Raw genomic sequence first — 71,917 nt, 5'->3', positions numbered from 1 at the left:
CCAAATCAGGTGAATGCCAGGGAACACGCTAATCTGCAGGGAAGTCCCTGCCTGCAGTGAGATTAAATGGCACTCACCTCCACAAGAAGCAGAGCAACAAATGAGGCTTCAAGAAGGAAAAACAAACTTTCCAAGTTCACTTGTCTGCAGAGCCTTTAGGAGACCGAATTATAGTGAAACTAAAAATAAGACTTGGGAGGACCAGTATGCTTTTTTCCCTTAAATGCACAAAAGGCTTCTCTTTTCTACCTGAGAACAATATAATTCAACAGGCACATTTTGCCTTATTTTGTTGCATGGGACTCAGAAAAGCTCAAGGGAGAAAGAGTTCCTGAGATTGTAGCTTGCTGCTGGAAGATCAAACCCAGGGAAAGTTATTTTTATACCTAGTGGGTTTTGTTTTGTTTTTTCTTTCTCCTTTCAGCTGCCTGGTATTTATCCTCACAATTAGGGGGTCTGTCTTGTTAAATAAAGTATTTATTCTTTCTTTCCTTGATTATAAAAGACATACATGTTCATTGTAGAAAATTAGAAACTACCAAAAACAAAAAGAGGGAAAGAGACATCTGCCATTTAAAGATAAGCATGGTTGTATAACTTCGATACAAAAAGTACCATATAATGGTACTGTATATGCTCTAACTACCATTGCTTGGTCAGCGTTGTAAATATTTCCTCCCAGTTTTCACTTTTCTGTATTGTATTTTGAGGGACAGAAGTTGTTGAACGTATCTGTTTGATAAAGGTTAATGCTTTTTTAGAGTCTCTGATTTAAGAATTCCCTTTCTACCCGGAAACCATCAATAATACATTCTATATTCTTTTGGTAAAACATTTTAAAGTTTTGCTTCTCATTTTAGTCACTAAAATACCCGAAACTGATTTTTTGGTAAGGGTGACTTAGAGATAAAAAATTTTGTTATACCTTCTGTATGCGTAACTGATCATTCCATAACCATTTATTGAATAGTCCATGTCTATCTGCTGACCTGCCATGAAATTCTTTCCTATTTTAGGTATCTATAAATGCATAGATCTGTTTCTAGGCTCTGTTATCTCCCAGTTGGCATATATGTCTCTCCCACATATGGATAGTGTCCTATCTTAACTTTCTAATTTTATTTATTTAAATTTATTTATTTTAATTGGAGGATAATTACTTTACAATATTGTGATGGTTTTTTGCCATACTTCCATATGAATTGGCCATAGGTACAGATGTGTCCCTTCCATATGTTCATAATTTTATAATAAGCTCTGATATTTGGAAAGGCAAGTTTCGATATTCGCTATTCTTCAGAAGTGTCTGAATTACTATTGGCCTTTTGTTTGTGGTCCTACATTTCGAATGAGATGTTCAAATTCCCTTGAGAACTCTGCTGGTATTTTGATTTCAATTGTATTGAATCTGTAGATAAGTTTGGGGGTGTTTGACATCAATCTATGGAAACTTTCTATCTGTGAACATAAAGTCTCTTATCTATGCACTCTCTCTTTCCATTTAAATATTTTAAAATGTCATCTAATAAGTTTTATAGTTTTATTCATAAAGATTTGCACTTTTTTGTTAAAATCATTTTTGCTATCATGATAAATTGTATTTTTTAAACTGTATTTTCAACTGAAGAGTGTTGGGTTATAAAAGTATAATTATTTTAAATGAAATTTTTTGAGTTTTGTTTGTCTGATAACAATTTTTCTGAGTTTCTTATTATTTCTAATAATTCATAGTTTCCATTGACTTTTTTGGTAGATAATCATATAATTTGGGAATAAAGATACTTTTTATACTTAAATAAAAATTGTATTGTCTAATCGCATGAAGTGCGACCTCTAAAAGAAATCAAATTTAAACCAAAATAGCTCCTTCTTTGCTGACTGTAAAGGAAATTCTTCTAATAACTCACCATCAAGTATGATATTTACTTTGGATTTTTGTAAATATCCTTTTTTCAAGTTAAGGAATTTCTTTCTATTTCTAATTTGCTAATTTTTTTCCCCCAAAGATTTAGTAGTGTTGAATTTTTAGAGCTTTCTATGTCTCCTCATATGATATTGTGATTTCTCTCACTTAATGCATTATGATGATGAGTAACATAATAAATATCTACTTTAAGCCAACATAACATTTCTTAGATAAACCACATTTAGTCATGTGTATGATCTTTCTTTATAATTTCTGTAGTTTATTTGCTAATATATTGTTCAGGGATCTTAGTTCCCTGACGAGGGATGGAATTCTTGCCCCCTGCAGTGGAAGCACAGAGTCCTAACCACTGGACCACCAGGGAATTTCCTGTAATTACCTGTCCTTGATATTAAGTTAGAGCTTGCTTTTGCAACTAGTGGGCCCGTCAGTTCTTTATGGGGGTAGTTTTAAATTATAGATTTGATATCTTCGATAGTTAAAGGAAAAGCCAGGTTTTCTAATTTTTCAGACAATTTTAGTTGATGACACTTTTTTTGGCTACACCGTGTAGCATGAGGGATCTTAGGTCTTTAACCAGGATGGAGCCCATGCTGAGACCTAACCACTGGACTGCTTTGGAATTCCTTGATTATGCTTTTCTAGCTTGTCTAAAATTTACATTTACTGGCAGAAAGTTGTTAGAGTATTTCTCATCTTTTTCAGTTCAGTTCAGTCGCTCAGTCGTGTCTGACTCTTTGCAACCCCATGGACTGCAGCACGCTGAGATTCCCTGTCCATTACCAACTCCCGGAGCTTGCTCAAACTCATGTTCATCGAGTTGGTAACGACATCCAACCATCTCATCCTCTGTCATCTCTCTGCCTTCAATCTTTCCAAGCATCAGGGTCTTTTCCAATGAGTTAGTTCTTCACACCAAGTGGCCAAAGTATTGGAGTTTCAGCTTCAGCATCAGTCCTTCCAATGAGTATTCAGGACTGATTTCCCTTAGGATGGACTGGTTGGATCTCCTTGCAGTCCAAGGGACTCTCAAGAGTCTTCTCCAACACCACAGTTCAAAAGCATCAATTCTTTGGCACTCAGCTTTCTTTATAGTCCAACTCTCACATCCATACGTAACTACTTGAAAAAACCATAGCTTTGACTCGTCTTTTTAATTTCTACCCATTCACTATTTTCCCCTTTTATTATTCTTAAGCTTATTTATTTAAGCCTTGTCATTTTTTTCTTGACCATTCTCACCAAAAATTTATCAATTTTATTAGACTTCATAAAGAACCAACTTCTGACTTTGTTAGGGCTATTTTATTTTTATCTTTTAGTTCATTAATTTCTGCTCTTATTTTTATTTCTTTCTTAGGTCTACTCTCCTGGGGTTTATCCCGTGGTTGTTTTTTTAATCCTTAAATTAAGTATTTAGCTCATGGCATTTCAACCTTTCTTCTTTGCTCAACTAATCATTTAAGGCTACATATCCTCACTGAGTGTTGATTTAGCTGTGTTCAATCCATTTTGATATGTAACATTTTCATTGACAACCAGTTCTATCTATGTTCTAATTTCTACATTAATTCTTTCTTTGATCTTTGACTTCTGTAGAAGTATGCTCATAAATTTCCAAAACCATAAGATTCTCTGTTATCTTTTCATTATTTATTTTCAACTGAATTGCTCTGTGGTCAGAGAATGCAGCATATACGCTGTGCTTGTGAATTTTGTTGGACTTGGTTTATGGTTTGGAAGACAAGTTTTCATGTTTTAAATGAAAAACATAGGGCTAGCCCTTTATATACATAATCTTGAATCTTCCCAATGCTAATTCCAAATAAAAAAGAATATTTATTGAACAGACAAGAAAACGGAGGCTCAGGAAAGTAAGCAGAAAAGGCCAGAGTTAATTCAGGTTAGTTTAACTCAAAACTGTTTTTCTATTTGTGTAATAGCTTACTCTGTCATTTGGAAAATAAGGTAAAATAAAAATAATCATCAAATTATTGTTGTTATTATATAACTTTAATAATATTCATATGAAGAAAATATGAACTTAAGGGCTCTCTAGGTATTTCCCCTTTTATCCTAGTGTTCACTCTTCTTTAATTTCTTCATTCATTCACTATTTTGAGGCTGGGGCCAGGCTCTGGATCTAAACCTTGTTCCTGAGAGATCCATGTTCTAGTTGGACAGTGAAGTGAACTTGTCTTACTTTCCCCTAAGATGAATCAGCATTGGCGGGATCATTTGTTCTTTTAGTGAAATAAATAAAACTCTCTTAGAAAACACTTGGGAGAAAGAAAATGTTGATTAAATAGAGCTGCTACTTCTGGGCTGGTGGTTGTGGGAACAATTCCAAAATCATTGTCGTGTCTCAGGTCCCTGCCCTTTCCAAGTCTCTTCTGCCTCCTGGTCCCAGGTGTACCTGCGGCATCCATCTTCAGCTTTCTCCTAGGAAGTTGCACCCAATCCCATCACTGGGGCTTTCTCGTGGATGCTGGCTCCCCCAGACCAGTGTCCCCATCCCCAATCTTGCCTCCACTTCTGGTCTTAACTGCCCCATGCCTCTCTGCTGAGGATGCCATTTGCCTTGACCTTTGAGAGTGAATTGAAGGCTGTGAATGTCCTTGAGCCCAGCGATGGAGGCAGAGGCTGTTTCTCCTGTTTTCCTCTGGCCACTTCCACATCCCTCTGTGCAGCCCCCCTCCCCTCCCATCCCGTCTGCTCTTGTTTCCAAAGCCAGGCAGGCGCTGAGCCCTTCCTCCTACAGCAGGTATCTCAAATCATCTTTCCAAAGCATCTTGCAAAAGAGTCATTCTTATCTCTGCTTTGTAGATGAAGAAACTCGAAGCTGAAAATTTGTCCACTGTCTTCCTGGGGATGCAAACTCAGGTCTACCTTCAGGTGGGTGTTCTTCCCATTCGGCTGTTTGGAATGACTGAAGTTTTTATTCCTGCAGCTGCTAAGCTGTGACTGTGGGCAAGGCACTGGCTTTCTGTGGACCATAGTTCCTTCATTTTCAGGAGCAGGTGGTCATGTCTACCTTCTCTTTTCATAGAATTGTTGGATATTTCAAAGCAACTGGAAAGCTCTTTTTAGAAGACAACAAACTTAGAAAGGCTGGTTTCAAGGTCCAACTCAGCTTCACACATACTCTCTGCCCAAATCTGGGTAAGTCTCTGATGATGGAGCCTCTTTGTGGGACAGAGCCTTTTTTTTTTTTTTTTTTTCCTCTGGGTTTGTTCTCTGTGCGTGTCTGGGTCCTGGGAGGCAGAGAAAGCAGGCGAGGCAGATCTGAGGTGGAGAGAGAAAGGAGCATTTGGGAAATTGCAAAGACTTCTTGAGGGACAAGGAGGCCTGGCATGCTGCAGTCCAAGGGGTCGCAAAAAGTCAGACATGACTTAGCGACTGAATAATAACAACAAAGATTTCTGTGGCTGGACTAGAAAGAGTGGGGAAGGAGTGAGAATTGAGGCTGGGAGGCCAGCAGGTCCAGGTGCTGAGCTAAAGAGCTTGACTTTTAATCCAAAGACAGTGGGAAAACAGTGAAGGCATTTTAAGCAGTGATGATGATGGTGATGATGATGACAATAATAATTGTGCTGCTGCTGATAGCTAGTATTTATTATGTGCTCAGCATCCCTTCACTTACTTATGACACAAACAACAACTGCAAAGAAATAGATACTATTGTTATTTTCTTCTTAGATGTGGAAGCTAAGGTTCAGAGATGTCAAGTAACTTACCCAAGACCTCACAGGTGGTCTGTTCAGGCCCAGACTTCTAGCCCAGGGATCTTTGTCTTTTTTGGGGCAGTACAGCTTGCGGGATCTTACTTCCTTGACTAGGGATTGAACCTGGGCCCCAGCAGTGAAAGCTCTGAGTCCTAACCACTGACTATGGTTCATTCTCCAGAGAATCTTCCCTACCCAGAGATCAAACCCATGTCTCTTGTGTCTCCTGCATTGGTAGGCGGGTTCTTTACCACTGGACCTCCTGCAAGACCCTAACCACCTAGGCACTGAGAATCACCCAGGGATCCCTGCCTTAACCATGACTTTCTCCTTGGTGGTCAGAACCGAAGTGTGTTACCTTGCTTGATTTTTTTTTGGTTTGCTTTTTAAGGAGATAATTCTGTGTGGAGGCTGAGAGCACTGGTCCAGGGAAGGGAGGATGGTGGCCTTCATCAGAGGGACAGCTGTGGAACAGGACACATCTGACATGCCCTAAGACACCAGAATGAACAGTGCATTGACCCATTCATTCAGCAGCTGAAATGTGCCAGGGCCAGAAGTGACCAGGCCTCGGTGGGGGGTGGTCTGGCAGGGCTGGGGGTCGGTGACTGAGAGGGAAGTGACTTTACCAGATAAGGAGTGTTCTTCCTGAAAATGAAAGTGTAGCCCACACCAGTGCCTGGAACCCTCCAGTCATCTCCCCTCCAGCCCTACTGCTGGTGGGAGGTGTGAGCCAAGTGGAGCAGGGGCCTCCGGCAGCTCCCACCCCGCTGTGACGGGCTCCCTTTTGGCAGGGGATGAGGTTCGCCTTGGCTTGGAGTTCTCATTAATTACCCTCCAAGGTTAATTCTGTAAGTGCCAGTAATGACCACGAGTTAATTTCTCTCTCTCTCTCTCTCCTTACTTCTTCCAACTTTTTGTTTCTTTAATGGGCCATCCAAGCTTGTTGGAATGTTTACCAAAGCAGGATAGTTAGAGATGTAAATAAATGAATTTACCTTGTCAAAAGGATCTGGAGATAGAATTAAGGCGAGAGGGGGGTAATTTACAGATGAATAATTACTTGGAAACCTCAGCAGGGAGACTGCTGGGGTTCTCTAATTATTTATCTTCTCTCAATTTTCTCTTCTTTGAACTGCTACCACGGGGGTGTATGGGGGTGGCTTGGGGAGCAGGAGATGATATTTGGGATTTCCCCTCTCAATTGTGAAATACCTCTGGGGGCTGGTAGGGTGCAGGGGTGTGTGTGTGTTGGGGGTGGGGGCTCTGTCAGGATGCCAGTCAAGCCCATTGCAATTTGCAAGCACACACTCGTGCCTTCATTCAGATCCTCTTGTTTGCTCTCTGATGGGGATGGCATTACTAACCCAATTTATGGACGGAGAAACTGAGGTTCCTACGGGTGAACTCAAGCCCCACAAGCCCCACGAGGAAGAGGTGGTGTACTGTGGCTCAGATGAGCCTTCTGCTTCTCCCTGGCCCTCCAGCGGCCTCGTACCCCATGAGGAAGGCATTCTGAGGCTGCTCTCACCTGCCCAGTGCCGCTTTCTCTGTCCCCCAGACACCCTTGGCTGGCTGGATCCCTCCCCGTTCAAAGCTCTATTGGGAACAACCTGCTCCGTCTTCCCTGTGAGCTGGTGGCCGCGCCCCTTCCTTACGCAGCTCATTTTCCATTTTAAGATTTCCTGTTTGAACTAAAGGGCAAAGATCTCGGCAGTATCAGCCTGGAGCCTGGCTTCTGTGTGTATAAAGGGGAACCTCAGCCCCAGCCCTCTGTTTGTCCACTGGCCTTATCGACAGAGCCCAAGTCCCAAGTTCAGAGGTTCCAGTTCCTTCCCGATTTGCTGGGTAAAGTCCGGCCCTTCCGTGCGGGCAGCCAGGGCGGGTGGCCAGCCTGGAGCCAGCAGTCATTTACGGCCGGGCAGTGCTTCCGTCCTGCCTGGAGGTTACTGGCTGCAGCAGACAGATGGATGGATGGCCATGGCGACTCGGTGCCTGCTCTCTTTCCCTTCCTCCCCTTTGCCCTCTGCCGTGGGCTGACTCAGCAGGGCCCTGCTGGCCCGGGTGGCCGGTCCTCCTCGCAGCATCCCTGGGCCTTGTGTACACATGTGCCACTCCTGCACCAGCCACACTGCCCCGCCAGTGCCAGGATCACCACCGCTGAGTCCTTTCCCAGAGAGAGGCACTTAACTGGTGCCATTTTTATGGGGGATAATAAGAACTATCGCTGGCAGAACAGCCTGCTGGTTCCAAGGTCCTTTCATCTCCTGTCTCATCTGATCTGTGGGACAGTCAGGAGTCATCCAGATAGTGATTGCCTGTTTTTTTCTAGATGAGCGATCAGAGCTCAGAATCAATGGTTTCATTCAATCAGACTTGTATTCAACAAGAGGTTCCAGGGAACTCCTGTCTCCCAGGCACTGGGGACCAGAGGAGATGGTGATGCAGGCTCTTTTCAGGTTGTTCACACAGTCAGCAAACAGAATCGGTGATTGCAAGGCTTGTCTGGGGTGCTTGACTGGGAAGCAGTCAAGACAGTCTGGGGTGCTGTGGGAGCAGGGGGTCAGGGTGTGGGGTGAGGGCCCAGGAAATGCTTTCACAAGATTTGTCCGAGTCCGCTGCGATGCACAAGGAAGCCCGGAGAAGGGTGTGGCTCTCGATGGTATGGATGGGACGTTCCCGAGCTACCAGCCTCTGGGCACCAGTGATACACGAGGGTCCTTCTACGTAGACCCTCACAGGCTGTAAGTCTCTTCCCTGGAATGTCAGCCCCCCAAGAAGAGAGGCTTCATCTCTTTTCTGGACAGCTTTATCTCCAGGGCCTGAAGTGGAGCCTGGCCCAAGGCCCTCGATAAATATTTACTGTTGAATGAACAGAAACACACGCACACCCGGGTGCATGCTGGTCACCCTCTATCTCAGAACTATAGAATCTACAAGCTGAAGGGTGCTTCCAGAAGATTGCTAGCTGGGAACACAGCCAGAGTCATGGAGAGCTCTGGTTCTCCATGAGACTCAGAGCTGAGTCTCAGCAACTTCCCCCGAAGGCCAGGGGACTAGGCGTTGGTGTTGGAGCACCCAGGTTCTGCTCTCATTTACACCTTCCCGACTTGGGTGACCTTCCTCTCCTCCCCACACATGAGAAGGTCCCGTTGGCTGACCTCAGGAAACCCCTTCCTGCTCCAATGTTTGGCGGGTCTGGGAATAGACCAGTGGCACTAGGCAGGAATTCCTCTGAACTGAAGAGACGCCTTCTCTTTGCAGTCTGAGAAGGCAGTCTGGTTGCCCTTTGCCAAACCTTGTGGCTAGAAAGATGCCTGGCTTGTGGTCACAGCTGCCCGCCCTCTGGACTCCTGCTTGCCTCCCCACAGGCTTGCCTGCTGCTGGCTGGGATGGGAAGGGATGCCGCCTGTCCACCCGCCCATGTGGCCACCCCCACCCCATTCTCCTCTCCAGAATGAAATGGCTGGGACCCGAGGAGCCTGGGGCCAGCCTGGGGCCTCTCCTTTTGTTGTTGGGTGTCCGACTCTTTGCGACCCCATGGACTGCAACACGCCAGGTTTCCCTGTCCTTCACCATCTCCCAGAGTTTGCTCAAATTCATGTCCATTGAATCGGTGATTTCATTTCATCATTTGTCATCCCCTTCTCCTCCTGCCCTCATTCTTTCCCAGCATCAGGGTCTTTCCCAACGAGTCGACTCTTCGCATCAGATGGCCAAAGTATTGGGAGCTTCAGCTTCAGACTCAGTCCTTCTAATGAATATTCAGGATTGATTTCCTTTAGGATGGACTGGCTGGATCTCCTTGCTGTCCAAGGGCCTGAGGACAGGCCCTCATTCCTCCTGTTCTCCTTCCTCCCTTGTGGATGCTGCTCTGTGGTATCATCAGCAGCAGGATTTTTCCTGAGCCTCAGAGACTCCCAGCAGTCTTGCTGGGAAAGACCTGTAGCTCTTGAGAGACCCTCAGCCTGCAGCCAGCATCCTCCCTGGGAGGCAGGGCTCACGGTGGGAAAAGATGCTCCATCTGCCTGCCCACCAGCCAGTTTCTCCCACCTTGAGCCTTTCTCAGTGGCATCAATTTCCCTTCATTATTTTTCTTTTCCTTTTCCCACGACATTGTACTTTACTCTTCCCTCCTCCTGGGAGGGGACCTGGTACCATGGAACTTGAAATGAACAAAAACAGGGAACCTTTCAATCCCAGCCTTGCTGCAAAGCTGCAGTGTGACTTGAGCCTCAGGTTTTTCCTCTAGAAAACAATTATTTCTTCCCAGGCTTGTCCTGAAGATTCTATGAGATAATAGTGGATGTGAGCCGCCGGGCAGGTAATAGCAGCGAACAATACCATAGAATTAGCTCTGTGCTAGCATTGTTTTGATCATTCCTTGGCTCTAGAAGGCAGGTACTACTTACTTCCATTTTACAGGTAGGTGAAGTTGTGGCCCAAGGTCAGACAGGTTGTAGGCGGCAGAGTGAAGCCAGTAGCCTGGCTCTCACCCAGCACCTACTGCCCCGGGGAGCTGTGTGCTTGCTGAGCGCTGGCTGGGTTCAGTGGCTCCCAGCTGATTTGGGTGCCACCAGCCATTTGCCTTGATGAGACTTATCCTTGGGCCCTCTTGGGGACTTCATCCACCCCCTTGCTCTCCCTTTCCTGCCCTCCCCCACACCACCCCCCACAGCTTGGGCTGAGACTTGGCTCTGCACCCAAGGGTGGAGGCAAAGCTCCTTGGGCCAGAGTTTTGTTAAGAGGCCTACACTGAGGTTGTATCTGTCTGTCTTTGGGGTCTGCTATTTAAAAGGAGGCCAGAGTGTGGCTTCTGAGTGATTCAATTCAACACGCATTAACAAGGCAGGCCAGAGGCTGCCCCCACAAAGCTTACAGCCCAGGCGCTTTATCGGAAGTCCCTGCCCAGGCAGAGGCTGCCGGGAGCTCTGGGGTCACAGCCTGTAGGCCTTGGACAAAAGGCTGGAAAGAAAGTAGGAAATCAGGTTCAGAGGTAGGCAAGGGCTGTGCCCATTTCACAGACAAGGAAGGGTGAGGGTCAGGACCGAACCCGGCGCTTCTGATTCATGACTGGGTACTTTCTTTGAGTCTTTTCTTTCTTTTATATTTTAAGAGTTCAGGAGAGAGAAGGAGAACCTTGAGGGCCCATGATCATGGTCAATCCCACATTTAAGACTGAAGGTCCTTGAAGGAGGCCCCTTGTTAATCCAGAGAAAGAGCCTGGGGCAGGGTGAGACTGGGGGCATTTGGGATAAATGACTTGCCCAGGGGCACGCAGCCTGTTCTGCCTCGGGGAGGACAGCATCACCTTTCCTGGGCCAGTGGGAGGGTTCTTCCCCACAGAGATGTTGAGAGAACCAGTCAGAAGTAGTAGAATGAGAAGCATCCACTCTGGGAACCCAGAATCTCAGGTTGATGACCAGGTTCTGCTATAGCATTGCTGAGGGGTCTGGAGCATCTGGATTCACAAAGACCCTCTCTCCACTGACCACACTCTTCCAGCCTAGGATGGGTGGATCCAGGCTCAGTCAACCATTCCCATGTCTTTGCATTATGGAGTATAGGGGGAGTCCTGGGCTGGGGGAGAGAGGACTTCTATTTATGCTATCCCCAACCACTTAATTTTTCCATGAGTCCCCTAGTTACCTCTTATTCCTAACAAGGATGCCCACTTTTCCTTTTTTGACTTGAGAGAAGGAAAGGAAGACAGGAGGAGGGGCAGGGGGAAGGGGGGCCCTCACCTAGGACAGAGGCAAGAAGCAGGAACTTCGATTCTAAGGCAACATCCATTCTCTGACCCAGTCTCCATTCAATACCAGCTTTTATGGGAGGGAAGAAAGACACAAATTCAATGTGCCTATCCCTGGACTTCAGAAATGACCAAATGTAAAAAAAAAAAAAAAAGGTGTGTTTTAGGATCAAGGAAATATGATGTTTACTTAGAAATGAAAATTGATTGCCTTTAACTTATGATAAGATAATTATGCTCCTCTGAGTCATTGTCATGCATTTGTGTTCATAAACCTCCCTCATTAAGTAGTAAGGGTACACGTATTTTATCTTAATTCATTTTTTATAGTGCTGTGAATTCCTGCATTTATCTACTTTTGTTTTCCTGTGTAGACACAAGGCTGCCTGGCCTCCCAGAGGTGAGATAACTTATTATCTAGCAACTATTTCCCTGGAACCCAACCTAAGGCTGAAGTGGGCGCTCATTCTTCTTCTTACTGCCTGACCATAACCTTGAATGATTCACTTCACTGCTCTGCCTCTGCTTCCTCGTCTACACAGTGAAGTCAGTGTATTACATCTCCCACAGAGCTGGTATCACCCACTCAACGGGCATGAGTTTGAACAAACTCTGGAAGATAGTGAAGGACGAGGGAAGCCTAGTGTGCTGCAGCCCATGGCGTCACAGAGTTGGACGTGACTTAGCAACTGAACAGCACCAGCACAGAACTGTTGCAAGGATTTGATGAGATAATACTGCATCACCTCTGTAAAGAAGGAGATGGTCTTGTCTAAAGTCAATAAATGGTCTCGCCTATCCCTCCACACCATCCAAGTTACCGTGAATGACCACATTATTGTGAACTGGCGTTGGGTTGATTGTGTGATCTCTTGAGAAGAGGCAGGGAGAGTGGAACCAATTCAGATGGAGGCTCGGAGATCTCACTGCCCAGTTTCAAATCCCAGCTTGACAGCTCCTTAGCTGTGTGATCTTAAACATGCAATCTTGTAACTCTTTAAACCTCAGTTTCCTCATCTGCAAAATGGGGCTAATAATGAGATCTACTTCATAGAGTGGTTGTGGGGATTCAATGAGAATATCAAATGCACCTGTAAAGTTTAGCACAGTAAATAAATAATCAAATTTTATTATTATTATGTGCCTGCCCTGTGCTGGATACTTGCTGTATGTATCTGGTGCTCTGATCTCTGTAAGGTCAGTGTTATTTGCTTCATGTCACAAATAGAGAAACAGAGTCTGGGAACAGTTAGAAGTTCCTTCCTGGTAAGTGCTAGAAATGATTTTAGGCTCCTTCCATGTCTCTCTGCTGCTTTCCTGACTCCTGCTCCCAAAAGGGGGAAAGGCAGCTCTCCTTTGACTAAGTGCCATACCCTCTCATTCATTTCCAAGCTGGGGTTCTAGGCTCCTTTAAAGTTTCTCATTGAAAGTTCCTTCTGCCTCCAGGTTGACTTTGAGAACCATTGTTGTTGACAGGGCCAAGCAGACTGGACACTCAGCTCACCTCCTGGGAGCCCTCCCCATTCCTCTGCTTAGCCACTGAAGCCCTCATCCAGCTCAGAGCTCTTGTCAGATCAGGGTCCCTTGCAGTTGATGTCAGCAGTTTCCCTTGAAAGCGTGAGTCAACTCTTGGATCTGTTCTGTAGGGGGAGTCCCAGGACCCCATGGGAACTTCAGAGAATACCGGACAGTTAGTGTTGCCCATTTCTCTCCAGACACACCTCACCTGGAAGTAAAAAAAAAAAAACAAACCAAAAAAAAAAAAAAAACCCCTTCCAACAGCAGAACGTGCTTTAAACGCCAGGGGTGTAAGGGTGGCAGGCTTGGTGCCATGTTTCGGACGCTGTATTTCAAGCACCAAGATGCTTTATGTACACTAGCTCTGTCAGTTCTCACAAAACACGCACTACACAGACATTATTGTCCAGTTTCAGACTTGTGAGATGTTGTAGTGTGTGGTGGTAAAGATCAAAAGCTCTGGAAGCCAAATTTATTGGGTTTATTTATTTATATTTTGGGGCTGCGTTCTGTGTCACATGGGATCTTAGTTCCCCAAGCAGGGAATGAACCCATGTCCCCCTCAGTAGAAGCCAAGTCTTAACCACTGGACCACCAGGGAAGTCCCTGGATGTTTTGCATTTAAATCCAGGTTCTTTCATCAACTAGCAGTATGGGCTGTCTGTCTGAGCCTCCGTTTACTCTTCTGAAAAGGGTAACGGTGGAGGTTAGAGGTGAGAAGCCCCATCCCCAGGGCACTTAGCCAGGAAGAAGTAGAAGTAAGTGTGCCTGGAATCCAGATATGCTTCAGTCTAAAGCCTCTGCTGTTACTAACAGCATCATGTTTTCTTCCTTCACCAAGCTTCCGACTCAGATCAGTGCCAAACAGAGCTCGGAGTCAGCCAGAAAGCCCTTAAAGAGAGGAGAAGGCCACAGCAGAGCCTCCAGGGAGTATCAGTCAACAGGACCTGACAAGGGCCCTAAGGTACCCATTAGGGTCTGCCCCCCAGGCCCCTGTCTCCTACCCCTGGCAACTCTAATCTCCATTCTGTCTCCATAGATTCGCTGATTCTGGGCATTTCATATAAATGGAATCATAGCATATGTGGGGTTTTTTTAGGGGAAGGGGACTGACTTCTTGCATTTGGCATTATATTCTCAAACTTCACCCTTGTAGTGTCAGTATTCCATTCTTTCCACTGTTGAATAATACTTCACTGTGTGGATGTGCTATATTTTGATCATCCATGCATCGCTCGATGGGCATTTGGCTTGTTTCCACGTTTTGGCTCTTGTGAATAATGCTACTGTGAAAGTTTGTGTCCAAGTTTCTGTGTGAAGATATGGTTCATGTCTCTTGGGTATAGATCTTCACCTGCTTTCAATTTTTTTAAAACTAAAAATTTATTTTTGTTTTTAAAAATTAAAAATTGTAAAATTTATTTTAATTTTTGACATTATGTAACATTTTCTACTCTTGCTTTTCAACTCTCTTCTGCCAGCAAGGAGGACTCTCATTTGATTGGGTGGAGCCTGGCCTCTTGGGAGGAGGAACTAATCTGCCTTCCCTCCCTTTCCTTCCTACTCAGCTGTCCTTTCCAAGGACCCCAAGAATGCAGGGACTGAGGGAGACAGAGCCTTGCCCTGCAGGTGGCCAGGCAGGCCTGCCATCCTCTTGGCTCAGCTTGGAGTCACCACCTTTGGTAGCACCTCACCTTTCATCTTAATAGAGGGAGAACAAAGATCGACATGCCTCGTCCCCAGACAAAAACAGACAGAGCACTTTAATGATTAACATCGTAACACTGTTATTGGCCTGCTCCAACCTCCTGCTGTCATTGGGCAGCACACCCTGCTGTCCGCTCCCTGGTGCCCTAAGCCCTAAGGTGAAGAACAGTTTCATCAAGATTCAGTGCTTCCCTACGAAAGTCCCGGTACAAGCTAGCTTCTGCCATTGAGAGACTGCCTGGATGCTCCCAGCAGGTCTAAAACCCTTCCCAGAACCCAGGAGCACTTTATACCTGCCCCCAGGTGCTCTGCTGGGCACTTTTCACCTGTTACCTCATTTTTATCCTCTCAGCCACCCATCACAGCAGCTGCTATTAGCTCCATTTTATAGATGGGGATACTGAATCCAAGCCTTAATCCTTTATTCTCAAATGCTATTTCAAGGAATCTAACAACCCTGAAATGAAGCGCCTAGAAATAAAAGATGCTGCAACACAGCCAGCAGTTTACCTACTCCTTAGTCACTCCTTTTGGGGGCTCATTTTGTTTCTTTTTACCTGTCCTGGTAGAATCCTCCGACCTCTTAATTCCTCCTCTTCTCCCTTCACCCCCTTATCTAGAGTGGATGCAGAGGGACTTACATCTGTCAAGTTGAATAGCATGATTTGCTGTCCAGTCTTTCATTCAGGTGCTGACTCAGGTGTTCATTTATTCATTTACTCCTGGCTCATTTATTAAGCTCCTTCTTCACCCAGTACCAGATGCCATGCCACACATTGAGGAAACACAGGTTATGGTCCGAATCTTTAGAGTCCTCATCGTCTGATGGAGAAGGCAGAACCCCAGGGAAGCAGTTTCTAGTTAACAAGGAGAGTGTTCCTATAGAGGGATTCGCACTGAATTGCTAGAACATAAGGAATAAAAGCCAACCTGGAGAAATCATGGGAGACCTCCCAGAGAAGGTGTCACCAGAGTTGGGAACTGAAGGATGAATAGGAGTGCATTTGTTTCTCCTTTATTCCTACATAGACCGTGTTAGCAGTGTTGGCTTGCCTTTTTAAAGCTTCCTTCACAGAAGCAGACATTCTCCATATCACACACCTGACCTTTAATGTCAATGGCTGGTGAGTTCAGAGATTGACCTTGGACCCCAGGACAGCTGATTCTCAGGTAGGCTGGTGACCACTGATTAGCAACCTCGCTTACAAAGATGTGCTCAGCCAACCAGAGTCCTTTTCTAGGAAGTTAGACTTGGGAATAGAGATGAATCTGGTTGGCACTGGTATTGCATTTACAAAGTTACAAGGTAGAGTTGAGGTTGGGAGACGACTCTGATTGGCAGGAAAATAATAGATAAGCAGAGGATCATGGGAGGAAAAGGAGACTGGGGCCGACAGGTGGAGAGAAGCTGAGATAATAAGTGCAAGAGAGTTTCCTGGGACTCTGCCTTCTCTTGGGGGTCTCCACAAGAGAGGGAGCAAGAGGTACCTGGGTGGCAACGGTTTTCCAGTCCCCATGGCATCCTCTACTTTTGCTCCTGTCTTGGGGTATCTTTAGGAGACCTCTGAGCAGCCCCACTATATATCCCTCTTTTAAAATGAACTTGAATAATGAAAAACAACATGATATATATATATATATCAGTTATGAAGTGAAATGCAGTGAAAGTTGCTCAGTCATGTTTGACTCTTTATTACCACATGGGCTATACAGTCCATGGAATTCTCCAGGCCAGATTACTAAAGTGGGTAGCCTTTCCCTTCTCCAGGGGATCTCCCCAACCCAGGGATCGAACCAGGGTCTCCTGCATTATAGGCGGATTCTTTAGTGACTGAGCTATCAGGGAGTATTGAATCACTTTGTTGTATACCTTAAACACTGTACATCAACTATACTTTAATTTAAAAAAACTCCATGAGAAAAAATATTTAAAAATCTAAGAAAATTTGATAGATGCTGAAAAAGCCTTCCATAAGAACGACATCCTTGGAAGATAAAAATGCTCAAGAAAATAGGAATTGAAAGTTTTTAATAAGAGCAAATATATATAAAAATAGATTTTATTTTATTGATCTATAAATAAAAATATTATATATATATAATATATACACACACAAATACATTTGATCCTTGAACAACACAGGTTTGAACTACACAAGTTTACCTGATATGTGAATTTTTTTTCCAATAAATATAGTATCTGTAAAGATTAATAGTTAAAAAGTATGAAAAAGCAAAATGACCCTGAAGGCTTCTTAGTTCTTGAAACCCAGAGTGTTGCTCTAGCAATAATGTATTCTAAAAATGCTTTCAGGCAGAGCCGAGTTTTTCCAATTGGGGACCAAAGAAGAGGTCACGGTAGACCATTCTAGGAAGGGCCAAGTTCTGAGGAGGTGGGTGGGTTGGTCGGGTTGGTTCTAGGGTCAGTGATGGGGCTGGTGAGTTCTAGAGCCAGATTGGGAGGATTTTCAAGAGTCCTTCCTGATTTGTGGAAGTGCAAATGCAGTAACAATTAGTAAGCCCATCTGTACATCAGGATGCAAAAGACTGGTCTTTGTCAGGAATGAAGCCGTCCATTTCCCTTTTGTTCTATAGACAGCTCTTCCCTGAGGCATCTTAGCTGGACTTTTGGCAAAGGAAGAGGTAGAAGAAATTTTTTTTTTTTTTAAATAAGCCTCCACCTTTTTACTTTTTAACAGCTCCTCTTGCCAACACTCTTTCTACTGTCAGGAGCTGAGAGACCTCATGGTTCTCGTTTGTTGGATGAATAAGAGAGTTTGTCTTTCCTGCTCCTTGGTGTTGACCTTGGGCGAGTGACTCAGTCTCTTTGAGTCTCATTATTTTCGCCTGTAAAATGGGAGTAATTATGTCTACCCAGAGAACATTAGGGTGGTGCTTTTCCAGTGCTCTGTGGTAAAGAAGTGGGGTTTAAAATTTTTATTAATTTACTTTCAGTAAACATTTTAAAAATTCATCACAGACCAGTGCTAGAATGCAGCCTGTGGCAGATGCAAGCAGTATTCAATACTCAAACAGACCCCGTTCCATGAGAGTCTGCTAATTATGGGCTTGCGCACCACAGCTGTGTCAAAGCATTATAAAGGTTTCTACTCGCTTTCCTTTCTGTATTTATCTTAAGTTGGAAATAAATAGTTAGTGGCCCATCATGGGTCCATGGACCATTCTGTGAGTGACACTGGTTTAGGGGGATCTTATGAAATCCACTTGTGATGACCCATGGATGCGGCTTTGGGAGTGGAGGGTGCCTTGTTTGGACCTTGTGCGTGTGTGATCTGTTTATGGGTCATAATGTGATGCCAGTCTCTGGGTTCTTTCTTCAGCTTTTCTGGCAATGCTCCTACACTGACTTCACAGTTTCTGTGTGTGTCTCTTTCTCATCACTGGTGGCTTGGTACTCTGTCCCCCACTGGAGGGTAACACGTCTGCGTTCAGAGGCTGCAGGTTTTAGAGTCAGGCTGCTTGAGGCTTGGCTCTGCCACTTTCTAGCTGTGGGATATTGGCAGTTGTTTAATCATGCCTCAGCTTCCTCATTTATGACAGAGTGCTGGTGACAACCTAGCTGGCAGTTACTGTGAGAATTAAATGATCTGGTGTTTAAAAATTGCGTGTGTCCCGGAGGTACCCAATAAAGTGACTGCCTTTGCTATTGTACCCTGACTATATCTTTTCCTATCATATCCTGTGAGATGCGGAAGCCTGGGGAAGTGTTGTAGACAGGTGAACAACTAGCAGTGGCCGCCCTGCCAGAAATCATCACACCAGCGCTCCCCTCCACTCCTCCACCACAGACTTGGCTGAGGCTTCTAGAGGAGCCAGAAGCAGACAACGTGGGTGATCCAAGTACCTAAGCCCTTTAGGGAGCCCATAGCCTCCCTGCCCGAAGAGATGCCTAGAACCCAGACAGCTTCAAATCTGAAAGGTCCCAGTTTATGGGGAACAATCCGTACAGGTCCTATTACTTGCCTGGACTTTGCCTACTCCCCCTTTCTAACAGAATCTCAGTTTGGTAGTGGAAGGTATCTACCTCCAGTGAATTGTCATTCATTTACTTAGTTACCGTAATCACCCTTTGCCTCTTCAGCAATGGATTTTAGGGCAGGTGTATCATCTACTATGGCCTAAGAGATAGAATAAAGGGGGGGCTGCTGGGAGGCTCCCTGGAAAGATTTCTTCAACTCTTCAAAAGAGGGAACTAGAAGATTAAGTCTCTGTTCTGTCTCTGGATTTTTTTCTGTTCCTGTGATGCCTGGAACTGTGGCATTCATTTTGTGACCTTGGAGAGAGTCAGTCTGGGAATAAAGTTGATGTATTCGACATGGAAAAATTCTGGATCCTTGATGAAGTTGTCAGATCAACCTCAAACTCACCCTAACTCTTTCATCTTCATGTTATCTGAACTGGAAAAAAATGGATTTGTCATCAGTGTGCTAGCATTCTGTATCAAAATTCTCAAATAAAATATGAGAAAATGGGTTTTCTGGTGTTCTGTGATACTGAAGGCAGAGTGATGTTTGAGGACTTCTGAGCACAGACTCTGCTTTCTTCTGCAGGTGAGGAAATGGACTCACTTGTGATTGGTTTGAATACTCCCTTGGAACAGAAGCCATAGATGTAAATTCCTCTAGTCTAGTGACACAAGCCACGAATAAGAAAAGTCAGTGACACAGCTGTGTAAGTTTAGGGGAGCCTTACTAAGACACATGCTCTGATCTACACCTGCCTTGTGTGGTTACTCTGAGTTCAATAAGATTCTGTACCTTTGCATAATGCAACTGAAAACTTACTTTAATGGGCACTCATGCTTAATAGTGTGTGGGGGTGGGAAGGACCTCTTCTGTAACAACCTTTGAAGCCCCACTAGTTGGTATATTTGAGATCATTTGTTGTTGTTTAGTCAGTAAGTCTTGTCCAGCTTTTTGCGACCCCATTGACTTTAGCTCACCAGGCTCCTCTATCCATGAGATTTCCCAGGCAAGAATACTGGAGTGGGTTGCCATTTCTTTCTCCAGGGCATCTTCCCAACCCAGGGAATGAACCCATGTGGCCTGCAATGCGGGCAGATTCTTTACCACTGAGCCACCAAGGAAGTCCATACTTGTCCTAATTCTTTAAGCCACTTTAAATTGGGTGACAAAAAATAAATAAATAAACAAATGAATAAATTGGGTGACTTATCCTTTGCTATTGAAAACATCCTAATTAATATATGTTCTTTAAACTGTGAGTGCTTGACCAATGGGTGTAGGGGCAACCCTAGGTTTAGGGACAGGAAAGGATATGTTTTTAAAATTCAACTTTACGTTTTCAAGAGAATCCTAGAGATAAGCAGGCTCGTGTTTGAAACGATCTACTCCACCTACTCATTCACTCATTCATTCATCCAAACCTGTCGCCACCCTCCCATATGCCAGCCCCTCAGAGCACAATGGGTGGTGGGGAGGCTGCCTCTGAGGAGTCATGTTCTAATTGACAAATATTCTGGCTGCTCTACACACACAAACTCCCTTATAGGGCTCTGAATACCTCAGCAGCCACACATGTGTCACGTCAGTATTTTCAAGTCTTCTGAGATGTGTCAGGGAAGGAGAGATTTATTCCAGCTCTTGTTAGAAAATCTAGGTTTATATGGCATTGCTTTCAATAGATATGTCCACTGAATAGGTCACAGTGGGAAATGTAAACGGCCACATCTTGTCCTTTTTACATAGTTAAAAAAACCAAATATTCACATTGAGGTATAAAATAGGCATATATGATCATTTATGCAGAGTGATTATTGGCATTCACTTGGGCATCTGTTCAGCTTTATGACCCAGCCCAGGAACAGTAGTGATAATCTTCAGTTCTCCTGTACATGTTCTAGTGTACTTTAACTGGCTCCTACCTCATTATCTGCAAAGCACTGTATTTATAGAAGATAACAATAAATCTAATCTTCAGGAAAATGTCTTTGCAGGTGGATAGGGATAATCATATCAAGCCCTGAAGGATTTGAGCTTGTGATCAATTTCTGGGCAGAAATGAAGATGTGAATTGGGGGAATAAATTTGTTTTTATGTCACGAGCTAGCAAATAGCAGTCTTGTGATAGTGTAATTCTCAGGACACGGGTCTTCAATTCCAACTCTTTGGAACTTGTGTTTTTGCTTCTCAGAGGAGTGCCCCATTAATATCTGGTCCTTCTTTCTCTGATAGCTCAGTTGGTAAAGAATCCGCCTTCAACGCTGGAGACCTTGGTTCGATTCCTGGGTTGTGAAGATCCACTGGAGAAGGGATAGGCTACCCACTCCAGTATTCTTGGGCTTCCCTGCTGGCTCAGCTGGTAAAGAATCCACCTGCAATGCGGGAGACCTCGGTTTGATACCTGGGTTGGGAAGATCCCCTGGAGAAGGGAAAGTCTACTCACTCCAATATTCTAGCCTAGAAAATTCCAAGGACTGTATAATCCATTGGGTTGCAAAGAGTCGGACACAACTAAGCAAATTTTGCTTTCACTTTCCTTCTTTTTCATCCCCTTCCTCCATTCCTGAGCCTCAGAAAGAGTGGTTGGGAAAAAGAAAAGAGTGGTTGAAGGACCTTTGGAGCATGGGGGATGGTTATTTTGACCTTTAGCATGTGCAGACATGCTGTTCATTCTGCTTTCCTTCAAGCTTGGATGAGGGAAATCAGCAGAGTAGAGTGGTGGCTTGAGGCCTGTGGGTGCTCCTTGTGGGTACCCACAAGGGTGGAAGGCAGATGACCTGATTGACCCTGTTGGGCAGAGCTGCGGCTGGTTGTAAGGAACAAGACTCCTTGGTAAATGCAGAGCCTTTGCTCGAGTGAGTGAGTGAAAGTCGATTGGTCGTGTCCGACTCTTTGCTACCACATGGACTATACAGTCCATGGAATTCTCCAGGCCAGAATACTGGAGTGGCTAGCCTTGCCCTTCTCCAGGGGATCTTCCCAACCCAGGGATTGAACCCAGATTTCTCGCATTGCAGGCGGATTCTTTACCAGCTGAGCCACCAGGGAAGCCAAGAATACTGGAGTGGGTAGCCTATCCCTTCTCCAGGGGATCTTCCCCACTCAGCAGTTGAACCAGGGTCTCCTTGACAATTGTTCACTCTTTCCTCGTGTGTGTCCAGTTGCTCAGTCATGTCCGATTCTTTGCGACTTCATGGACTGTAGTTCACCAGACTCCTCTGTCCATGGGCTTTCCCAGGCAAGAATATTGGAGTGGGTTGCCATTTCCTCCTCTAGGGATCTTCCCAACCCAGAGATTGAACCTGCATCTCTGGCGTCTCCTGCATTGCAGGCGGATTCTTTACCTCTGAGCCACCAGGGAAGCTACCAGAATTGTTTCAGCCTCACAATGCATGGTTAGTCATATATCCATTCAATCCAAGGCAGGTTGAGCTCAGCAAGAGGTACATGGGAGAGGGAAATCAATCAGATGCAAATCTGCAAGAGGGGACTCAAGGAACTAGTGGGGCAGACTGACAGCTAGGTGTCTCCTGAAAGCTCAGTGTCTAAGTGTCTCCTGAGTGCAATACACAGGCTCTGAGGGAGCAAGAGATGAGACTCCCCAGCCCAGCCACGAGAGATCATGATGCCTTGGAAGAGCATCCAGGGGCTCAGTGCGGCTGGAGCAGAGTGTCCAAGTGCTGAGAGTAGCAAGAGGGGAGCCTGGGAGGGAGGCTCAGCTTGGACCCTGGAGCCCCTCACGTGGGGCCTGTCAAGAGGATGGACTTCATCCTGTAAACGAAGGGGGTTGACCAGCCGGGTTTATGCTGGGGAAGCTCGTGGTCACATCCCCCCACCATCCCTCGCCCTTCTCTCCCTTCCTTTCTTTTGTTCTCTCATTTTTTATAACTTCCTAACTGGCTTCTGATATCCTCTCTCGAGTCTTTGTACTACTGCTACTGCTGCTACTAATAACTGTCACTTTTCTTTTCTTTAATTAATAACTGTCACTTTTCAAACACACACTATGTCCAGAACTTGTGCTAGGCATCATCCCCAAATCTTATTTAATCTTTGTAATAGCCTCAGCAGAAAATGGCCTTGGAGAGTTGAAATAACTTGCCCAGAGTCATGGCTAGGAAGAGGTGGAGCTAGAATTGAAATAGAGGTGCAGTTTGACTATAAACCTGTTCCTCCAACGAGGTCATGGAGGTCCAGGGACTGCTCTAAGGTGCTTGGGGTGAGGACAGGGAAAGCCAGAGACAGCTGGGAGCAACGCTAAGAGGACGAATCGTTGGCACACGGGATGGATTAGATCTCTGTCTGCTTCTCAAGACAGTGAGGGACCATGTGCCAAGCGGTCCTGCCCCTTCAGTGGTTCCTGATGCATCTCTGTGCCTGGAGAGACAGCTCCTCTTGGGCATGGGCAGCGTCTGCTTCTTCGCCCGATCTCGGAGCTCAGAGCACAGCAGGCCTGCAGGAGAGAGGGCAGATGACTTAGGCTTCCTCCACTCAACTCCCAGCAAGCAGCGAATAAGTGATTGCAAAGCATTTTACAAGAGTCAAGTGCCCTTTTGATGTGACATAGGAATAATATAAAAAAAAATCCCCTCTCTTGAAGGGTCAGTGATTCATTTCTTCCTACACGTCTGTGTCCATTGAAGCCTTCTTCTCTGCACCCAGTTAATAACAGTAAAGGGATTTCAGGCCTTGACCAGATCAAGGGACGGAATAACATAGGCCTGATTGAAGCTTTGTTCCTCACGACTCTTACTGCTCATGCTGACGGTGATGGCGATGATCTCTTCTGAGTGCTTGCCAGATCCAAGGAAGCTTCAAAAGAACTGGACAAGGTAGATACTGTCATCATCTCCTTTTACACGTGGGGAAACAGAGGCTTCTAGATGTTAAATATTTTCCCCAAGGTCACACAGGTAGGAGTGGAGCCCATCCTCCTACCTTCAGATGATAATGCTTATCAGCATTATGCTTTTATTGTAGTTCTTTTATTACTAAATTTTACGGAAGAAACATTTATACCAGACCTGGACTAGGTGCTTCTAAATCCAGGATCCTGTGTAAATGTCACGAGAGTTCTGTGGTCGACATTATTCCTACAGCCCTACATCTTATAGTATTTTATTCTGAATCTGGTCGTTTTGCACAATTCCATGTTGCCCATTTACTGTTAAATGCACTTGGAAGGAGATAAGAAGTACTGTTAAAAAAAAAAAGACCTGGATCCATACACCTTCCACATCACCTGTTTATTTTTGTACCTCCCCTCCCTTCCTGTACTCTTCCAAGTGTGTTTAGCTTTTGATTACAAGTAGGTGTTTGTCTTTAAATACAAGCACAATCCAGATAATGTGTTAGTCCTTCCTTTATCATTTGATATTATTTGAGGACATTTTCCTAAATCTTTATAATTCTCTCAGACTGCAGTAACCACTTTGTGGCTATGGCATTATTCACCTAAGGACCTTGATTTTGAAATAATTTTGTTTGCAAGGACTATCTGTGTTTCTATTAAATGATTTCTTTTGAGTAGCCTTTTTGGAATAATTGTCAGGAGAGTAGGTCTGGGGTCAAAAGATGGGAAGACTGTATTTATTGAACACTTGCTATATTCCCATTGTGTTTAGGAGCAAGAGATATAATAGCTAGAGGAGCTGAATAGAAGAGACATGTCCCTGTCCTCCTCAAACTTGCCTTGGGAGAGACAGACTAAAGGGACAAGCAAATAAGTAAGCAAGATAATTATGGACCATGGCGATATGCTGTGAAGCCATGAGCCAATTGATGGGATAGAAAAGAACTGGTGAGAGGACTTCCCTGGTGGTCCAGCGGCTAAGACTCTGTACTCCCAATTCAGGGAGCCCAGGTTCGATCCCTGGTCAGGAAACTAGATCCCGCATGCTGAAACTAAGAGTTTCGATGCTGCAGCTAAGACCTGGTACAGCCAAAATAAATAAATATTTATTTTTTTTTAAAAAGTAGTGGTAGAGTCCACTTGGGTAGATTTCCTGGAAGCCAGTCTGAGAAAGGATCATTTGAACTGAGACTGAGAATATGACAGTGATCCTGGCAGATGGAGGGAACACACGCAAAGCATGGGTGCCTCTATCCATCAGGTGAACCTGACCTGTGAGCGAGATGCAGCATACAGATGGCCAAACTTTTCAGTGTAATCAATTGCTCCAAAAATCCAGATGCTGTTGGGTGGAATTTGGCTCCGGCTCTCCTGATGCCTAGATGGCCTCCCGAAGGGTCTACTCTTGTCCCTTCTTGGTCTGTTTGCCACCTGGCAGTCAGTATGGCTGTGTACGGGTGGATCATGCATGAGTTGTAAGTTGGAGAAACTCTGTCTCAAAGTTGGTTTAGAAAAAAAAATGAATCTCATGACTCACAAAGGTGAAAAGTTTAGGTACAGCTGGATCCTGGGGCTCAGACAATAGCTGCAGGACTCGTTCTCAGCTCTGCTCTGCCCTGGGGTGGTTTATTCTAAGCCACGTCCTCCTCTTGCTGTGATGTGATGGTCCCCAGCCACAACCCAAGCTTACATCTTTACCAGAAGTTCTGGTGGAAGTCTTGTTTATTGGCCTAGTTGAGTAACGTGGTGTCCAGACAGGTGGGGTGGGTGGGTGGGTTAGTTGGTGGGATGCTGTGGAATAGAGGGAGGCAGCGAATCATGATCCAAGCATGCTTTTCCTGCTCACTTCTGGTGCTGGGAACAGGGTCAGCCCACTCAACCTCATGGCATGAGAATAGTGGAAGAGTAATTATTCAAAGGAAAATGATATTCTGAACCCAGAAAAAGGGAGTAGGAAGTTGGGCAGGCAAAACCAAATGGTCTCCATCAACATCCAGGTCTATACTGACATTGACATCCATGGAAGACCCTTTTCTCTGAGTCATATTCCTCTCCCACTGGCCTCCTTCCTCATCTAGGACTCTACGGACTCCTTACTGCCTCCAGCCCTTGACACGTGCTCCCTTCCTCTCCTGGAATGCTCTCAGAAAGGCTGGCTCCTTCTTATCCTTTAGCTATTGGTTCATATGAACATTTCTCAGAAGCTTCTAGAATACCCATCCAAATGGACTCCCACAATTACTTCTTTTCTTTAAAAAAAATAGAATATAACTCCTTTAGCTTTAAAATATTATTATTATTTTTTTTAATATTATTTATTTATTATTTATTTTGGCTCAGTTGGGTCTTCGTTGTGACGTGTGGGATCTTACCGAGTGTGCGGGCTTAGTAGTTAGTGGTAGTTAGTGGTGCAGGGCTTAGCCGGCCCTTGGCATGTATGATCTTAGTTCCCTGACCAGGAATTGAACCCGTGTCCCCTCATCGCAAGGCAGATTCTTAGCCACTGGACCACCAGGGAAGTCCCACAATTACTTTCTATTCCATCGCCTTGTTTCTCTCTTTAACGGCACTCCTCCCAGTCTCTAATTATCTTGTTTATCTTTCTCACCCTTTGGTCTTTGGGGAGGACAGGGATCATCCTATTTATTGTTGTGCCTCTAGCTCTTCAAACAATCTGGAATATATCAAATGTTCATTACAAAAGCTTTGAGTAAAGGAATGACTAGATGGACATTTTTAGTTTTCCCTGTCTTCCTAGACTGTGATGGAGTCACTGGCTTACACTGTGTAGATTTAATCCAGGGGTCCCAAGCCTGTAGATCAGGAGCCACCAGAGCTTTGAATTCAGAAGTTTCAGTTCCTTGCTCTGTTCTTTTCCACCTCGGACAAACCGGCAGATCTTCCTGGACTTTAGCTTCCTCTCCTATAACATCAGCACAAAGACCCTTACCTCTTGCATGGGGATGAGAATTGAGAGATGTGGGCTGTGAAGGGGCTTTGTAGTTTTGAAAGTGTTATGCAATTTTGCTCTTGCCAATAGACTGCCAAGCACTCTGGGTGCAAGATTTCACCCTTCATCTGCTTTGTACCCTTTCCTCTCCCTCTTCCTCATAATCTGTTTTCTAGCTCCCATTTATACCCTTATTTGTTAAATAATTTATTTGCCAAATAGTTATGTAGCCGTACTAGCCCAGCCGCAGTGCTCCGTGCTGGGTTATGATGGTGGAGAAGACTTGCTTGAGGAGTCACATGTGTGTGAGTGTGTGCATGTGTGTGTGTATCTGTGTATGCTCATGTATATGAGTGGACATGCGATATGCATAACGGGAGAGCAGGAATGAAGGACTCCCCCTCAACCCCACCAACTCCAATCTTCAAGTCTTCTCAGACATTGTTCTACCTGTTTGTTTACAGAAAGCTGGAGGCCTCTGGCTTTCGATGATAATTGTACGTGCGAAGAACTGGCAGGTCATCAAACGCAATTTTTTTTTCTTTCAATTAAAAAATGAAAATTCCATTCAAAGCCACAGTGTTAAAAACACCAGGAACGGGGGCCACTAGATTTCTAACTTGGTCTGGACACAGTGGCCTGCTTCCTCCTTCTTTCTCCCCAGAGGCCCGGAGTATTGGGCAACTGTAAGCCAACCCTTTCGACTCTTCCTCATTTGGCCAGGATGCTGTGGAGTGGGGAGCTGTCTTCCAGGACTCTCCATGTGGACAAAGTGTACACAGTCCTCAATTGCATCACCGCCTTTAGGGGCTCGGAATCCTCCAAGTGAGCTTTTAGCTGGGCCGTCTTCAATCTCTGGTATAATCTCTTTGTTCTCAAAGGGTCTATGCCTGATAACGTGGTGTGAAACGCTAGACGTTTGGCCAAGTGTTGCCTTAGCTTTCTGCTGAAGACTTCAAGAATATCCGCCCAGTTGAGGCTGGTACTTGTCATCTTCCCGGAGAGTCTGGTGGTTGGCTTTGGGGATGTGAGCTTCACGTTGAGGCCCCTCTGAAATCTCCATATGGAGGCGCCTTCTCAGAGCAAGTTGAAGGGTCAAGAAGAAAAAGTATTTTTATTTGCCCTCAACCTGCTCTTTTCTGTCAGTTCAGCTCACCCATGCATCATTTCTTCTCCTTTGACTCATGAATACTTTCTAAAACATTTCTCGGTTGGCCTCTAATCCAGATTCATTCACTGTCAGGCTGTAGTTCCCATCTGTGATGGTTTTTATTTTTTTTTACTGCACCATGCATCTTGTGAGATCTTAGTTCCCCAACTAGGGATCAAACCTGTGCCCCCTGCAGTGGAAGGGTAGCATCCTAACCACTGGACCACCAGGGAACTCCCCCATCTGTGATGGTTAACTTGATGTGTCAACTTGACTGGGCTAAGGGATGCCCAGATGGCTGGTAATGCCTGATTTCTGGGTGTATCTGTGAGGGTGTCTTCAGGAGAGATGAACATTTGAATGGTAGCCTGAGTAAAGGTCATCCTCATCAATGCTGATGAGCATCACCCAATCCTCTGGGGCCAGAATAGAACAAAATGGCGGAGGCGGGGGGAGGGACAAGTTCTTTCTCTACTTAAGCTAAAGCATCTGTCTTCTGCCCTTGGACCTCAGGGATCCTGGGTGTCAGGCATTCAGCACCTCTGACAGAGATTATCTGGTTTGCTGGCGGCAGATTGTGGAACTTTTGGCCTCCATAACTTCATGACCCAATTCCTAGGATAAATCTCCTTTTATAAATATCTTTATATACATATATGGGCTTCTGAAGTGGCTCAGTGGTAAAGAATCCACCTGCTAATGCAGGAGACACAAGAGACGTAGTTTCAATCCGTAGCTCAGGAGGATCCCCTGGGGTAGGAAATCCCATGGACTGAGGAGCCTGGTGGTACACCCCCACACCCCACCCCCCACACACACACACACATCCTATTGGCTCTATTTCTCTGGAAATCCTGACAAACACACCATCTCTAAGCGTTCTCTTGCTCCTGCCCCTCATAATTACCAATTGACTTAGGTTACCCCAGCTTGGCCCGTGGCATTCCCTCAGGACTTGGCTAGGATTCCATCCTCTTGACCTCTGACATGTCTGCATGCTAAGTAGCTTCAGTTCTGTCTGACTCTTTACAACCCCATGGACTGCAGCCCACCAGGCTCCTCTGTCCATGGGATTCTCCAAGCAAGAAAACTGGGGTGGGTTGTCATGCTCTCCTCCAGGGGATCTTTGCGACCCAGGGGTTGAACCCACGTCTCTTTTCTGTTTCCTGAATTGGTAGGTGGGTTCTTCACCACTTGTGCCACCTGGGAAACCTCTGACAGGATCTTCCAACTCTAGCCGTGCCCTCCAGGCCACACTCCTTAGCCTAGGTCTGTCTATTATATACTTCTTTATTTGGCCACGCCACGTGGCCTGTGGGATCTTTAGTTTCCCGACCAGGGGTTGAACCTGGACCCTCGGCAGTGAACGTGCCATGTCCTAACCCATGGATCACCAGGGAATTCCCGCTTAGGTCTGTTTAACTGGCTCGTGCTGGACTTGGATGCCTGCCCCTGGCCAGGCTCTGGCCACGCACCGGTGGTTTGTTTTATCTGGTTGGTTCGCATGGGGGCATCTTGCTCCCCTGTGGGTTTTGTCTTCCTGAGATTCTGGGGGCCCGTGTCCCCCACCTCTCACCCCAGCAGGTGTCCAGCGTGACCATGGCCGGTGCGAGGGCAGTAAAACAATTCCTCAGCGCTATAAACTCCAGGGCTCATCTGCCGAAGGTCAGTGTGCTCGGAGATGTTTTTATAGCCAGTGAACAGAGCAGCCATTTACAGCGGAACACACTGGGTCGTAAATTATTTCACCGATAGCACCAGCCCCTTATTTGCAGAGAAATGGGGGGAAATTTCACATCCACTCTGCATGGTGAGAAAGTGCAGTTCTGGTTTCACTCATGGGCTTCCTATCATTCTACTGATAAATTGTTTTCTTCCCCCCGACTTGTTATTTGCCATTGGAGTCTCAGCCTATAGCCCCAAACCACATTTGCTCAATCAGTCATTTTTTCCTGCTATAAGCGCAGCCTTTGAGAGCTGCTCATTTGGCCCTAGTTGGCTGTGTGAAGAGTATTTTGTAGGCTGGAGGCTACAAACTTTGACAACTTGTGAACTCTGGAACTTTGAGGTGTTCCAGGTACTGATGGGGATGGTTTCTCTGACCCATTCTGCTATGGGATGACTTCCGGGAGCTGTGGTCAGTGCTACTGCAGGTGAAGGCTGGGTGTTCCTGTCCCGTGACTGTGCAGAAGGAAAGCCCCGATTCACCCCCCAGCATGTGTATTCTGCTGTGCGGCACCTTGTGCTTTCTTCCGCTTGCCCTTCAAGCCGGGCCCTGCAGACACCAGAAACTTGGGTGGAAAGTCTGAAAAATTTCAGAGCAGGGATGCGGGTATCTGACAGCTCCTGGGGAGTGGAAAGGCCACTGCACAGAATATTAGTCAGATACATGTTTGAAACCTGAGTCTGCTATGGTCCAGCTGAGTTCACCTGGGCACTTTATACCTCCATGGGCCTCAGTTTCTTCATCTGTAAAATGGGCCCAGTAGGGTCCCACCACAGGAAGAAGTGACTTGAGGTGCCTGTGAAAGAGCCCAGCATGTAGTAGGCAGAGAACTGAGCAGCTCAGGCCCCCAGAGCTACTTAGCAGTTTCTCCTCCTCTCCCTGTTGCGAGAACTGATGGGGCTGGAGAGGATAGCAGACGTTGCCCAGAGCCCCATGTGGGTGAGCCTGGGCTTGATATGAGCTGCACTGGGATGAGGGAGGACTCAGGCAACGTGGATGGGCAGTTGACCACTATCCCACAGAATAGGGCTTTGAAGGCTTGCCCCTTCACAAGCCTCCTTGTTGCTCTTCTGCTGTGAGAGTTCTTCCTAAACACAAGCTTGCCCATGGTTTGGGTTCTTGAGTTGAGTGTTTGGGGAGAATCATTCTGAGCCAAGAATATCCCTTCCTGGGCTGATGCCTAACTGCCTCTGGACAGACAGCAGCTGGGCAGAGAGGGAGGCAGAACCCCAGGGTGGTCAAGAGGACATCTGCTAGCCCTTCCGGCCGAATCAGCCTCCCAGCCCTGGTGGAAGGCGCCAGAGGCTTGTAAAATACCAGGATGTTTCTATAGGCTTTTGCAGTAAAGGGCTTCCATCCAAGACTGGTTTGAGTCTGGGGATTTCTCACTTCCCCTTCTTACTGAGCAAATGAATCAGATCCACTGGAGCTTCTTCTAGCTGGATCCCCATGTACACACACACACACACACACACACACACACACACACACACACAAGAGAGAGAAACTATGATCTGCCAGCACCCACCATAGCAGCTGTGATATTTTGCTTACTGCTGATAGCAGTCCTCCCCCTGAGGCTGAGTGCATGATCCTGGATATGAAGGGAACTGAGGTCCGGGGAGATGAACTGACTAATGGGAGGTCATGCACGAGGATTTGAACCCAGGACTCCGGCCCCAAATTGCTGAGCATCTTGGCCACCTCAGGGGCTGGGAGGGTAACAGAATGAAGCTGGGGGCTGTGAAGAAAGCAGTGCGTGAGTAAGGAGGCCAGGAAAAGGGAGGAAAAGTGAAATACATAGAAGCCTGAAGTTATTGCCTCATCGAGGCAAATGAAGTTTGCTCATGTGGTGGAAAATTGTGAAACTTGGCTTTGAAAGCTTTATGTTCTGTCGAGTGCTGAGCTGTGAGTCCTGCATGGTGAGAATTCTCCTAGCACAGCCTGCTCCCTCCGCACCTCTAATTAAAGATCTGCTTGTTGGATTATGCTTTCCTGCACAATTTCATCACATTTATTGAAATGGCAATTTTTCTTATCCAACCACATCTCACTGTCATCCCACTGGCAACTCCAAGACCATAGATGCCGTCCAGCAATGTGGCATAAGGGGCTTAAGTGCCGGGGATGTGTGTTTGGCCAGCAGCACACTCTGCCCACGTCTTAGCGCCTCCTTCAGAGCCCCAGGGAGGGAATCATTGCCATCCTCATTACTCAAAACAGGAAGCAAGCGCAGAGAGTTTAAGACTGCTTGCCCAAGGTCAAATACCTGGCAATGGTAAGGCCAGACCTGGAGCCCAGCTCTGCTAGAGTTTGGGACCCATCCCTTTCTATGTCCTAGTCTGAGGGCTGCTGTCTCCGAAAATGTGTTTACATATATTCTCTAATTCAACTGTCATAGTAAACAGAAATCCAGTTGTGTGTTCCTAGTGATGCCATCCATCTTGTAGAGGGTAAACCAGGTTGTTGTTGTTGAGTTGCTAAGTTGTGCCCGACTGTTTGGGACCCCATGGATGGCAGCACTCCAGGCCTCCCTGTCCCTCACCATCTCCTGGAGTTCGCCCAAGCCTGGAGCCATTAGTAATCGCCCTCCTCTCTTCCCCAGTAGCATGCTGTGCACCTTCCGACCTGGGGAGCTCATCTTCTGGTGTCATATCTTTCTGCCTTTGTGTACTGTTCGTGGTGTTCTTGTGGCAAGAATACTGGAGTGGCTTGCCATTGCCTCTTGCAGTGGGCCACGTTTTGTCAGAACTCTCCACTATGACCTGTCCATCTTGGGAAGTCTTGCACCGCATGGTTCATAGTGAACTCCTTTGCCATGACAAGGCCGTGATCCATGAAGCAGGGGATTAAACCAAGACTCAAGGTTAAAGGCATTGACCGAGACTTCATGGCTATCTAGAGCAAAGGAGAGCCTGTCTTTGAGTTTTCTAGACTCTTCCTGTTTTTTTTTTTTTTTTTAATTTTACTAACAGATTAGCACCTCCATCTTTCCATCTCTCTATTTATCCACCCACCCAATCGTCATCTTTTCAGCACCTACTTTTACCAGGTCTAGATATATACTACTATATACTATATAAATGATGAGTGATGAAAACTCATCATTTGCCTCCAGGAGCCTGAGGTCTGAAAAAACCAGTAATCAATTACATGATAAAATGCAGAAATAAGGGTGGCAGTAGAAATGTGTAGGTGGAGGGAGATAATGCTGCCAGTTTGTTGGGGGAGGCTGAGATACTCTGCCCCTGCCTGTTGAATATATTGTTTTGAAGAGCATGTTGGGCATGTGTTTTTCAAAATCTCCTCTTAATTGAACCAGGCACCTGCCTCTGTGGCATCCTCATGGGCCGTGGTTGAGCAGGAAGTCATCCTCCACGTGAATTAGGTTAATTGGGTGAAAATGAAATGAAAAGCTCTGTAATCTGCGGTGATGGGAAAGCCGGGGCAGCACAGAGCTGTGCTTGCTGCAGAAGCTGCTAACTGAATGATGACCCTGGGCTCTTGCTGGTTACATAAACCATCGTCAGGTGAGAACTAAGCGGGCTGGTCCAGCTGACAGGAGCGAGGCTGCCTCTTCTCATTAGGATCCTGAGTGCACTTCTTTAACTGCCTGGACATGTGAAGAGAGCTCCCTTTTTTTTTTTTTTTTTTTTTCAGTTCACACGTCCTGGGAAGACTCTGGGTGGACTTCACTGAATTCCTGAAATTGGAAGTAGAATGCATATGTGTAGTTGTTCAGTTCTCTGCAAGAATGAGTACAGCTTTAATGAATTTCTCAAAAAGGTCCCTGAACAAAAGAGTATAAAGAACTAGTGATGTGGCTTCTGGTTCCTACCGAAGCGGAATTTTGATTCAGTAGGTCTGGGGTGAGGTCTGGGACTCAGCTTTTTTGGTTTTGTGTATTTGGTGGTAGATTTCCAGGTGATTCTAACCCTCAGTCTTGTGAACCATTGAGCCAGAACTCTACTTCTCAGTCTTCAGTGAGCATATGAAGCTCCTGGGGCTCTTGGTAACACACAGGTTCTGATTCCCACGACTGGGATTGGGGCGGAAATTCTGCTTCTGTCACCAAGGTGCTGCTGCTGCTGCTGCTGGGCGAACCACACTTCGAGTGTAAGGCTCTAAAGGCACCCTTACTCGGGCCAGTTATGGGACATCGGTTAGATTCAAACCACATCCAATTCCTCTGCTTGAGAATTGAGGCAAATTCCTCAAGCCACTTCCCTTTGATGAACATTATTAGATGGAAGTGAAGATATTTCTTAGGTGTGTTGAGTACTTCAGAGCCCCCAGATTCCATTTCTAGGGGCATAATGGAGAGTGGAAAGAATAAGTCAGCGGTTTGATGGGCTTACATCCCCGCCCTGATATTGATCACTCTTGTGTATCTTTAGGGATGATAGCTATAAATAATGGAATGTATGACTAATAGTGGCTTAAACCAATTGGGGTTTACTTTTCATACATAACAAAAAGTGTGCAGTGGTGTTGGGATTGTTGGGTCAGCTGCCGATATTCAAGGACCTGGGGATATTTTGTCCTCCTGCTCAATGTTGCTAGCATGTCTCTAGCATGACATGAAAGCAAATCTCCCAGCATCCTGTCAGGATTTGGTGCAGGAAGGAGGGACCCTGGTTGGAATCATGTCACTGAACCAACTCCAGCTGCAAGAAATGTTGGAAAACAAGAATGAACATTTTCAACTTCTATTCTTTTTTAAAATTAATTGATTAATTACTTTTTAGGTCATGCCCTATAGCATGTGGGATCTTAGTTCCCCAACCAGGGATCGAACCTGTGTCCCCTGCATTGGGAGTGCAGAGTCTTAACCACTGGACCACCAGGGAAGTCCTCAAACTGTTTCTTGAGAACAGCAAGAGGGGAGAGATGTGAGACACGTTCTTGGGGCAGCTCACTGTAGTTTCTGCCACATCCTGTGGTTCTGACTGCACCTTACTGACTCTCCCTGAGCTTCCATTTCCTTATTTGTAAAACAGGAGAATTAAGTGTCGTGTGTGATTCCCACACCAGAAGCAACGGCATCACCTGGAAACTTGAGTCCCACCCTGGACCTACTGAATCAGAAACTCTGAGGTGGAGACCAACAATCTCTGTTTCAACAGGCCCTCTGGGCATTTCTGATGCACTCGCAAGTCTGAGAACCACTGCCTAAGAGACTTCTGGGAAGACTAAGCAAGATGATTATTTAAGGCTTTCGACACACAGGGAGTGTTCGTAACTTGGACCCTGGCCGTTCACATCTGAGACCCAAACAGACTGTGATTGAGTCCATTTCTTGGAATGCTGACTTGGGATCAGAAGTTTAAAAAACATCCAAGAAGGAATTTCCAAGGTTTGTTCTGACTGGTGATATCAGTCATCTGAATCCCTGGAATCCTTTGAGGATCTGTTGACTAAGGGCTCTAAGGAAAGGCTACTGAGCTGAAGAAAGTCGACATCAACTATTCCTATATTTTTCCAGATGATCACAGCTTTTTTGAGATAAAAGTCACATACCGTAAGATTCGCCCTTTCTAAGTGCATAATTCAGAGACTTTCGGTACGTTCACTGAGTTGTGTAACCATCCCCTATCAGATTTCAGAACATTTTAATCACCCCCCAAAGAGAGTTTGTATGAACTGGCGGTCCCTCCCCATCCTCTCCTCCTTGCAGCTCTCCACTAATCTACTTTTTGTTTCTAAGGGTTTCCTCTATCTGTCTGTCTACCTACTTATCTATGATTTATTTTTTATTATTTTTTTAACTGATTTGTTTACTAGAAGGAATTGCAAGATTAATGTTGACATCATTGAAGAAACATCACCATTCTGAGACTGAAGTCCAATATGAGTTCATCCTGTGATGTGGCTGCCAATGAAAACAACAACAATGATGATATTGTTTATTTTTGACAGAGGTGATTCCGTTGTTCTACTGGGATATCAGAACCCTGGGGTAAATTACTGCATGTCTATGGCCTTCGGTCTCATCTGTAAAGTAGGGGAGCTGGACTTTCTGAGATGATCTTTAAGGGCCTCTGGTTCTGAAAGTCAAAATTGTGGTTTTGAGCTGGTTGGAGTCAACCACAAGCTCTGCCCTTAGCTCTGGGTTCTGCATTGTGAATGGGACGAATTGGTAATGATCCATTGAAGAGGAGGTAGATGACCAGGTTGGGGAGGGCCCTGAAGCCTTGGCAGAGGAAACTGGGGTGTTGCTTTGGAGGAAGGATGGGGCTGGGGGTATAAGAGCCCCTGCCTTGAAAGGTCTATCCTGGGAAGAGGAAGCACCCAGATTCTATGGGGCTCAAGGGGCAGATGGATGACTAATGGAAAACGCTGTAGATCAACATTAAAGGAAACTACAGTAGTCAGAGATATCAAATGTGGAATGGATTATTTTGATAGGTAACAAGTACCCTGTCACTGGAGGTATGCTCTTGGAATGGTATTTAAACCTCCAGTGGGAGTCTTTCAGTTGTTTTGCCAAAATATGATGCTGCAAATCTCTGAAAGTCTGAGATCAAAGTGAAGTAAATTGTGTGTACAAAATCCTTGTCTCTTTCCCGCTTCCACAGACAACAGCTTATGGCAAAAATTGCAGATTTTATTTGTGGCCCCTGCCGACCCCTCCTTTTCCTTCCTGAGAAAATGTTTACCTGCTGCTGCTCCTCTCTAACTGGACTTGTGTTCTGCTTATAGGGGATTTCTCCAGGGGTGTGTGAAAAAAACAGTCCTCCTATTGGCATTCTGTCATCACTGAAACAGCAAGCATTTGGATTCAGAAACGGTCCCCGTCTCAGTGTAATAGGAGAGAGGCATGGAAACAGATATTATTGTAGAGGGGTCTGGGGGCTTCACAGTGGCAGAAACACAGCTGAACGGGAACATCAGACAGGTGAGGGCTTCTCTGCTAGGATGGCTAAGGATGCCTTTGCAACCCAGAAGCTTAATTTGAGCCCTGATAGAAACAAGGAATCCCCATCAAAGGCAAAGGCTGAGGGGGTTGCTTTTGAGGTTGCAACTCCTGTTAGAAAATTCCCTACCAGTTCCCTTGGTACCAGAGTGGCAATGCCGGATGGATCAGCACTGAGGCTGGCCAGGCCATGTCTCATCATTGGATTTGCTTCATGTCCCTGAATCTTCACATCAGCCCAGGGAGATACGTTATCATTATTTTTATTTCTGATTTACAAAGGTGGGAACTGAGCCATCAACTCGCCTAGGAGTTTACACAGGAGCAGACAGCTCTGGGCAACAGGAGGGACCAGGGACTTAGGCCTCCCGTGGAGATGCCCATTGGATTGGCCTCAAGAGATGAGCAGAGGTTGGTCAGGGTTGGAGTCGACTTTGGAAACATACAGTGTGAAGCTGAGGAGAGCCTGAAGCATCAGAGGTGCTCGGCCTTTCCGTGTGGCTGAGCACTGGCCCTGTCCAGATGGTGAGGAGTGGGCAGAAGGCAGCTGCCTGGGAGGAGAGACCAGTCCACGAAGGACTTTTGTGTCTTGCTCTAGGCAGTCGGACTTTGAGCTCTAAGGCAGTTGGGTGGGTGTGAGAAGTCTCTCCAGGCAGCTCTTGGCTCTTGGGAAGTGGGCTTTCCCTCCACTGTCCTGTCCCCTGCTTCCCTCTGGGTCGAACTTCCCCACCTTGACCTTCTCTTAACAAGTGCGTGTTTGTGACTCTAGCGAGCTTCGTCACCGAGGGGCCCGTCTCACCTGATCTGCCCCAAGAAACTTCCCAGGAAAAGACCTTTGAAATCTGGTCCCCAACTGCTATGAGGTGCATCTCCTTCCAGCAGGGCTGCCCTATCCTGTGGATGCTGAATTTGACTTTGACTCAGCTTTGCTCACCATATGCAACACCAAGACTGGCCGTGTTAGGGAGAGGTCTTCCTTTGGGGTCCGACACAAAGTGTGATGATTTAGGCTCTTGCAGGACTCTTCATGAAAGGCTGGGCTGTTAGGGAATCCACTCCCAGCATGCATTGTGTGGCCCTTGTGTCCTGGCAAGTGGATGGTGGGAAACACAGTTAAGACTTTGGTACCAAGGGTACCAAAATTTGGATGCTGGCTTAGCCCGTCTCCGGCTGTGTGACTATGGATGATAAACTAGGTTAAAAATACCTGTTAAAGGTTGAAGATCATAGAAAGTATAGCTAGCTGGGAGGTGTTTGGGCACCGAGTTTTTTATTCTTTGTATTTAATTCTTTGCAGAGCCCCTGACAGGGTGTCTTGAAGAAGCTCCTCCTTCCCGGGGCCCCAGAGTGTGAGCGGAGTTTATGATGGTCCCCAGGCAGTTGGGCCCTCTCAGTGTCTCCTGCAGACAAAGGTTTAGACTGAACTTCACCCTCTGCACAATGAGGAACATGTTTTAAAGGCCTCACTTGTCAAAAAAGACTTATAAAATGGACTTAACGAGACTTCTGGATAGAGTGGGAGCCCTGGAATTGGCTGGTCTGGTGAGCAGGGCTGGAATGCAGCCTCCAGCGTGCCTGCCACACTGCACTCCGTGTCTGTCACATCCCGGCTGGGTCACGTGCCCCCTGCCCACCCCTCCTTTTACTTCCTGCTGAAATGTTTACCTGGCGTTGCTTCGAGATGACTGACTGTTAAATGCCCTGCAAATAGAAAACTCTGCTGTGAAGTTACACTGGAGGAAAGTCCAGAAAACCCTACAGTTTAATGTTCCAGGCAGCTTCTCTTGAACAGAGGCCAGGCAGCAGAATCCTGCTAGGCTAGCCCCTTCACTTTCTGAACGGGGAGACTGAGGCCCAGAGGGGAGGGAGCTTGCATATGACACATACTTTACAAGAGTAATTTTTAAAAAGATTTAAAACATGAATAGATAATACATAGGATACAGCTTTATGCTGGGTGAGAGCTCTTAGACTCTTCCCACCACCACCACCCGCTCCTTACTCCTGCCTACTCCTGATCCTTCATTTTCTTCCATAAACAGAGAGCAGTTTATCCTCTCAGTACCAAATGAGGTGGGTAGCATATTGTTCCCATTTTATAGAAACATTAACTTTTGTTTTTTTGTTTTTTTCTGAGCATGCCTCTCAGCTTGTGGGATCTTAGTTCCCAAACCAGGGATCAAACCTGTGACTCCTGCAGTGGAAGCTCAGAGGCCTAACCACTGGACTGCCAGGAAAGGCCCGAGAAACACTGAGCAAATCCACCAGGGTGACAGCTTAGCTGGCTGGGTGGTGATTAAACCAAGATTCCATCTCGGATGCGCCCAGTGACAGGCCTGTCTCTTTATTACCATCCCATTTTACAGATGAGCATACTGAGGCTGCTGAGGGAGGGTCTTACCGCCCGAGGTAGAGGCTGATCCATGATGCAGATCAACCCTGGCCTTGTGGAAAACCACTGGTCCTTTCCCAGAACTTCTGACCCCTGCCTACCCGTGGTCAGCTCCCGAAAATTCAAGTCTGTTTGTTAAGCCCCATGGCCCTTTTTGTTGTTAGCAATATTTGAACTTCAAAAATGAGGGAGTGTGGGGGCACAGGCGGCTTCTGTGGGACAGAGATGGTGAGGATGGATGTTTTCATGTTCAATGGGCAGCCCCAGGCCAGATTCCCGATTCCCTTCGGCATCTATTTTCTCCTTGGCCCCTTTCCTGGTGCATAGTAAGTGCTCAATAAACAGTCCCTGAATAAATGAGTGGCCGAATGGGATGAATGAACTGTGCTGTGTGAACGTGTTAGGTCCTCATTTGGCCACTGGCTCCTGGTTCTTGGGGACGGGGCCTCTCCCTCCCTTTGCCTGTAGGGCCTGGCACGGTGCCTCGGCCGGAGAAGGCTTTCCCGGGTACACGCTGAACAAGTGCTCTGTAGACTGCTGGTGCTGAATCACCCAGCTGGCCTTGGTCTGTGTAGGAATTTGGACCCCACTTTTGGAAATATTCTCATCTGGGTGCATTTATAAACATGTGGCCGTATTTTTAATCTTGCAACCACTTGACCTCTGCAGTAGAGCCATTGTTAGCTGGGAAGGGCATCCTGTGCGGCCTGTGACCTCACTGACGGAGAACTGGGAGCAAGGGAGGGGCTCACGGAAGGCACTGCAGTGCCAGGGCCAATGGATCGCCAGCCAGGAGGAAGTGGAGACCACCACCTACAGAGTAGAGCTCACCCTTTGAGAGCTCACTAGTCTGAGAACACGGGTGCCTTGACCCCCTGAATGTGATTTGTTAGTAAGAATTGGATTCAGTTGGGAGGATTTGAAACATTGCCCTTCCTCCAAATCCCTCAGCTTGTGACAGTGTCAGGGGCTTAGGCTCCTTGTCTTGTTGCTGTTCTCAAGATCACCTCCTGATCCAAGATGCCAGTTGTAGCTCCAGCCATTATATCTGCATTCCAGAAAGCAGGAAGGAAGAAAGATAGAGATTAGGACAAGCACACTCCCTGGGAGCTGCAGAAAGCATTTCCAATTATATTCCACTGATCAGAGCTTAGTCAGTTGGCCAAATATAGCAGCAAGAGAGGCTGTAATTTATTCTGCGTATCCATGTCCTCAGCCAGAGTCAAGGGGTTCTGTTATTGAGAGAGGAGAGGGGAGTCAATAGTGGAAGATAACTAGAGTCAGATCCACAAATGCAAGCTTCCCTTCCTCCTGTTCCACCCTTCTGAGCCTCTGGGCCAGAGAAGGTATTATTTAAAGTTGACTGCCTTAAGGAATCAGAGTTTCAGAGAGTGAATGGCTTGCCCAGGTCACAGAGTTGGATGTTAGAGGAGCTGGCATTTGAATCTAGACCTGTCTGGAGGATGAAAACTGAGTCGTTCCCTTATCCTGCTCTTTGATTGACGTGATGTTTTCCCATGAGCACAAAGGACCACTCTTGTCTGTGTCTGAGCTACATCAGCACCCAGAAAACATAGGGAATGGCCATGACTCATTGCTTTCAACTTGTGTGCCCACTGCGTGCCATTTATCCTTCTTCAACTTGGAGGTCTGAGAGCTTCTTGACGCCTCTTCTCTTCTTCTCCTCTGCATGCCTGATCTTCCTACAGGGTCGGACACATACGGCATGCTCTGTCAATTTTTGTTGAGTGAAATCGATAAGCCTTGCCTTGGGAAAATCACCTTCAAATCATGGTATCACCCCTGCCAGGTAAGCATTGTAAATCAACTATACTTGAACACAAATTTTTTATTGTTACTATAGAGTGACCATTTGTTACTCTGGACTTTCTCAGGACTCTCATCCATGTGTCCCAAAGAACCAACCCATTCTGCATTTATCAGACACACAGGGGCTTCAGAAGCCCAGTCTCTATCTCGCACTGTTCAGGATCTCCCCACCCAGCTATGCCGGGTGTGTTACCAGATCCTGGGGTCTAAGAGGTGAAGGATAGTTGCTGACATTTTGCAGAGCTACGGTGAAGCCAGCACTTTACCAGGTGCTTCACACAATCACTCCAATTCCACTTAACCCTCAATACCACCCTTTCAAGAAGGTGGTATTCCCACTTGACAGGTGAGGAGACAGAGGCTCTAATTATGGGATGCGATTTTTCTACAAGCCACACAGCTCAGAAGTGGCAAACTGGCTTTTAACTGGACATCATTCATGCCGTTCATCAGTTTTTAATTACTCACAGATTTGTCAAGTCAAGTCATTGAAATGGGTGCTTAGCAGTACCCTTGCCAGCAAAAACCCAGGAGCTAGGTAAATGACAGAGATCTCGGTTTTCTCTGGTCACATATTATCAGGAACCCCCATCTTTGGCCGCCTCCAATGGCCCCCTCTCTTTTTTTACAAACCTTCCCCTTTAGCTGAGGGCGGGGTGAAGGGGAAGTGGTCGGCCAAGGCTATACTGCGAGTCAGCCTGACCAGGGAAGGGATGAGGCTGGGTCTCCGGGTCTGCAGCTCCCGGGGGTCGGCAGGGTGTCCCAGCACGCTTCAGCACACACGTCAAGGGGGCAGGGGCAGCCGTCAGGTCTCAGGGCAGCCCTGCGTGGTTGCCGAGGGCTTTTCCGTCATGTCTTTATTGCCTCTGGCCCACACCAGTCCCAGAAGGGCGGCTCAGAGTGAGAACTCACTTTACAGCCAGGGGAGAGGAGGTCCTGCCAGTTTAAAGGGAGGATCTGGAAGCAAAAAGCCAGCGCATGTCAGATGGGGCTTTCTGGGCTCCTCCAGGCCCCGCTTAGCTCATGTGTTCATGCATTTTTAGGATGTCTTTTGGGCCAGACCCTTTTCTACCCATGTGCCCTCCTCCTCACCCTCTGGGCTCCGGCGTGCTGGCTTTCCTGGTGTTCCTGCAGCCTTCCACACTTGTTCAGGCCCTGGAGCCTCTGCCTGGCTCTTACCCCTGCCTGCGAGGCTTTTCTCCCCTTTCTCTGTGTGACTGGCTCCCCGTTCCTTATATTTCAGCCCCATGACCTTTATTCAAAGGCTTTCCCTGGGTACTCGATATAGGCGCTGCCGAGACCTGCTTGATCACAGCATGTGCCTTTCTATTTATTTACTTATTTTTATCGAAGTCGAGTTGATTTACAGTGCTGTGTTAATTTCTGCCATAGAGCAAATGATTCAGTTGTACATATATCTACATTCTTTATTCTATTCTTTTTCATTAGGGTTTATCCCAGGATATTGAACATAGTTGCCTGTGCTATACAGTAGGACCTTGTTGTTTAGCCTGTGCCTTTTAAATATATTTTTGAAAAATTATCTGACACCCCCACTCCCACCCCCAGTGTAATTTTATGAGAACAACAACCCTCTTACGAAGGCAGGATGCTTAGAATAGTGGCTCAGAGCAGGGGCTGGCAAACTTGTTTTGTGAAGGGCTAGATAGTGAACTCTGGGAGATTGTGAAGGACAGGGAAGCCTGGAGTGCTGCAGTCCATGAAGTCACAAAGAGTCAGACATGACTGAGGGACTGAAAAAGATAGTGAATATCTTAGACTTTGAGGGGCCATATCACTCTGCTGTCCCTGCTCGACTCTGCCATTCTCCCGGGAAAGCAGCTGCAGCAAAACTTTGTTTATAAAAACAGGTGGGGACTTCCCTGGTGGTCCAGTGGATAAGAATCCTTCTGCCAATGCAGGGGACACGGGTTAGATCCCTGCTCCAGGAAGATTTCACATGCCACTGGGCAAGAAAGCCTGTGAACAACAACTACTGAAGCTGTGTGTGCTGGAGCCAGCCAGTGCTCCGCAACAAGAGAAGCCACAGCAGTGAGAAGCCTGCACGCTGCAAGAAGAGGTACCCCAACTCACCGCAACTGGAGGAAGCCCCCACACAGCAAAGACGATCCAGCCCCAGAATAATAGTAGCCACAACGACAAAAAACAGCTGGTGTGCAAGATTTGGCTCAGAAGCTGTAGTTTGCAGAGACCCTGGCTCAGAACACTGAATCAGCTGAACCGAGTTTGAATCCTCCCTCTGTCTCATTTTTTCATGAAATCTTGTGTGAGTGTCTACCTTTCTCGGTGCCTCAGTTTCCCTCTCTCATCTGTGTGGAGGAGATGACAGAGCTGGTCTTATGGATTCTTGTGAGATACGACTCGTATCTGGCTGGTGTGTTGCTCAAGGTCCAGCCCTGCATGAGGTGCTGGCACAGAGCAAGGACTCGACACATACGTATTTGTTAAGCAAATGAGTGGCTGAGCGATCTGCTGGCCTTGTGCTAGGCTCCAGGGGATATGGATGAACTATAATCCTCGGGACACTCTGCTGTCCAGGTGCTAAGAGTTTCAGAGCTCTGGCAAATGGTTTTGACAGCATGGGTAGCAAGTGCCCCCTCCCACAGGCACGTGAGATGGGTGCAGGCAAGAGGGATGGTGGGCGCGGTGGAAAACTCAGGTGTGCACATCCCTCTAAATTGTGGCCACGGGCCATGCAGGCCCAAGTTGCAGGCATTCTGATTTATTCAAGAGGTTGGAAATTTGTACTTTGAGGGACAGTCTCTCATTTTTTACAAGTAACCACTGATACAATAGAGCCAAAGGAACCAAATAACACCAAAATAGCCAAATGGACTAATCGGAGGTCGGGTTCTGCCATCGTCTCCTTCTCACAAGTGAATTCTATGGATAAAGAAACTGAGAGTCAGGCACGTGACGTGTTTGTCCCCAGACATGTGGCTGGCATGTGGGATATGAACCCATGTTGACTGACTCCCACACATGTGGGTTCTATGGCAGACGACTCAGGTGGAATTGAGGAGGAAGCAAGGAGGGCTTGGGAGGTGTGTTTTGGGTACTCAGAGCTCAAAAGCCGTCAGACTCTTGACTCTACCCCAACCTAACCATGAGGGTTGGCTATAGGACAGCCCCCTGCAGTGGACTGACCGCAAAAGCCAGCCAAAGGAATGCCCATCCCAAGAGGACTCGTTACTTGACCCTCTAGGTGCCCCTTCATGTTGCCAGCCTGGTCTTCTGCTGTCTGTGTGATTTCTAGTGTCTGTTATCCCCTCAGTACAGGAGCCTCCGTCTCCTGGTCCCTTTCGCCTGTCACCCCAGATGGCCCACGAGAGGGAGGGTAAAGGGAGGCCTGAAGACACGGTGTCTGGTGGCAAGCACAGTTTTTGCAAACTGACAGACCTTTTTGGAAATCCCGGCAATGCAGCCCGTTTCCAGCTGGGTGAACTTGGAGCCCTTCCTGCCCCTCTCTGAGCCTCAGTCTCCTCACCTTTGAAGCAGGTGCAAGAGTCCATGCGTTGCAGAATTGTGCTGAGGTGATGCATGCACCCTGGTGGCTCCTGGGCGGGAATGCCAAGGTCGCACACAGTGAAGGTCCCCTTTCTTTCTCCCCGCCTCCTCCGCTGCCCGCCCTCTCCTGCACCCCACCCCGTCTGGCCCCCGCTGCGGTCCTCTGGTCTAGATTCTGAGAGAAGTTTGTGGAACCTGGGTGGATCTCGGCCCCTGCAGCCCCTCTCCCCAGTGCCAGGGCTCCAAGGGAAGGGCTCGGGCATAAATTACGCCCATCTGTTCCCTTCCTGCTGAGAGCGGGGAGGAGGGGGAACACATGGGCCCTGGTGGATGTTGTACTTTCCACGTGCAGCTGTCAGGAACAATGGAAGGGAGGAAGGCAGGCCCAGTGAGGGGTCCACTCCACCCAGCCTCCCCGCCCCTAGCGGGGACCTCGGGAACTGGATTCTCTCAAGGCCGCACTTCTTGGAGAACAGAGACCCCCTCCGCGTGCCAACCCAGATGGTCCTCAGGGTCACCCATGTGCGCCCTGAAGCTCATCATTATTCGTTCATAACAGCACTCGTTCGTTTATCCATTCCACAAACGTTTCCTGAGCGCATCCTCTAGGCAGCCAATGCTGTGGGCTAAGAATTGAGATGAGCGTCTTGTCTTTGGAGAGCCAACGACGTGGAAACCAGCTGGCTTTGAGTGCAGCGGTGGAGGTGTGCACAGGGGGCTGTGTAAACCCAGAGCGGGGAAGGCCTCTTGGGGTCACCTTTTGATATGGACAGGAGGAAAGTGCCCCACAGACAGACAGCAGGGAGTCCTTGGCGGGGCGGGTGCCGCAGGAGGTGAGGCGTGGCCACAGCCCTCCTCTTGCCTCTGTGTTTAGTTCTTCCTCTCTGCTGCATCCTCCCCATCAGTGCTGAACCACAATCAGATCGCTCACTTCAGAGCAAACCCTCCGTCCACCCCATGCTCCCGCCCCATCAGTTTCCTTCCCAGCCAATTCCCCGCATCAGTTTCCTATGCTCTATCTACTGCCTCCATTCCCTTCCCTCCGCTCACGCCTGCTCTATTGATACTTCTGAGAAGGTCAGCATTTCCTCTATGTTCCTGAGTCAGTAGGCATTTCCCTGCCATTTGGTTTGATTTTTCCTGCAGCACTGGACATGGCGGACCACTCTGTCCTTCTGGGCTCCTGCTCTTCTCAGGCTTTGAGACATCACAGGCTCTCGGCGTCCCTCCTGCCCTGGTGGCTGTGCTTCTTCCTCAGTCTCCTCTGGTGGGTTTCACTCATGCCTATCAGATTTTTAAACACTGGAACTCCTCAAAGCTGGAAGTTAAGTCCTCCTGTGAGCTGTCTTTAATTTTATCCTTGGTTGCCTTATCCACTCCCATAATTCAATGGCTATTTCTATGCTGATAGCTCCCAAACCTTCATCTTTCTGTGAAGACCTCTAGCTTCAGACCATATAACCAGGAGCCTAGCTACCAGCATCTCCACTTGAATACTGCCCTAACTTCCCAAGCTCAACAACTGAATTTGTTACTCTCCCTCCTATCCCAGTCCCTCCAAGTTGTGGCTCCATCACACATGGCATTGCAGGTCAGAGACCTGGGAAACCATCCTCAGCCACTCCTCTCCATCATTGCCCACATCTTAGCCCTGCAAATCCTGCATCCTGGGAAACCCCTCGGTCCTGGGTATACTGGGACTGGGATGGTTGGTCACTCTTCTGAAATCCAAAGGCTAAACACAGGGCATCTTCCGTGACTTAAAAGGCTCTGAGGAGATGGCTTGGAGAACATACACCTATTTAGGGAGACTGCTTAGGAGGCCTTTGGGCTTCAGAGGTGGCATGAACTTGGGCATCAGCCAGGGAATTGGACTGTGGGGGCTGTAGCCTTACAAGGTCAACTCTTCATGGCTTGGAGGCCAACTGAAGGTGGCAGTGACAGAGCTAAGTGAGTTGAAGTTGTCTCCTAGGGTTTGGGCTTGGGACTTGGGTGTCTGGGTGAAGGTCTCTTGGTGGATAAATTCTGTGTGACCGTGGTAGACACTGGAAATCAGTCAGTGTGGCTGTTGGGATTCCTTGAATGTCCGGTCCCCGTATTTTTGTTAAAATTACATTTCCTTGCATCCTTCTTGGATATATTTTATCCCTCCCCTCCCGGTGCCACCACCTCCGCCCCACCTCCCACCCCGGCCTCCCCCCAACTTTACAGCTCCAGGCAGAAAAAAGCAGGACTCATGTTGAGTCAAGGGGAGAGACACATTTTTCAGACTCACACGGGATGCTGTAGCCCAGGCAAGCGGACAGACAGCTGGACTGGCAGTAGAAAGTCTGGGCTCCGTTCTCAGACTGGTGTCTCCCCAGCTCTGGGACCTTGGGCCAGTCCCCCTCTCTCTCTGGGCTCCCCCACTCCTACCTTTCCAGTGCGGGGGCGGCGGTCAGAGTAATTCGGGGGCTCTGAACCCTGACTGCACATGAGAATTCTCTAGAGGGTTTTACAAAATACAAATGACCACCCCCTAAAGATTCAGATTTAACTGGACTAGGGTGGCATCCACACATCGCCTTTTTTTTTCAGAAACATGTTCCCCAGGTAATTCTCAAGGGCGGCCAGTTTGAGAACGACTGGATCAGATGATCCTGGAGCCGGCTCACCTCTTTGGACTCTCAGGGTCTCCCTGGTTGGCCTGCCTAAGTCACCTGCGCCTCATGATCTGGCCTTGAACTGGAGCTCTGGGCTGGCTAGCGGCAGAGGTGGTTTTCAGCTGAGGCCGGGGAAGCAGAAAGGCGAAGACAGGAGAGAGGGGGTGGGGCGGGAGTTCTGGGAGGAGGAACAGATTGAAGCTATTAACATTTGATCAGTTTGGTATTGTTCTTCTGGAGACCACAGCTCATGAGGCTGCTTAATAAACGTCTGGTCAGGGTCCAATCCCAGCCGCCAAATGGGTGTTGCTATGGTTTCCGAGGAGGTTGTTTCCCACACAAGTCACTGCTTCCCACCCTGAACTGCGAAAGACCAGCGCCTTCCCCGTGCTCCTTAACTCTGCCCCTTCCCAGCCGAGCTGCAGCGGGAGAACACTGCACGCTTGTCCCAGCGGGACTGGCCTGGGCGGCATCAGCTGAATCAGCCCCCGAAAGCAGCCTCGTGCATCCCCAGTCTGCCCTCTGCCCTGTGGTCCCATCCCTCAGCTCGTGTCATTTCTGTGCCCCAGGTTTCAGGGGCCCTGTGTGTGGACCCTGTTGCCCCTGACTCAGGGAGTGGAGTAGTGGTGAGGCTGGGGCTGACGGGCACTGTACGTGTGTGGGTGTGTCTACTTGAATGTATGTGTTCTTGTGACTGAACATGTGTAGGTGAACATGTGAATGTTTATGTGTAGTGTGTGTGGGTGCTTGAGTGTATTTGTCAGTGGATGAGTGTGTACCGAGGATGACTCTGTGTGTGTGTTTAAGGATGTGTGTGTGTGTGTGTGCGTGTGTGTGCGTGAATGGCCAGAACTGGGAGTAAGCACCAGGCGATGCTGCTTAATCTTCAAAAAACATATTGTGATACATTTAAGACAAATGAACATTTATAGAATCCAACAAGAAACACCCATATAAATACCACCCTGCTTAAGAGGTAAAACTGGACCAAACAACAGCTAAAGCTTTCTATGCACTCTTTCCTGATTGCATTCCCTTCCACCCTCAAAGTTAATCCTATAGTGGATTTGGGGCTATGTTTTGCATAACAGTACTCATCTCCCCGGTTGGTTTCAAGGCTTCTTCGACACTTTCTATGAAACACAATTAATTGTGAGTATGTGCACGTGTGTGCGAGCACATGTGTAGAGTTGGGTGTTACAAGGGAAGGACATGAAGTGGTGGATAATATTGGAGAAACCTTGTAAAGCAGAAAGGTTTTAATAATGCACCGGGGCATCTTGATGTCTGACTGGAGGCAAGGATCCTAAACTCTCTGAGCTTGCTTCCCACCTATAAAACAAGATGAGGATGCAATACAATATGTGCTGAAAGAAATGGCACAGGGTTGCAATGCAATTATCTTTAATTTAAAAAAAAACTATTAAAGAGGTGGCAAGAAGGCCACCCAATCTTGCAGAAGAAAATTAAAGGATCAGATAGACATTATTTGGGGGTGGTGGCGGAGGTGTGCTGACTTAAGCTGGGTCCTCCCCTCTTCCCTCCCTCTTTCCCTCCTCCTTCCTTTTAAATCTATGTATTTATTTACGTCTGTGCTGGGCCTTCATTGTGTCACATGGACTGCTCTCTGGGTAGCTTCTCTTGTTGCGGGCCACAGGCTCTAGGGCACGCGGGCTCAGTAGTTGTGGCACATGGGCTTAGTTGCCCCCGGAGCATGTGGAATCTTCGTTCTCAGACCAGGGATCACACCCATGGACCCTGCATTGGAAGGTGGACTCTTAACCACTGGACCACCAGGGAAGTCCCTCTCCTTTTTCCTTTTGAATTCCTACAGTGCTTTCCTCTTTTGAAGTGGTTTTATGTCTGTGGAGTAGGGAAATTCAAACAGGGGCAGTTTGAGCCCCAACAAAGAACTTCAGTGGAAGGCTCTCTGCCTGCTCACTGCTAAATCAAACTGCAAGGAGAGAGGATCATTTGAGATGTGGCTGATTGGGAATACACAACCAAGGTCAGTGAGCAGGCCAAACAAATCCGGGCTGTCTGGCAATACCTGAGCTAAAATAAAATGACTTGAGAATTGAGGCTAAGATTCAGGATACAGATCCTGTAAAGGAACAAGAGGTTTGACTGGTATGTTCATCCACTCAGTCACTTACCCACCTACATCCTGGGTTTACAAAGGTGGAAGAGATCCTTCTGGTAAGAGAGAAAGACAAGGAAACAGGTAAAGACAGAACATTTGCTTGTATTGTTGGAAATACACAGCAGTGATGGAAACGGCCGGCACTTCACTGATTTTGTCCTGTGTGTCTCTGCTGAATAATTGATGCTTTTGAACTGTGGTGTTGGAGAAGACTCTTGAGAGTCCCTTGGATAGCAAGGAGATCAAACCAGTCAATCCTAAAGGAAATCAGTCCTGACTATTCATTGGAAGAACTGATGCTGACGCTTCAATACTTTGACCACCTGATACTAAGAGCCGACTCATTAGAATAGACCCTGATGCTGGGAAAGATTGAAGGCAGGAGGCAAAGGGGAGACAGAGGATGAGATGGTTGGATGGCATCACCAACTCGATGGATATGAGTTTGAGCAAGCCCTGGGAAATGGTGAAAGACGGAAGCCTGGCGTGCTACAGTCTAGGGGGTTGAAAACAGTAGGACACGACTGAATGAACAACAGCAACGTCTCTGCTAAACAATGACCATGTGCCTCAGATTGTACTAGACACCAGGATGAACTGAGAACCAGGGACCTGAGATGCCAACTAGGTGGTATAACGACAGGATAAATGTGAATCAACAGCTGACAGGGGAGGGGCAGAAAGAGTGCTGTTTATTGAACACATATTATGTACCACGCATTGTGGGGTGCACTGGACCTAAATTAACCCTTATGATAACTACTGAGTAAATATACCCATTTAACAAGCGGTTAAGGTATTTGCTTGGTAAATATCAGAGCAGAGAGTCAAACGCAGGTCTTCCTGATTTTCCAGCTTACTGCTGTTTTTTGAAAATAATTCTGTGGTAAGAACTAGCATATGGCTAGTCTAAGGTAGTTTCCAGTGAATAAGAAAGCAAGAATCTGATACTGACGTGAGTAGTGAGAAAGTCCAATGTAAGATAGAATATTTTGGTTAGCATTTGTCTAAGAAAGCTTTGGAAAGCAAGTTGTAGATTTGGCTTCAAAGGAGTGGTCCTTTCATTCCAGGAACCTCAGTTTTTTTATTTTCTGAGGCTATGGTTTAAATCCTATATTCCTGGTATAACACTATGAGAAGATTCTTGAGACAAGAGAGAAAAGGGGCCTAATATCATCTGTCATGGCAGAGGGACTGAAATCCAAGTTTTATGATCCCTTCTGAACAACTCCGAGCTTTTACAATTTGCTAGAATCACAGAAAGACTTATGTAGCCCAAGTGGGAAAAAATGTCTTGATTGCTAAGACTGTAAAGAGATTTTTCAATTACTTCTTAGTTTTTATTAAAAAAATTTTTTTTGAACCCCAAATCACCCCACAGTTTCCTTAGATGGGCTTAGACATGAGTTTCAAGTTTTCAAAGTTCAACTAGTTTGCAGTTTCCTGTGTCCTAAAAATGTCTCCAATTAAAAGCAAGAAAAAAATGTCATTTTTTTTTTTATCCTCATCAAACTAAAAAATGGCTGAAGGGATTTTATTCAAACTTTCCCCCAAAATTCACCTTTTGCCAAGACCCAGCATGGAAAATTTCAGCCCAAAAGGATCACTCTTTGGCAAGTTACCCGAGCTAATGAAAACAGAGGGGCATAAAAGGAGTCTGTGTGTAGTTCCAACTATAGTGGTCACTGGAGCCCACATTGTGTGAGAAGAAGGACCTCATTCAATAACCCCCCCTTTTAAGTCTTATCATCAATATGGATGAGACTTGGATTTGAAGTGGTCACCAAACAAAAAGCACTTACTTTATGAATACAATTTGGGCAGTGACATTATTTCAAGTGGCTTTACTCAATTATGATTGACGCTGGGATAAACTTATTATACATGGAAAGGTAAGAATTGCTCTAAAGAGTGTAGATTCATTCATTTATTCACAAGTGTTTACTGAGTGCCCGCAATGTGTGTGGCATCTTAATGGAGGGAGTACTATGGTGGGAAAACAGAAGTGGCTTCTGAACGTATGGATTACTGGGGGCGGGGGTGGCAGTGGCAGGGAAGGGGAAGGAAACAGATTATTACGTATGGATTACTGGGGGGGAGGTAGGAAACAGATTGAATTACAAACTGTGACAAATTCCGTGGTGCAACAGAGAGGGGTGCTGAGGTAGAGAAAATTGGGAGTGGTGATGATGGCAGCCTGTATTGTTAGGAGACTAGTGGAGGCGTAATGCATACTCATTCACTAGTTAGCCAACATCTAGTGAGTGGCCACCACGCCCTGGGCTTGTGTTGGGATACAAGTCTGAATACAGAGCTGAACCAGACCTTAATTCTGTTCTCCGAGTGCTCTCCCACCAGTGGGAAAGCTGGCCAGTGAACAAGGAGCTGTGACAGGTGACAGGTAATTTAATGCAGTCATCAGCAATGTCCAGTGGGAGGATGGGAAGGGAAGGGAAGTTGACTAACTGCGTTGGCAGTGGCCCAAGAAGGCTTCTCTCAGGAGGGACAACTGAACAGGCATTTGTGAGAGCTGAGGCTGGAAATGTAGAGACAATGAGAAGTACGACTGTCTACACGGAACCTACGGTCCTGCCTTGCTTCCAGACTCACCTGTCTGAGGGCCTGGATCATGTGGTATGAGCGCCGTAAACCCGGCAGCAAGCGTGGAACTTGAGCCGAGGGGTGTTTAGTAACTTGGGGCCCCTTTCTCTGACGTCTCACGGGGTCTCTTTGGCTTTAGCCTAGTGGTTAAGGGCTTGGCTTCGGCAGTCAGACTCCTTGGGTTCGAATTCCAGCACTAGTACTTTCTATCAGTGTTACTTTGGGTAATTTCTCTCTGTGCTACAGTTTCTCTATAGCCAAGCAAGGATAAATAACCCTGTCTTCCTCCTAGGTTTACTGTAAGGACTAAATGTGATCATGCTTCTATAGTGGCCACAAGTAAGACCAACACATATCACCCAAACATGTCTCTGGGAGCTTCCCCTCACTTCCACACAACCCACTTTTCACTTGGTCCAAAGATTCTGGTTGAATACTTTGTCAGGCAATGTGCTGGGCATTCAGTCTGGCAATGACCATGCAGACAGTGGGGTTTCTATCCTCATGGGTGGCCAAATTCCTCAAGTTCCCTAAATGAAACTTGTTTGCCTATTCCAGAAAATAGCTATTTGTTATCTCTGTAATGCCAAAAAAAAAAAAAAAAGGGTGAGTATCATTTCATTTTTCATCAGAATCTTTGGTTAGGTGAAAAGCTGCCAGAAATTTAGAAATATCTTGCTCCTTTAGACATCGGAAGGCTGGGAGATTTCCCATTATTAATTAGAAATAAAAACTTCTTTGTGGCCTAGCGCAAGGGCAAAACTGTGATTTCACAGGTCAGTGGAAAGCTCACCAACACTGTTTTGCTTGGTATTAATTTTCTTTAGGGAGTAGGAGGAACAGATGGAAGGTGTTTTCCAGAATGATACATCAATGTGGCCATGTATATGCAGTCGAGGGAGATGACTGAGGTGGTGGGGAGTGTTCCCCACGAGTGGACAAGGGCAATCATTTCACCCTCGAGCCTCAGTTTCCTTTCATGCAAAATAGGGATAATAGAACCTCCTATACGGGGTCGTTTGTGGTAGGTGCCACACAGGGTCGAGTCCTGTTCCCCAGTGGCTTGTCCTGGGGAGACTCAGGATGTGGACTCATCTGGGGGCGGTGACACTTCCTCCTTTTCAATTTTCTGGGTCCCTGGACAGGTGAGGAGTTCTGGGGGAACCTGTAGGGGCCTTAGGTGGGTGGGTGGCTAGGTAGCACTCTCCTGGGAAGTCTGTATTCACCTCTGAAATTGCTGAACTCTGCAAGGATCCGCCCCATTTTCTTTGCTGAGCTCGCTCTTGTTTTGTTCCCAGTCCTGCTTTGCAACAAGCAGTTCCAGCATTTAAGAGACTGCAGAGGGGGACTTGAGGGTGTGTGGACCATGCTGTGTGTGACTGGCAGGCTGTTTTAGCGGCAGCTCGGTCTGTGCCTTCAGGCTCCGCGTCACCCTCCCTCTGCCACAGCATCTTCCCATCTCCAGGAAGGCAGGACACAGGACCCAGAAGCCAGGCCAGCGGCCCGAGCCAGGCTGCCGGCGACCAGCCAGCCTTGCCGGCCTCGCTCGGGGGCCCTGCGAGGCTCGGCGGGCCCGGGTCCTCGGGTCACCGGCGATGGCACTCGCGGTGGCTCCCCTGCGCGAGGAGCGCGCGCGGACCTTCCCGCAGACCCTGCGCCCAGCCGGCCTCGGGAACTGACCAGGCCGCGTGTGAGCGCCGGGATTCCTGCTCCTGCCTTAAATATGCCGGTTATTTTTATCTCCCTACGTCAGGCGGCGAAGGCCATCCCACCAGTGGCCGCGGCGGCTGCTACACAATGTTTCCCTTTAGTCGGGAGGGGAAATGGAGGGAGGCCAGACTTCCTGATCACATGGTGCTGAAGTCAATGAAAAAAAATTAAGGGGGACCCCTCCCTTTTTCTGCAATGCCCGATCCAGGTCCCCCCCCCCCGCCCCCCAACCCCGTCCCCCGCCTCCACCCTCAGCCCCCTTGGGCTCCGCGCGTCGGAGAGCAGCAGAGGCTCCAGGCGGAGGGCCAGCGAGGCCGGAGAGAGAGCAAACATAAACACGAGATTGTTGCAGTAATTGGTGCTCTGAAAACACTGAGGAAATGAGAGGCTTGTACGAAACATCAGCCGACAAGAAACGGGGTGATGTCAGACAGCCTTCCAGGATTAGAAACCCTTAAAAGCTCCGAGCCCGCGGCCGCGGCGGAAAGCGCTCGGCGATCCCGGGTAGGGAGCCCTGGATCGCCGCGCGCCTGGCGCTCGCTCGCCTTCGCCTCTCTGCCTGCCTTTTCCTCTCTCCTTTTTTTCTCTTTCTTTCTCTCTTTTTCTTTGTTTTTTCTTCCTTCTTGCTTTCTGTTTCTCCCTTTCTCTTTATTTGCATTCTCTTTCTCTTTTATTTCCCTACCCTTTCTTCATTAAAAAGAAAAGGACAGATCACATCAAATGCTTTCCATTTCTAAGACACCTGGTACTTTTAGATCTTTGTCTGATTTGAAACAACAAACCGTACTCAGCCCTCACACAGACCCCGCGGAGGCAAATTCTGCCCTTGGGTGTCTGTTGTTGGGGTTGCCCTTTTCTCTTCCACTCACTCCCTTTCACTGTCTCCCCCTACCCCTTTTGGGGGGATAGAACTACACGTTGCAATAAAGCCCACACATGTGAAGGCCTGGAAATAAACAAGAGGCGTTTATCAAGGGCAAGCTCCCCAAGAAAATGGGATTATATATGTATATATGTATTTTTTGTAAAAATCCGATATTTTCAAAAGAGAATATGGACTTCCCAGTAACATGTCACCCAGCCTTCAGCTGCTGTGACCTCACTTACTTTTCCTGGACTGAGATAATTAAGAAGGCTAATAGCACACAGAGCGCACACACACACACACACACACACACACACACACACACACACACACTCACTCCTTGACAACCCCCCCTCCCCCAACCCCACAGGGCAGGGTAGCTAACATGGGTGAGCAAGGTCTTGTGCCAGGTCCACCTGGAACCCGGCCGGGTCTTTAAGTTGGAGGCCAGGTCTCATCTGTTCAGTTACACAAAAGGTGCCGCCTGTCGGACTTTCTCTCCTGGTGTTTGCCAGGATTAATGAGGCGCTGTTTGGAAAGGGCCTGAGCCCCTCCGACCAAAGGCACCCACGACACCTTTTCAAAGAATGATTTATGTCCGGCTTTACCCAAATAGGAACCAAAAGAGGGTTTTCTGTTTTCTCATCTTTAGAACAGATGAATTTAGCACCTGGATCCTCGCATTTCAGAAGCTTTAGAATCTGCCTTATTAATTGCTCTGTCACCCTCTCCTGGCAGCGCAGGCTTTTCACCCTCTCTTTTCGAGACCCAGTGAAAGGCCACATCAAGGTCTGAATGTTCTTGGGGAACTGGACGAGTCTCAAAGATTTGGGGGGTTCCCTCACTGCTGCTCATGGTGGGAACAATGTCCCTAACCCTTCCCTATACACTCATAAATCTTGGGATGACTTAGCCCCCCTAAAATTTGACACTCCTAAACTGCAGTAATTTGAGCCGAGTATTCTTTTCAGTCTGATCCAATATACCTATGGGGATACGACCCACCAACAGGTAGATAACAACCCTGTTTTCCAGTTTTCATGGGAACATTTTGTATCTTTGATGTTCCCTTTGAGCCTCGTCTCTTCCCTGATGCCCCTGTATCTCCACTCCCTCTATTTCTCAGCCTAGGGAGCCGAGGGGCTTCCTTGTCTATTCTTGCTCTCTCCCCATATCTATCAAGGTCAATGGATCCTGTTGTTTAGCCTCGGAAAATCTCAGGTTCTCTGGTGCTCCTTCTTACCTCCTGGCATCAGAAACTCCTAAGGTGGACCACCTTTCTCTGGCTGGAGCCTGGGAGTCTCAGAGTTTGAGTTAAAATCCCAGATTTGCTACTTAGTGGCTTCACAACCTCAAGCAAGTTACTTCTGTGAGCCTCAGTTTTTTCACCTATAAAATGGGATAATGATAGACACACCTCATAGGCTTGTTTCGAGGATTAAATCAGATAAGCACATAAAGGACTTAGCCTAGCGTCTACCACGAAGTAGGGGCTCTGTAAACAGAGGCGGATCTTAATTATGTTCGATACTAGTGTTCTTAGTCTACATGTTGCCTCGGGATCACCTGGAGGCCTTGGTAAAATCCAGACTCCTTGGTACTACCCCCCATAGCTCCTGATTCAGTCCGTGCAGGGTGGGTCTTGGGGATCTGTAATTCTTTTTCCTTTTTAAAAAATTTAATTACTTTTTTCCTTCCTGATTTTATCGATGTAATTGACACGCAACATTGTGTAAGTTTTGGGTATATGACATGAGGATTTGAAGGACGTGCATTTCTAACTAGCTCCTGGTGATGCTGATCTGTAAGCCTGCAGACGGCACTGTGGAAAAACTCAGATCTTCTATGTCTCTGGTTTCCTTTGTCCACACTCCTTGGCAAGGGCTGTGTGGTTCCTTTTGCTCCTTACCCAGCTCACCTCACTTGCTCACTAATACTCCCCATCGCTCAACTGATGCCCCACAGCCCTCCAGGCCCCCACGCTGCTAGAGCTGCCTCTCTGCTGGGAATATCCTCTCCCTCCCCCACTGCTGTGTGAGCTCCCCCCACCTAGAGGCCCAGATGCAAGCTTCCTCTTCTCCAAAGGCTTTCCTACTCCCCCACCCCCGACAACCCCAACCACCAGAGCCAGCCTCTCCCTCCTCCACGCTTTGCCCTCCACGCAGATTCCATTGCAGTCGTCACTGGATGCCAAACCATGATCTATGGATGGGCCCGTCTCCCCACTGGCCAGTGGGCCCCTCCAGGGAGGGTCAGGTCTTATTTGTCTCTGTATCACAACGGTATGTAGAGCCTCCAACTCAAGGAGGGATTCAGTAACTGTTGAATGAATAAGAGAATGAATGAACCAGCAAGCCTACCCTCTAGGGAAATCAGCCTAGCTGATAGGATTGTGGGGGTGCTCTGGGGCCTGGGACATGCCCACCCACCGTGCCACAGCCCCAATCCGCAAGACTCTCAGTCTGCCCTGATTTAAGGAGAGAATGCAGTTTTATTCATAGAACTCTAAGCTCGCTTTCCCTTTATATCACTGAATCATCCTGACATTTCCCTCCCTGCTTCTGAGGGTGGCTGAGGCTGTGGGAGAGGAAGTGACTAGCAGAGGTTATGTAGCCCAGAAGAGGAAGCGCCAGGCTCGGGTCAACGTGGATACACAGCTCCCCACAAATTCCACACAACACACACATGCACCCACGTACACACACATGCACCCATGGATGCACACACAAGTGATCTAGCGATTACCTCATGGAGGTTAACGCCGGAAGCCACTTCTAGAAGGAACTTGCTGGCATGTCCCCTTGTGGCAGTTGGTTCGTGCAGGGCTCTCCCTCTCCACCTCCTTCTCTGGGCTTAGCTCCTCGAGAATCTTCCCGGCTTCAGCTGCAACCTGAGAGGCCCAGGAAGGTAGCAGGAGGGGTGCTCCCAGGCTGACTTTAGAGACTGAGGGAGGGGATCAAATCGACCAACATAGTCTACAGAAAGATTTGGTGGTTGAACTACATTTGAGTTGCAATCTATGTGGCCCAGGTGACATGATAGTGTTTGGGGGTTTCCCATGTAGCTGGCGCTGTGACAATGACTCTGCATATATAACACTCACAGTAACACAATAATATGTGTGCATGCTCAGTCGTTCAGTTGTGTCTGACTCTCTGCAACCCCATGCACATTAACCCTCCTGTCAGGCTCCTCTGTCCATGGGATTATCCTGGAAAGAATATTGGAATGGGTTGCCGTTTCTTCCTCTAGGGGATCTTCCCGACCCAGGGATTGAACTTGCATCTCCTGAATCTTCTGCATTGACAGGTAGATTCTTTACCACTGATCCACCTGGGAAGCTGAACCCAATAACATAGATATTGCTATTCTTCCCATGTGTAAATGAGGAAACTGAGGCTCGAAGAGGTTAGATAACTTGATCAAAATCACGCAGCTAAGCGGGGAAAGCTAAGTGGGAAATACACATCCTTACTTCCAGCTTATTAATATGGGAAGCAACAAACTGTTGTTGTTGGTTAGTTGCTTAGTCAAGTCTGACCCTTTGCAACTCCATGGACTGTAGCCTGCCAGGCTCCTCTGTCCATGGGATTTCCAGGCAAGAGTACCGGAGTGGGTTGCCATTTCTTTCCCCAGGGGAATCTTCCCAACCCAGGGATAGAACCCATGTCTCCTGCTTGGCAGGCAGATTCTTTACCCCTGAGTCACCTGGGAAGCCCGAAGCAACAAAGCAGCTTAGAAAGCAGAAGCCAAGAGATTTGGGACTCCATGACTCAGCTTTATTTCACGTCCATTTATCTTCTCAGACAAGCCGGATGGTACAGAGGAGTTAGAATCTGGGATTCCTAGAATGGATGAGATTGAAAGGCTGAGCAATCATCTTATCTAAACCCTACTCTGCCCACATGTTGCCCGGTTGAGGCACACAGAGGGCTTGGTACCTGCCTAATACCACACAGCTTGCGAAGGAGCATCTGAACTGGACTGGGCCTCCTACCCAGGCAGAGCTTTCTTCTTCCTTTCCTCTTGCAAAAGTTTATCAGGACACCTATGCTAGGCCAGGCACTCGTGGTTTTGAGATTATTTCCCACCTGACTCCTTAGACCACAGCAAGACTCTGAAACAAGAACTTCAACTATGAAGTTATTCAGATATGAACGGAAGGTTCAGGCGGCCTGGTGCCTTAATGCAGCCTGGGCAGATGACTGCATTGTTTACACTTCAGTTCTGGCAAGCAGCAAAGGCAGAAGCTGATATTGACCTTTGGCAGGGATGGCATTTCTTGGGCCGTCATCTCCCTGCATTCTTGGCACCTCCAGACGACTCAGAGCTGGGCATCATCCTCAGCATCACGCTTGGCTCACACATTAGAGTTCAGGGAAATTTGAGAGCTTCACTTGGTATCGGTTACCAGCTGAGTGGCTCAGACGGTAATCTGCCTGCAATGCAGGAGACTTGGGTTTGATCACTGGATTGGGAAGATCCCCTGGAGGAGGAGATGGCAACACACTCCAGTACTCTTGCCTCGGAAATCCTGACAGAGGAGCCTGGCGGGCTAGAGTCCATGAAGGCGGACACAACTTAGCGACTAACACACTAACACCAGCTGAGTGGGCCAGCAGATGATTAACCTCTCCCAGCCTCCATGGACCCATCTGTAATATGGGGATAAACGAAGTACCTGCTGTGAAATACCAACCAGACTGTTGATGTGAGTTGAATGGGTCTATGTTAAGAGGGCTTCCTGGAGCATGACTGCATATAGTTTGTTCATATGACTGTCACTGGCTTTGGGCCAGCTGCAAGCAGTCAGTTCAGGAGACCAGCTTCCCGGGACAGGGAGTGGGTAGGTGGGGATAGAGGCAGAGGAGAAGGGAAGGAGAAGACCATGTGAAGATGGAGACAGAGGTTGGGGTGATGCCTCTATAAACCAGGGAACACCTGGATCACCAGAAGCTGGAAGAGGCAAACAAGGGTCCTCCTCTGGGGGACTTCAGAGGTAGCACAGGCCTGATAATGCCTTGCTTTTGGCCTTTTGGCCTCCAGAACCATGAGAGAGTACATTTCAGTTGTTTTTAGCCACCCCGTTTATGCTCATTTATTACCATCGCCCTAGGACACTATTGGGCTTCGCTGGTAAAGAATCTGCCTGCACTGTGGGAGACCTGAGTTCGATCCTGGGTTGGGAATATCCCCTGCAGAAGGGAAAGGCTACCTACTCCAGTATGCTGGCCTGGAGAATTCCATGGACTAGTCCATGGGGTCGCAAAGAGTCAGACACGTCTGAGCGACTTTCACTTCACTTTACTTTAGGACACTATTACAACATTATCTTTACCCCTATTTACAAGTGAGAAAAATGGATCAAAGAGGTTACATGCCTTCTTCAAAACTGCCCAGGTAACAAGGAACTGCTGTTCAAACTCAGGCTTATCAGACCCCAAAGCCAAGACTCCCTCAAATGAAACATGTGGGTGTTTGAAAGATGCAGCAATGGGTCCCCAAGGTGAGAAAACTAGGCTTCCTAACTGGAGGAAAGATGAGAATTGGTCCTTTCAGTTCCAAGGCTGATCTTTCAAGCCAGAGAATTTCCCAAGAGACACGACTGCCACAAAGCCCACTCAGGTGGTGAAGGGAGGCATTTTTAAAGGGAGTTTTGGTAGTTGGATTTGCATAGATGGTTCCAAGGCCTGTGGTTTTGGGAAACACTGGTTGAGCAGCTCATCCATAGGGTGACCCAGGCAGCAACTCTGCCAGCCAGTTCTGAGCTTGGAAAAACATAGATTTGTTTTTTTTTCCCCCTCTTTCGTCCTTTTTTTTTTTTTTTTTTCCTTTTTAAACACAAGTCAGGCTGGGAGGGGCCTCAATAAGGAAGGAAATCAATAGGAAATGCCTTTAGAAAATGAGATTTTTCAGAAAGCATGCATGTCATGTCATCATTCTTGATGCAAAGGCTTGGGTCCTGTGATTTGAAACAGGAAATCGGAGAAATCAAAGGCAGCCAGTGAGAGGACAGTGTGGAAGCTTCCTCGGTTCTGAAGCCAGCTGTGCGATCCGACTGGCAGCCGTGATTGCAGAGCTAAGTCACATGGAGGCCAGTGGAGGGAACGGCGGGTGCTGGCCTGGGGGAGAGCAGTTCCGGGTGGGACCTGAGAGTTTTCCCCACACACCATGCACCTGATTTGAGGCAGGGTGACAGGTGTGTTCTGGGGGGCCTCAGGTGACCCACTGAAACTACTACCAGGCTGGGTGTATCACAGGAGGCACTAGAGCAAAAGGTTCAAGGCCACAGGGCTGGGGGTTCAAATGTCAATTTCACCTCTTAACTCACTCGGGGCAATTATTTAAGCTTTCTGGGCCTCTGTTTCTTCGTCTGCAAAATGGGAGTCATAACAATATCTTCCTGGTGGATTTGTTGAGACGCTTCGCTCTCTCTTTCCGGCTGGGCCGGGTCTTCATTGCTGCTCACAGGCGCTCTCTTGTTGCCGTGTGCAGGGGCTTGCTCCCTGCAGTGGAGCACAGGCTCCAGGCTTGGGCTTCAGTGGTTGCCTCTCTCAGGCTTAGTTGCCCCATGGCATGTAGAATCTTCCCTGACCAGGGCTTGAACCTGCGTCCCCTGCCCTGGCAGGAAGATTCTTAACCACAGGACAGTCAGGGAAGTCCGAGAAACTTAACTTTTTTTTTGAAAGTCAAGTTCTAAAAAATAAAAAGAAATGAAAGTCAAGTTCTTGGACCAGTACCCAGCATACAGTAAGCACCCTGTAAATGTTAGGTGTTTTCCTTTCTTCTTGGAGAGGTCAGGGAAGGCTTTCTAGAGCACAGAACTGGGATGTAAAAAGTGAGTGTTGGAATTTGTTATGTGGAGGCAGATGGGTGAGAGCATGGTAGGTGGAAGGAATCAGCAAGCCCAGGGATACGAAGGGATCCACCTGGGTGTGTTTGTCCCGTGCGATGTTGAGTTCTGTCTGGAAAGTAGAAAGAGATGGGGGCTGGGGATGCTGGCAGGGCCAAGGCATGGAGGGCTGGGGAGTCTGAGTTAGGAGCTTGGACATCATCATGCAGGTCAGTGCTTCTCAAACCTGAGGGTTCATCAGAATCACCTGGAGGACTCTTCCAAACACTGAACGGCCGGTCCCCACCCCCAGAGAGGCTGATCTAGTTGTTCTGAGGTGGGGGCTGAGAATTTGCAAATTCTGACAAGTTTCCAGGGACCACACTTTGAGAAGCCCCGCTGCAGATGGTGGAGGGCAGTTGAAGGATTGAGGGCAGTTCAAGATGAGGTTCAAGGTCAGTCTTGTTACCTTGAGGCCACACCGGAGAGCACAGTGGGAGGCGACTGGAGGCAGAGTAGCAAGAGCTGGCATCCTCTGCTCTCCAGTGACAGCTGGGCCTGGAGGTTGACAGGCTCTGGGGAAGGAGCTGAGCAGGCTGCCTTGCGGGTGTGTGGCCAGCTGGGTACCACTCCAGGCAGCTTCACACTTTTTCTTCCTTTATTAAGGGTAGCCCGGGGAAGGGTGACCTGCGGACATCCTGGGGATCCCCAGGGATGCAGAGGGCGAAGTCCAGCGGGCAAAGGAAAACCTCCCAACAGCCGCTCCCTCCAAACCCATGGCTGCCGCCCACCTGGGGCCCCGTCAGTCAGCGCTGGGGCGGCACGTGGTTTCCTGGAGTCGCTGGAGGAAGGGAGGACAATTATCAAGGCCGCATCCCACCCCCTCTCTGTCAGTGCTGGGGGAAAAACAATATTTAGTTAGTTAAACACCCGGCTACGGTTTCGTTTGAAAAGCTGGCTTTCATTAGGAGACTGCAGGGATTGATTTATGAGGACAGATGAAAAAAAGAACAAGCATAAATATGTAGAACTCACCCAAATGATGACTAAGGGGACACGAAATGTACAGAGCCCTCGCAAGTGGAGACGGAAATGACTTATTATGGTTCTCGGTTCCGTCTTGGGTTCACACAGCCACAGCTCCTGATGGTGGTATTCTCTTGATTTCTTTGTCTAGAATGATTTTAAATCAGGGAGTGTGTGTGTGTGGGGGGGTGCGGGGGTGGGTTGAGGTGCATGCTTTTCTCACTCAGCACTGAAAATAAGTTTTACCCTTATATATCTGTGTATATGAAATAGAATATATGAAATAAAAAATACTATACATGAAATGCAATGTTCTTTGCTTTCCAGTGACAAGCTTGTGAAAGGATGTTCATTAGCTCAATAACATTATTGTGCATTGCTCAATAATGGAAACTAGGAACAGTCTAATGTGGGCATTAACGAGGGGGTTGGAGCAGATAATTTGTCACTCCCCCAGACTGTGAGGGTAGATGCTGTGGTTTACAAGGATTGTGGTGGCTCTGCCGTGTGTGTGTGTACACAGCGATCTCAGGTGCAAATAGTGAGATTCAGGGAACTGTGTAAGGTTGATTTCATGAATACAAAGCTGCAGACACAGCCACGCATTTGCCCCATGAACATATATGGGTATAAACTCACAGACGGGGGATTCCTGGTGGTTCAGTGGTAAAGAATCGGCCTGCCAGTGCAGAAGATGAGAATTCAGTCCCTGGTCTGGGAAGGTCCCACGTGCACAATTAAGCCTGTGAGTCACAACTATTGAGCCTGTGCGCTCCAGTCCTTAAGTTGTAACAAGAGAAGCCATGCCAGTGAGATGCCTCACACTGCAACCAAGAGTAGCCCCCTCTTGCCGCAACTAGAGAAAAAGCCCATGCAGCAAGGAAGACCCAGTAAGTTAAGAAAACGATAAACTCGTAGACAAAGGCTGGGAAGGATGCACATCAAAATGAGCCTCGTGAAATAGGTAACCAATAAGGACCTACTGTGTAGCCCAGGGATCTCTACTCAACACTCTGCAATGACCTATGTGGGAAAAGAATCTAAAAAGGAATAGATACATGTATATGTATAATTGATTCGCTTTGCTATACACCTGAAACTAACACAACACTGTAAATCAACTATGCCTGCATGCTCAGTTGCTTCAGTCATGTCCAACTCTTTGAAACCCATGGATGGTAGCCCATCAGGCTTCTCTGCCCATGGGATTCTCCAGGAAAGAATACTGGAATGGGTGGCCATGCCCTCCTCCAAGGCATCTTCCTGACCTAGGGATCAAACCCCCATTGTAGGCAGATTCTTTATCGCAGTGCCATCCAGGAAGCCCTGTAAGCCAGCTGTGCTCTAAGAAAATTAATTTAGAGAAGTGATCTTCTGGGGAGCATGGTGGGATGGGTTGGATATCCAGGGGGTTTCTGCTTTGCATGTCGTGTTCGGATTGTTTGCACTGAGAATATAATGACATAGAGCTTTTGTAATTAAAACATCGTTAGAAACACAACCAAATCCTTACTCTCAACTCTTACGCAAGCGTGAGATGACAGTAGCAGCTTTTCCTGCGGGGTCTCAGCCACACCCTCCTGCTTTTTAGGCTCTTGGTATCCACCTCCTGTCTGGGCCCTTGCTGATGACCATGGGCTCTATGAGGTGAACCCCTATTGGCTGCTTCCCAAGATTTAACATGGGCTTGACCTGACCTCACCCAACAGCTCTCTCTGTGGCTGGTGATGCTCATCTCACTGAGGTCTCAGAGAGAGCTTCTAGGTTCCAGCTCTCCTGGTAGACCAGCTCTTGCTGCCTGGTGAGGCCCCATTTCTCTTTGCCTTCCCTCCTTCCCCTCTTCTGTGGGGTGGAGGGTTGAGGTGAGGCAATACGATCCATCCTACCCCACCAGGTCTCTGCATAGCACCGGTGCGCCTTGCTCTCTCTTCCCTCGAGAGGCAGCGCTCCTCTCCTTGGCCTCCCGCCTGGGAAGTTGGGGGCGGCTGTTGCTTCTGTACTGATTCCAGAATCTCATTCCTGGGAGGTCTGGCCTGGGGGCACCCACACATCCATGGTGGGCACCCACACATCCATGGTGGGCACAAGGAGAAATCTGGGACACTCACGAGATCATGTTTTCCCACTGCCCTCAACAATCTAGCCAAGGAACACGCTAGCCCACGGCACTTTGGTTTTCCCTTCTGTAAGTTGAGATGATTGGTTCGGATGGTTTCTGACCCAGCTCCCAGCTCTGCCGGCCAGCATTTCATTGCATGCCTTTGTTGGCTCTCGCTCTCCTTGGTGGCCCTTCGATCATCTTATTTCTCTCCCAAGACTCTGGAGCAGACAGGACAGCTCATGTTTCCCCCACTTTACAGCCTAGAAAACAAGGCTCTGAATTGACAAGGGTTCCCAAGTTTGTCCAGCTGGCACTGGGTCCCGGGCAGGTGTTTGCATTCACAGTCTGTAAAGAGATTCACCAAGAGTGAAAGCGTCTCTGGGAGATAAGGGGAAAGGGACCTTCCTGGCAGAGGGCAGAGGGCAGAGGGCAGAGAAGCGGGTGGGGCCTGATTTGGTTCAATGAAGCTGGAGGAAAGGGTGTGGAAAGGAAGGAGGAAGGTGGAATTGGGGCACCTTTCCATCTCCTTATAAATTATCTGTATTAAATATTCCTCCTCGGGGAAGCCCTAAAGGCAGTGGTGTGCTGGTAAACAGTTAACAACAATCCTTCAAACAAACAAAAACAAATCCAGCCTTCCTTTGCAGTGATGACCACTCACTCCCACCGTGGCCATTTTCAAGCTAGCAGTGTGGTCACTGAATCTTCGGTTAAGGTGCCCGTGAGAGCCGCCTCCAGATCACTCCTGGGTCACTAACTTTTCGGTCTGCTCTTAAACATCTGCTTGCTCCTCTGACTTAGCAACCGTGTCCCTGGTCACATCGTTGAAATCATTTGTACATAAGACTCCCACACGAGGTACAGGCATACCTGTCAAGCAGTAACGCAGGTGTCCTGAGGCGAGCTCAGCGAAGACAGAGGCCTCCCGTGGAGCAGAAGGGCAAAAGCTCACTTGATCTTGATCTTCAGTACGAATACAGACGGTGAAAGCAGGGCCTCCCGACCCTTCTGACCTTCGTGGTTTTAAGCAGGAGGTGTCGGAAAGTTACCACAGGGATAACCGGCTTGTTGCGGCCAAGCATTCATGGTGACGTCGGGCTTTCTGATCCTTCGATGTCCTATCTCTTCCTATCATTGTGAAGCAGAATTCACCTGCATGAGACCCTGTCAGTGTTTCAAGAGCCGTACTCATGTCTGATTACATGAGATAATGATGGCTAAGTGAAGTAAATCTACTATTAAAATGTGTAAATGCACAGAATGTATTTGGAAGGGCTGTGGTCCTTGGAAATGCCGTGTACTTGAAGGCTGTGTCTACCAGCTGACGTCACTTCCGGTCCCGCAGGAAGTGCTGATGGCGCTCAAGGACATGTCTCTTGAAGGAGGATGAACTCCTAGCCCACGTGGGCACGCAGCATCCACTTTTCTTATTCTGCTTGTTTGTACAAACCGCTCATTAACCCGCACTCATTTAGAATTCTATGCAACCTTTTGGTGTCCTGTGGGAATACCCTCCCACTCAATCCTTCTGGATAAGGAGGGGCTTTCAAATCTGTTCTCTTAGTGATAGGCATGACGGAGTCCGCGGAGGCCACACTGAGGAGATGAATTTGGATTCTAGTGGGGACTCCACCAGTTTTCAAGCTGGGTTTCTGAATGAGTTGCTGCGCCTCCCTGCGTCAAATTCTCTCATCTGAAAAAGGAAGATGGTGACCCCGACTTTCTTAGGGTTTAACGAGACGAATAAATGAGTTTGGGAGTCTGGGCTGTTGGTCTGTTGGCTCCCTGTGCTCAGATCTGCGCTTCACCAGCCTCTGCCCTGCTTCACTGGCGCCTGGGAGGTGGACCTGAATGGCGTTCCTTGCTTTCCACTTTCCCCTTGGAATTTAGCCAAGGGGAGGCAGTGACAGAGGATTGAGGGGTATTCGGGAGAGAGGGGGCTAACCACTCCCCCTGCTTTTGTCTGGGTTTTGGCCAGTGGCCTCATCCCTCTCTGCATACTCCAGCTCCAGCTGCCGAGGCTGGTGGCTGATGTCCTTGGGCTCTGGCTTTCAGCTGAGGCTGAGGCACAGAGGATAAGTCACAAATGTCATTAGCTCCTGGGTGTCTCAAAATCCATTACTCTTCCCCTTACTCCCACCCAGACCTCAACAAATAGTCCCTTGGATAAAATGTATTTTAAGTGTCCCAAGTGAGTCTGTCATCTGTTTCCTGCTAGTTCCTGCACAATGACAAACCTGGTGTCCGGGCACGTAAGAGGCACTTAATAGTACCATTAGCAGCCACCCTTTATTATGGGCTTAACTTGGCTAAGCACTATGCCAAGTGTTTCTTTTTCTTTTTTTTTTTCACATGCATTGTATTATTTAATCCTCAAAATGACTTTATGTGGAAGGTACTAATTATTCTACCCATTTTGCAATTGAAAAAGTAGAGTTTAAAGTTAGTGATTTGCCAAGGTACCAGCTAGTGAGCCGGGGAGTCAAGTTTCAAGTTAGTTAATGTTAATTGCATTATTATTTGTCATTGTTATTATTTAGTTGCTAAGTCGTGTCTAAGTCTTCTGAGACCCCGTGGACTCTAGCCCACCAGGCTACTCTGTCCGTGGGATTCTCCAGGCAAGAATACTAGAGTGGGTTGCCATTTCCTGCTCCAGGAGATCTTCCTGACCCAGGGATCGAACCTGAATCTCCTGCATTGGCAGGCGGGTTCTTTACCACTGAGCCACCTGGGAAGCCCCATTATTGGTGACCGGGGACCAAGTCCTGGACTCAGACCCTCACTGCGGAGACTTGTACTAGGAGCCGCTTGGTCAGCGCTTGCCAGGGGATGAGGCTGGCACTTGCTAGGTTTCTGTGTCATTTTTCCTGGCACTTCTCTCCGGCCTTAGGGCCCCTCTCGCCTCCATAGCCCCTTGCCTCTTGTTCAGGGAGTGTCTCCAGGCTTCTCTCTGTTCCCAAACAAGCCCCAGTTGACGGCGTTTCCTTCTTTACCTCTCCCCCATATTTCTACTCACTCTGAGCTGCTGGAGCAGCCCCTGCCTGCTTCTCCACCCTCCTAGTCACCCACACCCATTGGTGTTTACAACATGTCTCCAGCATCTGCGAACTTCATTAGAGCCAGAGCTACACCCTCTTCCTGCTCATTGTGGCAGACGGTGCATGAGGCCAGCCCCAACACAGCTCCCCAGGGTGCCTGCCAGACATTGCCCCCAGCCAAGGCCAGATCACCTTCCCTGGGGACCCCCCGCCAAGCGCTAACCCAAAAGTCACTGCAGGGGAAACATTTCGAGGGGAGTATCAAGGCCGCAGTCTGTAATAGTTTGTGGCTGTGGTTAGCATGATTTGGACTGGCTTAGGAGGAGTATTAGTTTTCGAGTCAGCGTCATCTGCCACTTAATAGCTCTGTGATCTTGGCCCAGTTGCCTAACTTCTCTGAGCCTCAGGTTCCTGATCTGTAAAAATAAAGATAGATAGAGCTGCTGACTGAAAGTGCCTGGCACATCTTAGGTGCAAAATTTTTCTCTCTCTCTCCCTCTCCCTGCCTGCTCTCCTAAAGACCACTTTGGGGGTACCAGCAAATAGTGTAGGATATATTTGTCACTTGTTTATTTTTGAAGTGTTCTCTATTCGATGTGGATATGTTATCAGAGATTACAAGGATAATTATCCTCATTTTATAGATGAATAGTCTAGGTTTCAGAGAGTTTAAAATACTTTTCTCATAGTCACCCAAAGAACAGATTGGATTTGCAAAGAGCTCTAATTTAAACTGACTCATTATTTTTTATTTTCTCTTGCCATTTTTTAAAGAATGAAAATAAACAACCCAGTGATATAAACCAAAATGAAATAGCCTTTATTTCTTGTAAAAAGATAGCTGCCTTTGGTCTTCCCTCTTATTCTTCTCTATCTGGAGATTCTCCTGCCTAATCAGTTGTCATTTGTGGCTCCATCACTTCATTATCTAGTGCCCTGGATGAACTGAGCTTTCCAAGGTTTTTCTGAGATTTTATCTCTCAAGGATGGGCTGCTGGAAGCCGCACCAGGGGTGGGCTGACACCAGAGGGGTCCTTCCATAGGAAACAGTTCAAGACTTGGGACTGAAGATGGGATGACCAGGGTAATGAAATGAGTCTGAATTATCGTTCAGGTCATTATCGTTATTGTGAATTTTCTCCTTATTAAACTCAGAAGGTGACAAAAGTTTAAAAGTGTTTTCTTCCTATAACATCCTTTTATTGAGAATTAAAAAGATAGAAACTTTGAGCTGTGAGCTATCACGTACCACCTTATCGTGAGCTCCCTGCCAGCACGCTGGGTCTTACTGACCTCTGGACCCTTTGTTGGCCATTTCCCATAGTGCTTTGCACACAACAGTGAGCAAACATAATGATCAAACATTTATTGAGGACTCTTCTCTGTATTATGCTAGATGCTTTCACAAGAAAAATGAAAACTCCTTGTCCCAGATTACACCAACAGTGGTGGAGGCTGGCTCTGAACCCAATTGGACTTCTGACTCCATATTTGGTACTTCTTCCTCTACATCTCAGCTGTCACTCAAAGTCTCCCTCAATGATGGTTGTTGAGCAAGATTTAAAAGGTTTTTCTTTAAAAGGTTTTTCTTTTAAAGGTTGCCAGCAGTGTTGTATATGCTTTTGGGGGAAGGAGAGTGAATGAAGAAGGCGTGATCCTTCTTCACAGAAAGAATTATAATGAACTTCAGCTGTCTGGGTGGTTCACTCGCCATGTGAGAGTAAAGAGGATCAAAGAGACCCATGTGTCACCATGGGAACTGTCCCAGTTTTATAATCATTTTTCAAAGGCCTAAACATATGAACACATGGAAAGCAGGGAAGATTCAATGAATGGGAAGTGATACAGGCTAATGATTCAAGCACAAATTTGGAAGAGGGAAAAGAGAGTGTGGAGAAATATTTTGAGCAAAATTATAAATAGCTGCTCAACTCACTTTTCCAGGATGAGTAGCAATTGACTACAGGTGAGATGAATTATGGTCCTATGTCTGGAAAAGATGCATTGAGATGGTGCTTCTTGGCTGAAAGATACAATGATGGCTCTGCCCAAGGAGAAGTGAAAGAGCTTCTGGAAGGAGATAGGATGGGAGGTGAGATTTTTGAGGATGTTTGTCAGATGGTGAAAAATGGTCACAAATTATCCCCCACCCTAAATACAAATCCCTTTGCATGTGGCTGCAATTTCTCTCATCAGGAGGTGGGATCTCCAATCCTGGAATCTGGACTTGACCATGTGCTTGTTTGGTCAGTGAGATACTAGCAAATGTGATGCAGACCTAGGCTGGAAAAATTCTTCAGATGGGGAGAGCCTTTCTTACTGTTCTTTGTTACACTGTGACTACCATGATATGAATAAGCCTAGGCCACCTGCTGGATGATGAGAGACACATGGTCCAGTTACTCCCACTGCTCCTCCTGACCGATCGCCAGCCAGACATGTGTGAGGCTGTTGATGGCTAGTGGACCTCAGAAAAATGAGTGGGCCTAGCTGATCCCAGATGGAGCTGAGATGAGTCATCCCAGTTGGTCTTGGCTCAAACTTTTGACCCTTAGATTCATAAGCAAATAGATGGTTGCTGTTTTGAGCTGCTAAGTTTTGTAATGATTTGTTATGCAGCAAAAACTAACTCATACATGGTATATGCAAAAGATTGTAAACACCAAGTGGGAAAATAAAAATGCACTCAATGCTGGTATAGAACAAGCTATTGCCCATGAACCAGATTCAGCCCCCTCCCACTTGTTCTTGTAAATTAAGTTTTAATAGAACACAGTCAAACTCATTTGTTTACATAATGCCTATAGCTGCTTTTGTTCTATAATAGCAGAGTTAAGTAGCTGTAACAGAGACTGGCCAGTAAAGCCTAAGATATTTACTCTCTGGCCCTTTATAGAAAAATTTAATGTAGGATGTAATATTAAATTGAACTTCCAGTATAAAACTTCACTCAAATAGAAGCAGATAAGTACATATTTTAAGAATTCCCTAATGAATATTGTTAATTTTCAAGCTGTTAAAAAACAACACATGCTCATTATAAAGCAAATAAGGGACAATAGAAAAGATGGAAAGTCACATGTACATTTATTATTCAGAGATAACCTTATTGCAACTTTGGAACACATCCTTCCAAACACTTCTCTCTTCCTATATATTTTTTTCTTTCTTAAAAAGAAATTGAACTACTCATGCTTTTCCCACTTAATATGTTTGTAATATTATATTATAGAGCATATTAATAACATATATGTTAATATCATAATTATATGATAATACTTAGGGCACTACATCTTTATTGTTAATGTTTATACTGCAATCAGTTGCATAGTCTGTCATATATTTATGGGCTTCTCCAGTGGCTCAGCAGTAGAGAATTTGCCTGCAATGCAGGAGACTTAGGGCACCTGGGTTCAATCCCTGGGTCAAGAAGATCCCCTGGAGGAGATCTGGCAATGCACTCCTGTATTCTTGCCTGGAAAATCCCATGGACAGAGTAGCCTGGTGGGCTACAGTCCATGGGGTTGCAAAGAGTTGGACATGATTGAAATGGCTGAGTACATCACATTGATACCTGATTCCTCATTGCTTTAAGATTTATTTTGCCTCCAGTTTTTCAGCATTTTAAATCCTGCTGTGATTAAAGATGAATATATATACATACATACGTTTAACACACTTCTAGGAAGTCATCCCTGAGGCAGTATATAAAGAAACTTTTATAGAAGTGTAATTTTAGTGTCAAAGTTTATCCACATTTAATTTTACATAAACATCCTTCAGCTGCCTTCCAGAAACTCTAAATCAACTTACATCCTTGCCAATAATTAAAATTGACTAAAGAAAATACATGCTTTTCACTTGCAAGGTAGACCATTTCATTTCCCAGAGCATGGAAGAAGGAGCTAGAGGAATCTACCTACATTTGACCTACAAGGAGGAACTGGAATAATCTTGGGAGAAAATGACCATGTCTTTAAAAGTTGTTAATTGTGCAGGGGGACAGTAAAGATGCTCTTTGGTTGACTTGGGCTCAATAAAGCTTTTTACAGGCTAAAATAATGAGCTTAGTCTAGACTGATGAAATGTCAATAGAGATGGATCTCAAATCCCATGTGTGTGCATGCTCACTCACTTAGTTGTGTTTGACTCTTTGCCATCCCATGGACTGTAGCCCACCAGGCTCCTCTGTTCATGGACTTCTCCAGGCAAGAATACTGGAGTGGGTTGCATGCCCTTCTCCAGTGGATCTTCCCAACTCAGGGACTGAACCTGTGTCTCCTGCATTGGTAGGAGGATTCTTTACCTCAGAGCCATCTTGGAAGCCCTGTCAAGTTCCTCATCTGGGCTCAAGTAAGCAATAGTACTAATAGATAGTGGGGACTCAGTGACTTCACAAAATGTGTGAAAGAGACCAGATAGGACTTCAGTTGTTAAATATTTTTGCTGTTATTAGCACATCAATTGTAATTCGGTGAGGTGTGGTACAGTCAAAGCTTATCTCACATTTGACACTTGACATTTGGAGGTGGGTGTGATTCTACTCTGGGCAGGAAAGACCATATTCATAGCACTGTATTCCATTCTGGCTCCTGGACCTTCTGGGGATCTAGGTCACCTCTGGTTAGGGACTTCTGAAGATGGAAACCAACATGGCAAGGGATTTTAGTTCATTTCATATGAAGAAATTTTGAAAGAGTTGGGAAGGCTTAGCATAGAAAAGAGAGTTAGGAAGGCATCAGTTCAGTTCAGTCACTCAGTCGTGTCCGACTCTTTGAGACCCCATGAACTGCAGCACGCCAGACCTCCCTGTCCATCACCAACTCCCAGAGTGCACCCAAATTCATGTCCATCAAGTTGGTGATGCCATCCAACCATCTCATCCTCTGTCGTCCCCTTCTCCTCCTGCCCTCAATCTTTCCCAGCATCAGGGTCTTTTCAAATGAGTCAGTTCTTCACATCAGGTGGCCAAAGTATTGGAGTTTCAGCTTCAGCATCAGCCC

At 47.1% G+C, this 71,917-nt stretch overlaps 1 non-coding gene across 1 annotated transcript; it reads right to left on the bottom strand.

Moving 5' to 3' along the window:
- Window positions 1–34,067: 34,067 nt before the first annotated feature.
- Window positions 34,068–34,140, bottom strand: TRNAG-CCC (transfer RNA glycine (anticodon CCC)). The gene has a single exon. It is a non-coding gene; the product is annotated as a tRNA-Gly (tRNA).
- Window positions 34,141–71,917: the final 37,777 nt, after the last annotated feature.

Source organism: Odocoileus virginianus, chromosome 31 (genome assembly GCF_023699985.2).
Source record: "Odocoileus virginianus isolate 20LAN1187 ecotype Illinois chromosome 31, Ovbor_1.2, whole genome shotgun sequence".
Classification (NCBI taxonomy): Eukaryota; Metazoa; Chordata; class Mammalia; order Artiodactyla; family Cervidae; genus Odocoileus; species Odocoileus virginianus.
Note: the sequence above shows the minus strand (reverse complement) of the source record. Positions and strands in the feature narration are given on the sequence as shown.